This window comes from Camarhynchus parvulus, chromosome 4, assembly GCF_901933205.1.
Source record: "Camarhynchus parvulus chromosome 4, STF_HiC, whole genome shotgun sequence".
Classification (NCBI taxonomy): domain Eukaryota; kingdom Metazoa; phylum Chordata; class Aves; order Passeriformes; family Thraupidae; genus Camarhynchus; species Camarhynchus parvulus.
Genome location: NC_044574.1, coordinates 7,938,889 through 8,009,641, shown reverse-complemented (window position 1 = coordinate 8,009,641; position 70,753 = coordinate 7,938,889). Strand labels below are relative to the sequence as shown.

General features: G+C 42.2%; 3 protein-coding genes across 4 annotated transcripts; 2 read left to right on the top strand and 1 right to left on the bottom strand.

The window, feature by feature from the left end:
• Window positions 1-16,970: 16,970 nt before the first annotated feature.
• Window positions 16,971-36,705, bottom strand: TACC3 (transforming acidic coiled-coil containing protein 3). Its single transcript, XM_030948032.1, has 16 exons — window positions 36,615-36,705; window positions 32,881-33,061; window positions 32,596-32,741; window positions 29,171-30,253; window positions 27,934-28,033; window positions 27,288-27,480; window positions 26,250-26,296; window positions 25,262-25,395; window positions 24,521-24,638; window positions 23,671-23,823; window positions 21,384-21,460; window positions 21,250-21,293; window positions 20,136-20,296; window positions 18,695-18,801; window positions 18,369-18,489; window positions 16,971-17,136 (listed from the first exon to the last, which is right to left on the bottom strand). Exons 2-16 carry the CDS (start codon window positions 33,058-33,060, stop codon window positions 17,071-17,073), a joined length of 2,730 nt encoding a protein of 909 aa, XP_030803892.1. The 5' UTR covers window position 33,061; window positions 36,615-36,705; the 3' UTR covers window positions 16,971-17,070.
• Window positions 36,706-38,154: 1,449 nt separating this feature from the next.
• On the top strand, window positions 38,155-45,700 carry TMEM129 (transmembrane protein 129). Of its 2 annotated transcripts, none has more exons than XM_030947478.1 (4): window positions 38,155-38,633; window positions 39,834-40,200; window positions 42,394-42,553; window positions 45,067-45,700. In XM_030947478.1, exons 1-4 carry the CDS (start codon window positions 38,429-38,431, stop codon window positions 45,313-45,315), a joined length of 981 nt encoding a protein of 326 aa, XP_030803338.1. In that variant the 5' UTR covers window positions 38,155-38,428; the 3' UTR covers window positions 45,316-45,700. The 2 variants fall into 2 exon arrangements, with proteins under 2 accessions (XP_030803338.1, XP_030803337.1); XM_030947477.1 differs by having other exon boundaries at window positions 39,726-40,200.
• A 4,040-nt stretch (window positions 45,701-49,740) lies between these two features.
• Window positions 49,741-68,619, top strand: LOC115903720. Its single transcript, XM_030948372.1, has 19 exons — window positions 49,741-49,838; window positions 51,302-51,418; window positions 52,653-52,757; window positions 53,102-53,233; window positions 53,992-54,141; window positions 54,938-55,075; window positions 55,684-55,803; window positions 56,211-56,318; window positions 59,584-59,700; window positions 60,911-61,015; window positions 61,392-61,511; window positions 62,272-62,421; window positions 63,217-63,354; window positions 63,963-64,082; window positions 64,490-64,597; window positions 64,995-65,108; window positions 65,426-65,539; window positions 66,270-66,459; window positions 67,317-68,619. The coding sequence occupies exons 2-17, from the start codon at window positions 51,411-51,413 to the stop codon at window positions 65,529-65,531; spliced, it is 1,839 nt and encodes a 612-aa protein (XP_030804232.1). The 5' UTR covers window positions 49,741-49,838; window positions 51,302-51,410; the 3' UTR covers window positions 65,532-65,539; window positions 66,270-66,459; window positions 67,317-68,619.
• The last annotated feature ends 2,134 nt before the right edge of the window (window positions 68,620-70,753 follow it).

The window sequence follows — 70,753 nt, the reverse complement described above, 5'->3', positions numbered from 1 at the left end:
CAGAATAAGTTCCCAGCCCCCACGGTGTCCTGCAGCAGTGAGCTCCAAACGCCACACCAGCCCTTGTCACTCAGTCCACTACTTTGCATGAATGACCCCCAGCCTTTGGTTATCTAATGTAGCCTAGTGTCCAGTCAGGCCATTCTCCTGCCCGAGGTTTTTCCTCCCCTTTATTTTATTATGGTTATGGTCCAGAGTGAGGGTGTCCCCCACTGGAGACCACTCAAGCCACCCGAGTCTCATCTGCATTATGCCCATGCATGATATCTGAATCTGCATTAGCTGGGTAGTTCTTGAGCTGGAGATATTTCCAGTGATAGAGAACCTGTAATAGCCCCTTGGAAATAATTTTAAATATTCACTATTTCCTATTTTTCTATTGTCTTTCCTTTAAACCTTCTGTAGGTCCCAAAAGCACCTCACTCAGGTCATCTTCAGCCTTCAGCTGCCTGAGGTCTCAGTCCCAGGAGCAGATGCTGCCCTCACTGGCACAAGAGCAGCATCCAGAGCTACTCTCTATGACCTCTCCAGGATGCCACTGCTAGGAGGCTCCTCCAAATCTCTCCTCTCCCACCCACATATGGCAGTTCTTCATGGCTTTCTGTGTTTGTCACAGACACTTCATTCCTTCATCCACCCCAAAATGTTTGCCTGGAAATTAAGACGTTTGGCCAATTTCCCCATTATAGCCCGTTCTCATTTCTTTCTGTGTCTTTGTTCAGGAGAAAGTGAATCTGTCTCAGGTGACAGCTCAAACCTGAAGGGGATTTAATTGTGGCAAAGCCCAGAGCTATTATAGCATCTTAATCTGGAATATAGCTCTACTCCTAACAGAAGGGCTCAGAGACAAGGGCCAGGAGTGCATACACTTCTTTCTGAACCGAATTTAACTTATGGTGTGTAGTCATATAAAGAGCTGTTAAGTGGAGTGCTAATCTTCTTCAAGGATGAGCTGTAATGACACTGGGGTCTGAAGAGGCTGCTGCACATGAACCACCTCAGTCAGATCTCTGCAGACCTTCTGCCCTGCAAGAGAGCCAGGGAAACTACAGCACTGCTGATGTCAGTGTATGAAAATATGTGGATTTCTGATTATTCTGAATATCCTGATATCTCTGGCTATCTATGCATGCATATGAAAATTTGCTCTGCAGTTTCATGTTTCACAGGTATAGGCAGACGCTGGCTTTGTTTCTCTGGCAGAAACCTTGTGGCTAAAACACCCAGGTGGGAGCACAGAGGCCCCAGGGACAGTGGCCCTCAGTGACACTGCTGCAGGCACGTGGCACACAGCCCCACAGGGACACAAGAAGGAAAAGGACAGAGGATAAGTGGTGCTGGGATGGCTTTGGATTTACCACCACCAGTCCAACCTCCCTCAAGAACTCCTTGTGGGGCCATTCCAGACAATTGTGGAAGTCAGCCCTGCCTTACAGCATGGGAATGCAAAAACCAGCTTTGAATCCCCCTCAGCCCTTCTGGGGTTTTGATACATCCCATCCTAAAGAAGGATGCTGAGAAGGTTGAATCCCCCTCTGTAAATGCCTTTCCCTCCCCAGTGACCAGGCAAAGGGCAAGACAACAAACTCATGTCAAGGACATGTGCCCACTTCTAAAGAGCTGCATCCATCAACAGCAAACCCCCCTCATCCTCTGTGAGTGTGAAAGGACCCTCTGGGAGACATGTCCAAGGAGGGGGAATATGCCAGATTCTGGGTGAGGACATGAGCCCAGAGAGGCTTTTCAGCCCAAGAAGGGTCTCCAGCTGTAAGCACCAGGCCCAGCAATCCCCACAGGGCTGTGGGATGATGCACTCACACATCACTGCTGGAGGTCAGCAGGTTTCTCCATGCTTCAGCTTCACCAAGAGCATCTGGTTCTGAATACCTCACCAAATAAAAGCTTCAGTTGATTAAAAGCAATTAAGCAGAAGGATCTCATCTCTAACCATGGCTTCACGAGCTCGCCCTGCCACAGGCATGGCTGGAGTGAGTGGCCAGGGGTTGAACTGGGCAAACGTGCTGTAAAATAAATACAGAAAGTATCAAGGTAAATAGTATGTTTTATAGTTGTTATATTTATTCTGCTGAGGTGTTTTGATACCAGATTCAGGGGGAAGAGGGTAGAAGTTCAATTCACTGAATGGGAACAGGCTCCAGTATAAATATCCTTTCAAGCTTTGTCAGCCACTGCTCTAAAAGGGATGGCAGGGTGGGTAAACACATCAGCTCTTCACTCTTGCATGTTTATGCTCAGTTCCACAGCCACACACTGATTCCAGCTCTCTCTGGATCAACATGCCCTCGGTGTGGGGCTCTGCTCCTCAAGCTGCAAGCCCTGCAGTCCAGTGCATAGTGAGGTTCTGAGCTCCTGACAGAGCACAAGCTCTCCCTCTGTCATAAGACATCACGATAGGGCAGAAATACTAAAAAAACCCAGCACAGTAAGGAAGAACATTAAGATTGCAAAAGGCCTCTAAGACCATCAAGTTAAATCAGTAACTTGACACTACCAAATCCACCACTGAACCACCTCCCAGAGTGCCACATCCACAAATTTTTTGGACACTTACAGGGATGATGACTCCAACACTTCCCTAAGCAGCCTATTTCAATGCTTGACCACCCTTCCAGTGAAGAATTTTTTCTTAATACCCAATCTAAACCTCCCCTAGCACAACTGGAGTCCATTTCAAACACCAACACACAAAAATATTGTCACATAAGCCTTTGCTTTTGAAGCTTTCCTCATGACTATTGGCATTTCTGCAAGAGAAAACACCAGGAATACAAACAGGCTCCCATTTAATTTACTGCAAAAGCAGAGCTGTTAACCAATGGTACTATGCAGCATACAAAAAAAAACTCAAAAGAGCTGAAGATCCTAAAAAAATTTAGCCAGACCCAAGCCTACACAGCAAAGCACCATGGGATTTTAGGTCCATATAAAACTTTACCAAAGAGGCAGAGAAGCAAGTGCCTAAATTATAGCACAGGCCAAGAGAAATATGACAAAAATATGTGAAAGTCAATGGAAACACACTGGGGGTTGGAGGGCTCATTGGCTGCTCCCTAAGAAATGGTTTATTGTGTTTTCAAACGTGCCTAAGAAGGAGCCAAAGAAAGCCTGTGGCTTTTCATAAAGAAAACCAATGAGAGTAAATGTCTCTCCTTGGTGCTCTCACACAAGAAGAATTTTGCATTCAATGCCTTGGGATAGATTTTTCACATCAGGTGTGTCCTTCACCCTTGGGCTGGCAGATGTCCAGCCAGGCTGCCACAGGAACCAGCCAGACCCTCCTCCAAGTTGTGTCCAAACAATTCCTAGGTGAAGGTTTTGAAGGAGCTGCTGCTGGGCACAGGAGCAATGGGTCTCTACTGGGCCATAAACTCACCCCAGCTCCTCTGCTCTCCTGGCCAGGCTCAGGGGAGGCACCAGGGGCTATCCTGGAGCTGTGCATCCACTGATGGCCTTGCTGCAGCTCTCACTGCACTTGTGTGGCCACTGGGCATTCCCTGACTTCTCCCAGGTGCATCAGCCTGTGTGTCTGTGAGATACAATGATGTGGGTCAGACCAGAGGTGCTCTGGGGCAGTGTGCTGGCAACAAAGCAAACCAGTGCCAGAGCTTTGGGAGTGATTTCTGGAGAAAAAAACCAAACCAAACAACTTTCAGACCAATGTGGAAGCAAGCACAGTGTATGTAATGGGCTGATGATGGGATAAAGGGCAACAAACAAAATTAACAAAATGCAATGAATTTTACTGCCTCACTGTGATAAAAAGCATGTGAATTGAGGCATTGGAGAATGATGTCCCCAGGAATGCAAAAGCTAAAGAGTCATTTGATGAACACTGAAACTCCATCAATGGGAAGAATGAAAAAAGAATACAATGCTTTGGAGTTTGGTTTTTGTTGTTGGGGCTTGGGGTTTCGTGTTGTTTTTTTCACTTGAAACCAAGGAATGGAGGACAGAATAGAGATTTCTGCTCCACAGCTGAGAACTTTGGCATCTGCATACAAACCAGAAAGCACAAATGCTTCCTGAGTTAAGAGAGAGCTCTCTGTGGGACCCAAGATTTCCAGGAGGAATTACTGCAGGCCCAAAGCTAGACCTGCAAACAGGAAGGCCATAAAAAATGTGATCAACAAACACTGGAGCTGAGCAAGGACACAGCTTCAAGTGAAGGGAGGCTGGGAATGGGGAAATCATCTATTGCAGGGCAGTGCAGGGATGTAGAAAAGTGAAAATGTATTTACATTTTGGACAGCAGAGCAGGGGGAAAGAGTTGTACTTTGTGTCCCCAGCTAGTCCTACTTGCCAGAAGTCAAGCCAGGGAAAAAAAAGCAGATTTTGTGAGTCCTTGGAACCCTCCAGTATAATGGCAGCTGTTTGAGCAGCTCTCAAGGCTGGGTGGAATTAGACAGGACTAGAGGATTTCCCCCTCCATGTAAAGATGCTTTTACTCCAGAACAAGATAAGTCAGGGGAGAGGCTGTCCTGACCTGTGGCTCTGAAGATGTGCTGCCTCCCCCATGGAGCAGAGCAGAGCAGGACAGGCTGAGCTGATGTCCCTGGCACCCCAGGCACTGAAAGAAGAGCCTGCACCCTAAAGAAAAGGTAAATGTGAAGCACCTGAAGGCTGACAGCTCCCTGAACATATCCTCAGAGGTAAATCTCAAAGAGGTGTCACAGAGACAGGCTGGACCCAGCTGAGGCTGTGCTAAGCAGGAGGCCAGCCCCAAACTACTGAAGCAGCAACCAAGGACCAGAGTGGGGACAAGGCATAAGGCTAAAACAGCCACCAGCCCCCAGGGACTCAGGTGAGGGAAGAACCCTTGGATGGTTCCAGTCCTTTGGTGTAGGAGTGTTGCGGGGTAGGATGGTCAGGACGGATGGAGATGAGAGATCTCTGAAGCCAGGACTGGAACTTGGGGTTTATTGCAAAGGGCCTGGGGGCAGGGCCCTGCTGAGAGCTGCCAGCCACAGCTCTGAGCAGGCCTGAGAGAAGAGAGGGGAGAGAGGATGAGAGAGAGAGGATGAGAGGGTAAAAGGGTAAGAGGGTAAGAGAGTGAGGTTCCTGTTACAATACAATAAATCTTTGTTGAATATTCTAATTCTCACTAACCAATCTAGTACAATATACAAATCCTATAGCATTTACATACAGCCTATAAGAATCATTACATTACTATACTGTGTTACATTTTAAACCCGAAAAACTCCTCTTTGGACCCGTTCTGCCAAGCTGACAGGGTCTGCTCGGACCCTTGGACCTGTCTGCAAGCAGAGGGTGTTGTTTCATCAAAAGGAGATTACCTTCAGCTGGCCACACCATTGTTTCCCGTTGTTCAGTGACTAAGGTATCTCAAAGCTTGCTTTTGTTTCAATCTTGCTTATAGTTTCTATATTCTCAAAATCTTTTGCCAAGCAATCATATTTATAAGGCTTTCCTGTTCCATCTTCCCCAACACTTTGGCTTCATGAATAATTCATAACTCCTCACCATTCCAAATTCCAGTCATGATCCTGTCCAACACAAGCAGCCCAATGTCCCAGGAGCTGCTCCTCAGCTCCCTTCCTCCCCTTCCCAGAGGTATCTTCTCCAGGAGACGCCCCAGACCTCAGATTTCAGAGCAGACAAGCCCAAAACAGCAGGTGCCAGTCTCCCAGGGGCCCCAGCTGAGCAGCAGCACTGCTGTGCTCACCCTGCAGCAGGGTGCCCCAGCCTTTGTCCGTGGTGGCACACGCCAGCCCCAGGCCCTGGCACACCTCAGGCAGCCCCTTGCTGGATGGCTCAGAGTGTTCTAAAGCATATTCAGCTTTTAGATTTGACAGTGGCTTGCTATGCACATTACAGTATAAAGGATTTCATTTGTTCCCATTGTTGCAATGTTTATTCCCCAAACTCCTTTAATAGTGGGCTTTTGACAAAGTGTTTCCCCAGCAATGGGAACTCCATACACAGCCCAAAGCAAACACTTGCAAGATAAACATCCTTCACATCCCAGGCTGGTCCTAACCCCTTGGAGCTTGCATTACCTCCCTTGGAGCAATTCAGCACAACTTAATCAAAGTTAAAAATGATATTGTGTGATTTTATTTTTTGTACTTGCTCAGCGAGCTTTTATTGGCAGCTGCTGCCAGGATCTGGGACTCTGCCAAATTCCCTGGTTATATTGCTCCAGTATGGACAAACAAAGAAGGCCTATTTAAAAGTTTCTTGGACACAAATAAGGTAAAAACAACAAAATAAAAAACAATGTGTAATTATTTGTTTCCTTTATGAAGGGCCTCCTTCAGAGTCCTTTGAAATCGGTTCTGGTTTCCACCTACTAAAGTCACCCAAGTGAATAATTTAATATTAATAGACATTCCTGAGCCACAATGTTACAACCAGAGGCACAAAATCCAGGAGGAAAAGGCTATCTACCTTTCCCTTTCATATTACACTTCCTGAGCCAAAACACCAACTTTAGCTGCTTGCCTTTCCCAGTAACATTTGCCACTTCTAAACACAACTCAAAAAACTTTGTAACTTTGTATTTAAATTATTTAAGCTTAATTGCACTAATTCAGAATTTTATAGTAATTAAATATTAAGGCCTCTGTCAACAACACATGCCTTTAGAAGCCTGGGTTGATGTCCCCACCTTTGGCATTTCTGCAGGAGTGCTGCCAGATTCCCATGTCCTTTTGCAGGTAATGATCACTCCCGTGTGAGTGACACTGTGGGCCCTGCCACCTTGCTAAGGTCACTGCCATGGCTCCTTCAGCAGTTAAAATGTCAGAAAATCAAAGGCACTGCTGAATCCACAGCCTGAAATTCATCCCTTTGCACAGCACAGCCCCTCACCCCATATCCTCTACAAGAGGAAGAGGTGCAGAGAGGACAGGAGAGAGGGAAAAGCAGGGAGAGGGACAGAGAGAGAGAGGAGAGAAGTAGAAAAAAGAGAAAAAAATATCTCCATTTGACAAGGCTATTTGGCAGTATTTTGGAGCCAAAGTGCCTCCTGTCAACAACACACACAATGTGCTTTTGAAAAACTAGAAATGTACATGTAGTTCCTTGGCAATTGGAAATAATAGTCAATATAGGGACAAACAGATTTTGGAGCATATGTTTTTGAACTCCCTAGAAACTGCAGCTTTTCCATTTTTTTCCAGGTCACCAATTTATTATGCAGAGGCAGTTGCTCGCTAGTGTGCAGAGTCCTGAGTCACAATAAAGAATAAGGGAAAAAAACACCCCTCTCTCTCAGCAGAAAAGTCTGACAGCAATAAAGGGCTTGAAAAACAAACTTCTTGTTTCCTCACCAGTGGCTTCAAAAAGGAGATTAGGGAGTACATAAAATCCCTGTTTTGCTTTTCCCTCTCACTCAGCAAGTTTGCATCTGAGAGAGCCTCTTAAAACCCATTTAAGAAGTTCCAAGTTTGAAAATTCCAAGGCTAAGTAAAATTCGGGTCATTTGCAAGAATTCCTTGGTCTCTGGAAACACCTGAATTCTCACCTGTAAAGAAAGAAGGAGCTGAGGTGTCTGCCTTCTGTGCTGGACCATCTTCCCCACCTTGACTCCGCCCTGGCTCAGCAGGTCCTTGTGCTACCTGTGGACATCAGAAATGTCAACCTGCCCCCCAGGTGGGAGCTGCCAGAAGCTGCCTTTGCCCATGGGCAAACTGCACTTTGGGCAGCCTCAGGGACATGGACACAAGGGCTGGAAACCCTTCCTGCTGCAATTTGGCTTCCTCCACTCCTGGAGACAGAGACAGCCCAGCACCTGCAGTGTCTGTGCCAGGGACATGAGCCAGAGCACACAGGCACTTGTTCTGTGCCTCATAAAGATGCTGCTGTCTTATTCTAGCAAGGTGGGTTTGATTCTCCTTATTTCTGTGCAAGGAGATGTTGGCTCTTTGTTGCTTTTGTCAGGATGTGACTTGGGCTAGGGTGGAGGGGAAGAATTGAGGCTTCACCTCACTGAGCTCATTATTATTGAGATGATGTTGGTTTGTGTTGGTGCTAACCCAGTCCCCCAGGTTTTGCAGTGGGAATAAAGCAAGTTGACAGTGCACAGTTTGACAGTGAAGGCAAAACCCCCTGGTTCCTTCACACAGCCAGCTGCAGATGGTGTGGAAATGCTGCCTTGTACTTTGTCTTGTCTTGATTGTCACAAATTCCCAGTTCAGATTCCTCTTGTCACTCTTGTATGGACCTGGAGACACACTCACTGCTAATCCAGGGACACACAGCCCTGCCTGGGACACATCAGAGGACCTGGAACTCCAATTGGCCCATCCTGGTAATTTCTCCTGCTATCTTCATAATCTTTAAAGCTCTTACCTTTACATTCTACTGATTGTTAATCAAACCAAAACACAAGCTACAGTTGGTTTTACTTGCAAGATTGCAGTTGTAAATCCCTTTTTATCCATTTCTTTAACATCTTCTGGATTTCACAGCCACAAATAACAGCAAAATCCAATTGAAAGATGCAGTCTGAAGTAATCACTTTGTTGGCTGCCAGGAGGATAAAGTTCCTATAAATAATATTCTTTACAATGCTGAGAAACTGAACATTACTGTGAGCACAGCAAGTAATTAAGCACACTGTAATGTTGCACTTGGACAGGCAGTACAGCCAGCCTTGTCTAGAGAAATCAACCTGCTTTGCTCCCTGTCCATCCATGCAAATGAACTGAAAACCACCTGGCACACATGCAAAGTGCTCTCCTGTAAGTGGATCAGGAGTTCTGGCCAGCTGTGTGTGCAGGGTTTGGCTGGGATAGAGTCAAGTTTCTCCAGAGAATCTGCAATGGGGCCATGTTTGGTGCTGGAAGCAGTGCTGATAACCCAGGGGTGTTTTGTTGTTGCTGCCCAGGACTCACACACAGCCAAGGCCTTTCCTGCTCCTCACCCCACCCCAGCAGCGAGGGGGCCGGGGGTGCACGAGGAGCTGGGAGGGGACACAGCTGGGGCAGCTGACCCCAAATGACCCAAGGACATTCCCCACCGTTAGATGGCATCAGGCTCAGGATATAAAGCTGGGGGAAGGAGAAGGAAGGGCGTTGTTTGGAGTGGTGGCATTTGTCATCCCGAGTCACCGTTACGTGTGATGGAGCCCGGCTGCCCTGGGCATGGCTGAACACCTGCCTGGGGAAGTGGTGAATTTATTCCTTGTTCTGCTTTGTTGCATCCACAGCTTTCGCTTTACCCATTACACTGGCAGTAGCCCAGCCCATGAATTGTCTCACTTTCACTCTTCTGATTCTGCCCCCAAACCCCACTGGAGGGGTGAGGGAACAGCTGCCTACGGCTGAGTAGCCAACTGGGGTTGAACACCACAGCAGGATTTCTGGGAGCTGGTGAGCCTCAGTGGGGCAGTGCAGGGCATGGGGGGCTGAGACCAGTCTGCCTGACAAAACCTCTGCTGTTTTGTAGTGGGACCTCTGAGATAAACTTATCATCACCTGCCTGTGAACCTCTCTCCTCCACAGCACACAAAGATTTTGGGATATCACTTGTAGGGTCAAGAACTTCAGCTACTTGTACTCAGGAGACCCTGCGACTCAGTTGGACCCTGACTAAAAGTTGCACAGCTATTTTTCACAGAGGGCTTTGAAACTCTCTTCTTGTGCAAAGGGGAGTAGTCAATTCTCTGCAGCCAGGCTCATGCTCAGAGATCCCCCAACAACAACATCTGATTGCATTCGCCACAAGTGGCATCTTGCCCAGCCAGTGCTGGGATAAAAATGAATAAATGGATTTTAAAAACATGCTTAACTTCCTAGCAGACAGATGCACACTTTATCTGCTTCTGATGTCCTAGGAAGCTTTGGTAAAACAGCAAGGAGTAAAACCTACAGATATGTGCATATACATATGGACACATGTACATCTATATGTACACATAGATGAACAGAAAAAAGGCAAATATGCTGCCAATATTTCCAGCTGCAGTTCTCTTCCTGACCAAGTTATCATAGACGCTCAGATTAGATCTAATCCTGGAAATTAGGATTAGGTACTGCTAACCCCAAAGGGCTCTGGGAGAATCATTTCTTTCCAGATGGGATTCTTCCTCTCTCAGGAGCCAGCCAAAAAAATATCAATGTTTACTCTCAAGTGTACACAGTTACTTCCTAATATATTTTTTTGTGTGTGTGGTCTGAATGGACATAATCTTCTCAGTCCAGACCAAGGACAGCTCATGGTACATTCATCACCTGGTACAGATATTTATCACACACACATTTCTCTGTCACCTCATTCCACATCACCTGCTGGTGTCACCACCAGCATCCCCCTCCTGCCTCTGAGCTCTGTCATTATCCAAGTGCTTTCCCAGGGCTCTTCAAATGGGTTTTATGCTACAACAGGACAACAGCACTCGGAAGAATGAATTACACAGCCCTGCCAGACAAACAGACTCCAGCCTGCACTTTGCATAATTGCCACTGCAGGGACCTCAGGCTCCAGGAGGAGGTTAATAATAACTCTCACTGCTTGTGAAGAGCCACTCCAAGCACTGAAATATCCTGAGCTGGAGTCATGGATTTTTCAGTACTAGCTGCTCTGGGCTCTGCAACGGGATGCCCTTTGCCACACCTTAGAAACTCCTTAAAAGCACTCATTTTACAGAAAACATGGAGCTGTTTCCACTTTAATTTTGAAACATCACATTTTGCTCATTAAAAGTATGTGATGTTTTAGCACGTGCTCTAAGAGCAGACACAGCTCTTGGCTTGTCACAGGTAATGCAAAAAGCACCCAAAAATTTAGGTCAGGTTTCTCTTTGGAAGGGGGAATAGTGGGCATCACCTACATTAAAGAGTTAAATCCACAGCAAATCTACCAGCCCTGCTGTCCCAGATTACTGTCATACTATATCTGGTCTGGAGACTTCAGATTTGGGACCCAGATATGAGTTCTATTGTTTGGAAACCAACTGCTGGTCAAAACATTCTTTTGGAAAGGATTTTATTTATTTACAGAAATCTCCATAGAAACTACAGCAGAGATTTTTCAACCAGATGTGATGCTTCATTGTTAATTAGTTCATTTATTGGAACAACAGCTTTCCTATCATGAGATCTGGGCAGCTAAAATTTGAAGTGCTAACTCCAGCCTGCCCCTCAGATGGAAAATATTAGCAACACACTCAGCTTTTGGAACTGAAAACATCAAGTTTGTGGTGTACAAGCAGCAATCACTGTTAATCTCTAGACACCTCCATGGAAAAAAGAGGTGCAGAGCACCAAAGTGATTTCTCCCAAAGCATGTTACTATACAGCCCTCAGATCCCTGTGCTCCAACTTACCTCCTATCACCTAGGGCATTACACCCTGAAATGAACTAAACCCCATCTTCACTGCAACATCCAATAAACAACATTATTTATTGATATTATGGATTATATCTGGTGACTTTCTGCATCTAAACTCTGGGGTGAATACCATGAAAAAAGATCAGAGTAGCAGCAGATGATGTTGTGATTGGGAAAACAAAGCAGTCATTGCATCTGAGTCTCCTCAGTTTAGGAGCCAGGCTGGATGTATTTTTAGACCAACATTTACCTCTCTTCCAACCCAAACATAGTTCTATGTAACACCAACAATGCCTTCAAACAGAACAGTGAAGCATGGTGCCATGATCATAAATAAAATTATCAGCTGTCAGGCACAGGCTCTCACAAAACTCCTCAGTGTAAGCCAGGGGAGCTCTTGTCACTTGCCTCCCAGGCCAGTTGGCTCTACCAATGGAAATTAAGGCAGGGAATGGTGTTTAAAATGCCAAGAGACAGACAACCGATGGAACTTCCTGCATATTGAAATGTTGCATAACTACCTCTCCCAAAAATGTTCAATTCCTGGATCTACCATCCATCTACCATTGTTTTTGTTTCTTTAATGCTACCTGTCCTTTAAGTTGGAGACAAACCTCAGACATGAAATTCATGGGAAACATTTGGATTTCCTCTCCACCTTGACTGGCACCTTCCTGAGCTCCAGGAAGCACAGCCTGTTCATACTGACTAATGTGGGCTGCTTGATCCCCAAAGCTTTCAGTTAGCTTTGTTCTCTTTTTAGCTGCATTCCCCAGAGGTGCTAATGGATAACTGGTTTGAAGACCTTATTCTAAAGGAAATAGGTTCATTGAATTTGACACGCACATTTACTTGTGTTGGGAGGGGGTGATATAGGCTCTTGATTTAGAGAAAAAAATTATATGGCACTGGAGAGAAGGTATTAGAAGGAATGAAGAAGTAAAAAGTAAAGTAGTTAAGTGGGATCCAGGATGCAATGATGCTTAGCAAGCTTGGAAAACAGAGATAAAAAAAATTAAATTACTCATTAGCTAATTCAGTGCCATCCTGCAGCATTTCCTCCAGAAGAATCTGAAGTCAGCCCTGGCACTGTACAAAAGTCATCAAGTTCGGGGCTGAGGTGATACAGAAGTTAGTACTGGAAGGGTTTGATCTCCTCCACTTAGTTTTGTGCTGCAAGTCCAAGTGGATTTAAAGAGAAGAGAGGAAGATTCGCCATATTTGTGTCCCCAGTGTCTCTTTCCTCAAGCCAAACAAGCCATACAACACCAGTGAGCAGCCCTAGTGCCACAACCTGTGTCACCCCACTGAACAGCCCCAGCTGCTCCTGGGCCACTGAGACCCATCACACACACAGCCAGGCACGCTGCTCCCCAGCCCCAGCAGCTCCTGCAGTGCTCTGACAGGGAGCACACCCAAGGGACTGTCCCCTGACACACCCAGAGCAGGAGAGGCTCCATGGAGATGAATAAAATTACACCACAAACCTCTTGAGTACAGTAGAACTTCATTGTGAAACCCTCTCACAACAAGGAAAAAAAAACAAAAAACCCAGGGTTTGACACAGGTTCTGTTTGCAAACTACAAGAGAGACTTTCAAACAGCAAAGACATCACCAGCAAAAATCTGGAAGCAGGAGCTGAAAAGCAAATAGCTGGTGTAAATTGCTGTTAATTTTACACGCACTACCATCAAAAATAGGACAAAATTCACAAGGAACTTCCTTCCCTGTGACCAATACAGAGGATTTAGTTTGTCTGTATTAGATGTGCTGGAGAGGAAAAGAAAGCTGTAAGAAAGTAGATGCTGTGGCTGATCAATTTGTCAAAGTCAAACCACACAGATTCTTTCAAAACCATAAAAGGATTATTCATGTCATGATCTAATGACTTTTAAAGAAATGGAGAGCTCCTCATACAGCCAAAGATAACATGCTGAAATTAAATGTTTTTACCATTTGTTTTCTAATGGAAAACTAGTACTAATTCCCCTTTTCTCCTTTAAGATATTCAATTGGTTTTTGTTCAGGTAATAAATTCATCCTCCAAACTGAGTAAAAAAAAGAGTTTCTTATTTCTCTGATTTTCTCCTGTGTTTTCATTTTTACAACCGGGAGGAGAAAAATACTTGATTTGGAGGTGTAACTTGCAACGTAAGAAGTAGAGCTGTATGTTTAGAAGTCCAGCTGAAGTTAGGGTTTAATTCAGCCCTTGCCTGGTTTCAATTTCACACCAAGGTGACTCCTGAAATTCCCTCATGTCAAACTCTGACATTTCTTTACATACTCTGTGCTGTCAAAGCTGCAAAACAGGACTGGAAAATTGGTCACCATATAACCTACTGACTCTAGAATCAATCTGGAGAGATTCCCTGACTCCAAAGAGGTTTAAGCCACAATTTCTGAACAGAAGTCTTTAACTGTGCAAGAGACTAAAGTCTGTGCTTGGACCATGATAAATGTTCTGCTGAAAATTGGTTTTGGCGGAACAGCAGTGGAAATAGCTGGGAAGAAGGTCCAGCACCTTTGTTCCACTTTAATCAGCTCTGAGATAAAATACATCCTCCCAAATACTTCAGCTGGAAAAAGGCTGCCTGGAGCAGGAACTGTCATCCTCTGTTTGTACAGCACCTGACAGTTTTTCATATAAGTAATAAATAAAACTAAGCAGGCAGAGACACCAAGTAGTACCACTTTTCTGTCCTATAACCTGCTTGCAGAGCAGGCAGTTCATAAGTAAATGGCAATAATGCAAAAAACAGACAGCTTAATTCTTATCTTCGTAAGAAAACACTAATCTTACTGAAACCCATGAGTATTTTCCACACAACAGTTCACACAAATTGACTAACGTGTTAGGCACCTCCATTGTACACCATAAAGGTGAGTTCTAAAGGGACTGTCCAGCATTAAGGTAGTAACAAGAACAATTCTTTAAATAAGGAAGGCAACACTTAAATGATGCTTTCAGGTAGGAATTACAAAATACTGAATTCTTATAGATGGTGGGAATGTTAAGTTGGTGGTACACATTGCATCTGCAGAGAAAAATCAACCACCCTTTCTGAGCAATTTAAAATGCAGAGGCCTTCCCTGTCCCACAGCCTTTGGCAAGGAAAATAAGCCAAGGCAGTGCATTGAAGTCAAGCCTCAGGGCCTCATACATACAAAAGCTGCTCACTCATTGTGCTCAGTGCCCTGGCATTTTACAGCCATCTCCATTCAAGCGTTGCTTTCCATGCACTGTCAGTTTTCTTGTAGATACTGACACAAGCAACAAACAAGAGAGCCCCAGGCAGATTTCCCAGGCAGGGGTCACAGATTACAGCAGGAACATGGCAATTTCCAGCATTTAATATCAACAAACAGTAACTGGACACACAAGCTGTAACTCTTAATAAAGCCTTTGATATTAGACAAGACATTTCAGGCACCAAAACAACCCTTGCACCTGTATCTGGCATCCTGGTCTCTACTGGCCTTCTGTATTCCCCTCCATCAATACACTGGGGGGGTGGTGTCTGTGCAGCTGCTATATTCAAGAAACAACAAAATACATTTTAAGTCTCCCCTCTCTTCACCCAGCAAACTGGACCAGAGATATGCTGCATAAATAACAGAAAGCCAAGGGGAAGAGTAGAAAGTCATTTCACCCTGAAAGAATACAGGAAGGTAAGGAAGAGACCAGTGCTCCCTGATGCAGCATTTTCCTAAAGGTGCACACAAGCTGTGGAATGCTTTGGCACCTGTAGAACAAAAACTCCAGAGAGCATTGTCACTATTTACAGTTTACTATTTATCATACATCCCTGTGCAGCACTTTATCCATTCCAACAGAAAGCCATAAAAACAATTGTCTTACTAGCATTAAGCACAACTCAAGAAGAGGGACATCTTCCAGCTCTGGAAGTGCTGACGCACCACCCCATAAAGCCTCTATTTCACAGAGCAGCAGCTACATCTTGTGGGAATATTTAGGATTGCAGGCTTATCCCCAATAAATATCCATTTATCCCTGAAATGCTCTGTCCTTTGCTGCCCTCTTTTTATGCACAATGTATAAAGTGAACCTGCACCACACATTGATCTATTGTAAAACAGCTTCAGCCAACCAATCAATCAATCCCCTGGACCAGTCTGGCTCATCACACCACAGCCATGATCCAACACCAGGGAGCAAAGCTCAGGCCTGGCCTCTAGGACTGAATGCTGAGCCCTTGCTAATTGCAGCCTAATATTAGCAGCAACTCCGGTGCCAGCCTTGTGTGCTGCCCAGAGAATCTGTGGATAATTTACCCCTGGAAGTGTTCAAAGCCAGGCTGGATGGGACTCCAAGCAACCTGGTCTCATGGAAGGCATCCCTGCCCATGACCAGGGGTTGGAACAAGATGATCTTGATGTCCCTTTCAAACCATTTTGTTGCAAATCTAGTGAAAATCTGTTTCCCAAACTAAGACATTTCCCAAATTAGACCAAGTACAATATTTCTCATCAGTATGGGTATTTACAAAGGAACATCCCAAGGGCATGCTACAATCTGAAGTTGAGGCAGGGGATAGTGAACTTTGGTTTTGTGTGCTCTCCTATGGCTATTTCTTCTCCTCTTCCATCTGCCACTTTCGTAAGCTGTAAGTTAAAAAGTACAGCACAACTTCCACAAGAGCCAGGCATTTAATATCATTGCCACTGCTGTCACCCTCTCACATTAGTGCAGGAATCAAAGAAAACCCCACAAATAACAAAACAAGCATGGTGATTAACTAGCTTACATCTGTAGGGTGTTCCTGCTACCTACACTGAGCAGTAGCTGCCTCACAGAGGAGTTGACTCTGGTCTGCCAGGCAGACCACCCTGATTTAAGGGAAGGGCTGCAAGTGCAGCTCAGCACACTCAGCAGCAACAGCCCTTCTGAGGAAGATGCACCTACAAGTCAGGGAAGTAAGGGAATAACCTCCTAAGTAATTTTAGAACTCAGAAGCTGTAGCTTGCACTGAGACAATCCTGCTGCTGTCTGCCAGGTAATAACAGCTTACCCAAGAGGTCTGCTATTGCCTAGGACTGCTTTCATCAAGGCCTGTGACCTGCAGCCCACAGCTCTCAAGGCTCTCCACTATGGGCAGGGCCAGGGAGAGCGAACATTTTACAGTCAATAGTGTCAAGACAGACTAATGACATGGAAAACACCAGACAAGGAGAGCAGCAATCAGTCCTGCCATCAAACCCTCTGCTTAGCTGATCTGCAAAAACAAAATCACTCCAGCTCCTCTTAATAAAAACCCAAACCCACAAACCAAAGCCAAAGTTAACTTCCAAACCTTTTTACATTACTAAATGCTTTATAGCATTTGCGCAGGTTCAGTTTTATTTCAGTCTTGTAACTCTGGAATGCCTCGATTTAAGTGAGAGAGCAGCAAGGGTAAAATAGAGGCAAAATGCCCACGGCAACCCTCCCCAGCAAAGCCAGCTCAAGAGCACAGAACTCTGAAGTTCTTACACAAGACATAGACTGAAGGTACACTGATTAAAAGCTTTTCCTTTGAGCAATGTGTGAAAATGCTATGAAAGATATTGTTACTTACTGTAAGCAGCAATTAAATATAAGTTAACAGATGTTTCCTACAAAAGATTCAGCCAACAATATGGAAGTGTGAATCAAGAATTTTATTTTTTCCCCACATACATTAAAAAAGTGAATGAACACACAAGACAGCAAGTCAGAGAAAATAAACATATTTACAAGACAGTTAAGATATCAATTTTTTTCCATCTTCAAGATCAAGTCATCACAGATTTTCGTTAATTCATCATTTTCTTTAGTCTGTGGAAGAAAAAAAGAGTGAGTTTCAGGTATGTCCAAACTATGTTAGAACCTTGTAGTGAGCTGATTGCAGTAAGTCCTGTTTGCCAGTACATGCAATAGAAAGTCCATTTACATGATGGTGGCTCATGCAAATTTAATGTAAAGGAGAGTCTACTATGCCAAAGATCACATGGCATCCTTAGGAGCCTCAGGAAATGAGAAATGAAATCCAGTACACTGTTTCTGCTTCTTCCACAGACATTCCCGTAACACATGGAGACCAACTAATCCAGGGAAAAAAGACTTTTGGGGCTCAGCCTTTCTTAGGTACACCAAAATTCAGGATATGGACAATTTAGATTTTAATCTTCACAAGAACGACTCTAAAATGATGCCTTGATACTTTTACTGACATGTGAAAATTTCCAGTTTGTAGAAATTTCCATTCCTTATGAACAGTTAAACCATTTTAATAAGAACTCTTACAGTGTTACTGTATTTATGACAAGACCAAACCTAGTTCTGTGTTAAATGGCTTGTCTCATCTCTCCAGTTACAGGCCTACTGTTTCCTCTGCTATGCAAACTCAGCCATAAACCTGAAGATTCAAAAATATGGTTTTTTTCCATAATAGGAATCTGTCAGCATTATCAATTTTTGAGTCTTCAATGCTGACAGCAACAGCAATACAGTAAAACTAACAGCATGCACTTCCAGCAGTGACTTTTAATCTTCAAAAAGCTTATTCCCTTGAAGGGTTCCAACAAAGGATATGCCTTTACAAAACATTCTAAGACTTCATCTATGCAATATGAAACAATATAAAGTACAAAGACTAATGGCCTGAACAACATTGAAAACTTGAGTCACATACAGTTAAATATGTGCTAACAACTTACAAGTTATGCTCATGAACAAGCTGAGCCAGACAGTTATTCAAATTTACTCCCAGATTCTACTCTGCATCATGTATAACTGTTAATCACCACCTCCTTCAGTAACCTCCTGACACAGGAGCCCAGGCTGGTTTGGAAATAACCTTATGCTCCAAAAAAATCTAAACATACAGACAAGTCCTGACATGACATTTGTGTCTTAGGTCTCAATGCCAATTTCCCAAAGCCTGCCAGGATAGCAGCCATCAAAACCAGCACAGTTAGCAAGGCTCCTCCTAGCCCCAGTACAAGGGAGTTCTTAACTTAGCCTAAGGCAATAGCTTGAGTAGACCCACCCATGGTGGTGTGACTGACCTTTTGCTCAAGGCTCCTCTCTAAAGACTGGATCCTCATCTGCTCTTTGCGCAGAGTGGCTTGAAGTGCTGCAGTCTCTGACTTGGCTTTGCTGCGGACCTGAGCAATTTCCTCATTGGCTCTGAAACAGGCACAAGATGGTGTTTACATCGCCTTCAGACAGCACAGCAGAACTCTCAGAATCACACTAGATGCTTGTACTTCAGATGAATTACTAAACAAAGTATGTTTAAGTCAGGTTTTGGCACTAATGAACCACATTCTGCAGCTACAGTGAAAACTAGGTATGCCATTCCTGGTACTTGGCTTCCTGAATTGGTACTTACTGCTGCAGCTTTTCTTCAGCATGTGCTTTGAGTGCCTGATATCTCTGCTCCTCTTTTTTAATTCTAGCCAAGTAATCTTCTGCACATTTCTTCAGAACTTCTTCATTCTGTCCCAAAACCCAAAAGAAGTTCAGTTAGCTGTTTAAGCTAGTAGAGGGAGGAGCTTCCCCACTTGACAAATGGGTTATTTGACTACACCTGAGGAGCAGTATTTGCTCACTGGAGTAACAGGAACAACTATGAAATCCCACAGGCCTATAGGGACTAAACTGCTTCCTTTCAATTATCTTAACTTGGCAAACATTTATTCACTCTATTTCCCCCAAATACATTATTTAGTAGTAAACTCTAGTAAAGAAGGTCACTAAAACAACTGTCACTAATTGGCTTTATTTTGCTCCAATTTTTTTTAAAATCAGCTTTGTATTAAATTGTAATTGCCACAAGAATAGCTGGAAATCCAACTTGTCCAAAGAACTCACAGAAAGGTTCAGGCTTTGGACCCTGATGTAAATAAATCCAGCACTAACAGCAAGAAAGTTACCTTGGTAGTCACACTACAAACATATTTTATTAGCCATTGTAGGAAGTTGGAACTGTTTGAAGCAATTGCTAAGATTCTACTAATTGTAGGTCTTGAATTTAGTAATTGTGTTTCCAAGCAATGTTTATCTCTGTGCTAAGGAAAGGGCTTCTGAATTTAGGGTGGAGATGGAAGGGACACAAGATGAAGGAAGCCTAGCATGTTAGCAAAGAAGAAACTGAAGTTTTAACAGACACCATGCCTGTTTCTAAAACCTAGACTAGCATGAAATTTCCAAGGGGCTAGTTTCTGAGTTTTAGTAAAACAGGGACATTTAAAGATAATTGAATGAAAAAAATCTGAAGGCACTTCTTAAAGCACCAACTGAATCAATTTTCAAGCATTTCATGGAGTAAGAAACCATAGCTTATACTCCTCATTTAGCTTCCTTCCTCCAGCCTCTGAAGAAGTTGCAGAACAAAGGTTTGACTTTAGCTTTAGAAAAAACCCCACAAGTATCTTAGTAGGGAGCACCGAATAACCTATTATTCTGACTTGTAATTGCACATCCTCTTCAGCATTTATTCAATATGGTGCAGGGAAAACAAGCTGCTCTTATGCTGCAGTTGCCACATAAGAATATCTCTACAATTAGCAAAAAAGATGTGCTGCAGCAAGAAACAGCTCACTTCTGTTTGAAGAAACTTTGCCTTCTAAGATATTACCTTACTTTAAGTCAGTCACTAAATACAACAAATTAGTAGTTTTTTAATAATCTTTAAATAAACAACTTAGCACCTAGTTTTACAGGTAGTCCTTATACTACCTAATTAATGGCTGCTCTAGAAATTTCACCATTTCCTCTCCCAAAATAAATGAAATTTAGTGAAGGGTATAATTTGCATTAAATCATCTTACTTTGTGGTAACCCTCTAACACCTCTTTCTGTTTCTCAAGTCGTTTGAAGACTTCAGAGAAGGACTTCTCCATAGAGTTCAGATCTGAAATAGCCTGCTGCTTCTCTTCCATCAGCTTCTGTATTTCTTTCCTTGAGGCTTCCTTTTGCTTCTGAGCATCCTCTAGAGAAAGTGGAGTTAACCCATGATAGTTATTGCTTTCGCATAAAAGCAGTTCCATAGTACAGACAGACAGATAACCCCCACACCTTCAATTCTTCCCCTTACAAAGGTTTCATAACATGGCCTCTCACCTGTAAGGACACCATGTCTGTGCTTTTATCTTTGTATCTTTGTTACATATTACTTCACATGAAACTAAAAGCCATTAAACACCATGACCATGTGCTTGCCAAAAGCATTTTTTTCTCCTGCACTGCAGTCAAAATACTCCACTATAGTTTACTGTTACAGGAGTCTTGAGTGTTGTGATAGAAACAAGGATCCAAAAATATTTTTCATTAAACATACACAACAGCTGGAAGATCTGGAGGAGACTGGGATAACAAGTCAGACTAGCACAGCAGACTTTCAGAAGAGGTTTGGGTTAGTACACCCAAGCTGTGTTTCCCATGGCCTTAGAGGAGCTCAAAAAAGCTGGCACAGATGTGCCTAATTCAGCTCTGAGCTAAGAAAGTGCAACTGTACAAGAGCTTCATTGGATGTCTTTCCTAGTTTTGAAGCCACAAACTTGACTAAAGCAAAAGGCCAAATCTGTCCATCAAGAACTTCTAGTGATACCTTGCCACTCAAATGATACCGGAGAGTAAACAATTAAACACAGAGTGCTGACAACTGGATCTGCCAGTTTTAATAAACCAACAGCTCCAGTGAAGAATAAGAAAAAGTTGTGTTCATGCCTGATTCAAAAAGTCATCATTACCTATCAAGTCATATCATGTCTATATGGATATGCATAAAACTGTGAGTATATCTTGTCTTAAATATTACAACTTAGCCTGGAAGCACTTGAAATATTAATGTCAGAGGTGAAAGAGTACTAACCTCATTTAATAACTCTGGGCTAAGCATGTCCCACACTCCCAAGACACTCAAAGTGTAAATGGGGAACTTACCCATAATTTGTGTTATTGTCTGTTCAAATTCAGCAACTATTTTTCTAAAAACCACGAAAAAGAAAAGTTGAACATATGTTAGAAAAAGCATCTAGAATAACTAAGTAGATATCAAGGTCAGGAGAGATTCATACCCCATTTCTTTGTATTCCATATGAAGCTTATTATACTTTTGATTCCATTTCTCAATCTCCAGCTCTTTCTCTTGAACCTTTGAGGGTGAAAAGGTAAGCCTTTACTTTTTGCACAAAAAGAGATAAAAGATTTGATACTAAAAACAGTCTGAAGAGCAACTTGGGTATACTTTAACTTAATACAGAGAGAGAAATAAGTTCTAATCGCTTAACAGAACCAAAATTGTTTAATTACAAAATTGACTCAAAATTTAGATTTTGCATATATGATTCCCACATTGCCAGTATCTTTTCAAGTGGCAAGATCAGTCAACTCAGCCAACAACCAACCTCTTGGCTACTCTTACTCAGTGTCTCTGTAGACTATAACTTCTGGGATGGGCCAAGGAACATTCTCTCAAGTGACACACATTTCCCTGTTATTTACAGGGCAGACAAAAAAAGCACTTCACAAACCTGCTAACATTAACCCATGAGAGAACAAATACCAGAAGCCTGTTCAAGATCAAATTGCTATTTGCAGTAACTTTTACTCAACACTAAATTAGGGAAAGTGGAAAGGGGGAGGATTAAAAGGTGCCTCAATTCATTTGAGAAAAATGATACCGATTTCACATCAGCTAAACTAAAGCAGAGCTCACAGTAACAGAAGCAGCCAAATACTCTTTCCTAAACACTTTGTGCAAGCTCCATAACAATTTAAGAGCTGTAACCACAGAGCTGACTGCACTCTGGGAGGCCTTCAAAGGCAAGAGGCTCAAAATACATAAAATAACCTGGAATTTAAAAAAGAAAAAGTGAAAGCACATGATTACTGCTAGTTTTGTCACAAAACTACACAGTAAACTGTAGTACACTAATTTTTCAGTATTTATTTTAGAGCAATCTAGTTTTAAATATATTGCAGTATTTCAAATGACAAGAAGCAGGACAATAGCACATGCTGGTTTTGCTATTAAGAGAAGTAGTGATAGCTAAGCTAGGAAAAAAATATTACAAGAGCAAAGGTATGTGAAGATGGAAACAAGTTAGAAACTTGCACTTGTAAGCTCAAAAAGGTTTCAGTAGAGCCCAAAAAAGCAAGCTTTCTTAAGTCCTCTATTTGCTCAGAAGGAAAACAGGTTTTCACTTTCTTCCTATTCGAGTTGTTTCACATATGAAAAAAAAAATTAGCCTTCCTTTCAGGTTGATATTGTAAATTCAGGCCTTTTATTTAAATGACACAGTTGGAGTCACCGAGTCCCACCTACAACAGTGTTTCCAGGTTTAAAGTAGTTCTTTCCAACATGAAAGAGCAGCACTTTAATGATATTACAAGCTTTACCCCCTGCTATTATATAGGCTCTTAGTTTTAGATCAATGCACTAAAAGCTGTCCCCTGTCAAAGACACATTTATTTTCCTGTACTAGACAATATGCTGAGAGGAAGTCACCTCCTAAATGGCAGAAAGTAAAAGTTATTCCTCCAAAAGCCACTATCTCTATACTCTAAAGCAAAGAAGAACTCAAGCAGCAAATAATCACAGGTCATCCTTGTTTGGTGTTCCTAATGCCACTACCTGCAGTACAGCAGTCAGGAATTTTGGAAGCTCCATCTTTTGCTGAAGTGATACAATTAGCTTTAAGGACATTTATGCTTGAAGTCTCCTCTTACATTATTTAGTGTTTGTAACATAACTCAGAAGTCATAATCAATCAAGTACTCCAGTTGTTGAAGTAAGTGGCTATATAAGTCTTTTTGCATCAGTCAGAAGATTGGCTTTTAAAGGAAATTTCTACAATTACAGCACAGGCTTAATGTCTTTACCCTCTGGAGTGAGCTCCAGACCTCACCTTCACTTTATCAGCTAGACATGCTCTCTGCATTCAGGTCCCAAAAGTAAAGAACTGATCACAGCACTCAACTGACACTACAGTTTTATCTTGTCTTAGAGAAATTACATGAGTCACTCTCTTCCATTGGCATGAAAGTGTATTCCTGCTTGTTGAATAAGAAGTATCCAGACCACTGATATTAAGCCTAACTATCTCATCAGATAACATGTGCCTTTTAATAGTGGCCAGATATAAGGCAGAACCTGACTAATAATGAAGTTTGTCCTATTTTCCTAAGTGTTAGCTCTAAAACGTTCTACACCTACAGAACCCATCAAGTCCACAGCAAGCTTTTCATAATGACACTTAAGTATGATGAGAAAAACTGCAAAGTAGAGATTTATCCCAGATAATCCAAACAAAAGGACCTTCCAAGGCTATGCCAAGTTCTGCTTTGGAAGGGCCACCATACCTCTCTCTTCACCAGTTCAACAGCTGCATCCATATCTTTTTGGCTATATTTTAGCACATCTATAATAGCATCCACTGCAGTGTTTGCAGAAGTAGCAAAAGGGACTGGAGAAACATCACTACTCAGGGAGTCTGGAATTAGAGGACCAGCATCCTGTAAAGAAAAGAAAAATGCAAAGTTTCAACAGATTCCATTGTCATACCACTGATTAGGTGCATGCATGTTATTTTAAGTCAATGTATCTCACTTAAACACACCAGATACCTCCACAACTTTAGCATAAAACTTTCTTACCTTGAAGCTAACCACATAGCTCTAAGAAATACCTATAAGGTAGAACCAAAACTGCTATCCACCAATTACAGATATCGGAAACAAAGCAGATGACACCATGCTGTTCCTCACAAGTGAAAAAAAAAGACCATTTTAGGATGAGCTACTGCAGGCAGATCTGTTCAAACTATAAACCATAGATGCAAGAGCATCCAGTTTAACCTAAGTGTTTTTAATCCCACCAATGCAATTACAAAACATAGCTTGCCTTTTGTAGCTTGACTTGCATAAAAAAAAGATTGCTTGACTAGAGCATTCTTAAAAACAGCTCAAATTCCCTTAGACCATATGCAATGGCATCGGCTTCCACAAAAAATACTTTTAATACTTAAGAAAATGTTCATCACAAAGTTCAACTTCAATATAAATGAGTATCCAACATGGTTTAAAACAACCATTTAAGTAAAGATTCTTCAGATTCTGTAATCCCTAAAATACCTGCCTAAGTCTTAGATCCAGAACCTAGTCTATCCCCTCCCTAAACTATCAACATGAAACCTGATAGCATTCCAGACACCTTTACAGAAGTTGTAAATGTCCCCAGAAGATCTAGTCCTTTTGGTTTTTCTTCACTCTGAAGATCCACTAGAGGCTTTCCAGCTTCCTCAGGCACATTACTTAAATCAGCAACAGGCCTAAAAGTGAACAAGCATAACACCATTAAATTCAAGAGCTGTCTTTCTTTGCAAAGCTCTTGTACGAGCAGCAGTCAGTCCAGAGGCCAGGGCAGTGATTGTCCCCCTGTACCCAGCACTGGTGAAGCCGCACCTTGAATCCTGTGTTCAGTTCCAGGCCCCTCACTAAAAGGACACTGAGGCGCTGGAGCACGTCCAGAGGAGGGGATAGAGCTGGGGAAGGGTCTGGAGCACAAGTCTGATGAGGGACAACTGAGGGGGCTCAGCCTGGAGAAAAGGAGGCTCAGGGGGACCTTCTCACTCTCTACAACCACCTGAGGGGAGTTTGTAGTGGCATGGGGGGGTTGGTCTCCCAAGGAACAAGGCTGGATGAAACAACCTCAAATTGCACCAGGGGAGGTTTAGATGGGATATTAGGGGAAATTCTTCACTGAAAGGGTGGTCAAGCATTGGAACAGGCAAGCCACAAGACTGGCTGTTATTTAAAAGATGCGTGGATGTTGCACTTGGGGACATTGTTTAGTGGTGGACTTCCCAATGCTGGGTGAACTGTTGGACTTGACAATCTGAAACGTCTTTTCTAAGCTAAACAACTCTGATTTTATGTACTAAGTCATACCTACCCAGGCTGAGATGGAGCTGTCATGATAATCTCACTTGATTCAATAGTACCATAAACTGGTTTTCTTGGACTGTCTCTCAACAGTGGGTCAAACTTCAAATACAGTGACTGTTTTCTCAAGGCTGATTCTTTGAACTGAAGGGGGGGAAAAGAGGCATAAACTGACAGATCTGCTTCAGAGCTCAACATACACATCCCACCCACACACAAATAATCCTCTGAAGAGTGGGTGAGCCTATTCTTCAGTGGCCAGAGCACTGTTCTCAGGAGGAAAATTACATAAGAGAACTCCATGCCCACATGCTTAAGTTCTTATGTAATATGAAGAGAGCTCAATCTGCTCACAGACTGAATCAAAAGAGCAAACATTAATGAACTATTCCAAACCAGAAGACACAGGGAGAGTATTATAAGCTGAAAAACCAGTGTATACCATTTTATCTTCACTTATAAAATCATAAGGACAAACACAGCCTGACTAAAACAATTTCAATTCAGTGCATTCACTGTTCAGAGATTTTCCTGCTTGGGTCCAGAATAACAGCAAGAATAACTAAACTAAACAGATTAAAACATGACAAGCCCCACTTAGAGATAGATTTTCTGAAACTGGCCATAAAGCAAAAAAGCTTAGAAAAACTGTTTTTGAAACAATGATCTGCACTTTTAAAGCATCATCTTCTAGCAGTTTTGGCCAGAAGTGAAACATCATTCACCTCAGTTTCAGTGCTATTAAAGAAAAATAATACCTCTGCACACTGACAGCCAGATCCCTTTGATTTTTAGTTAAATTGCTTATAACTACATTTCCTTGCACCATGACTCCCTCCCCAGCCTTGTCATCACATTCCTTTGGAATAAATGATAATTTGTGTGGAAAATTCAAAGTGAAGTTAATTCATGAAAACATTTAAGGCTGGACACTTTCATCTTTGCTTTCCTCTCCACACTGCCAGGAAGGTAAACAAAATATTTAATGTCATACTTACTGATGAAGACCCAAACTGTTCCAGATAGTCTATGCCCATTCCAAAAACTGGAAAATAAGAAAATAATACAATGAAGATGCAATACTGCCAAATTGTTCTACCACAGACAGAAACAAAAACATATGTGTATAAAGCAAATAAATCCCTCCTCTCAGTGTCATGACGTCTAGCTCTTCATTGGTTAAAATGTCTTTCTATCCAGACCCGAAAAAAGCAAAGATTTCTAAGCTACACAAACTTACAACTTTCATTTGTTCCCAAGTACATGTAGAATTTAACACAGCTAAAGAACTTCTGTTGTTCTATGGCTAAAGTCACAAGCACACTCAGATATTCTGTTACACACAATGCTCCATGAAAGAGCAAGACTGTCAATCTCACCATTAAAATTAGCACACAGCTCAGATTGGAAGGATAAGTTATAACCATTTCCCAACACAGTGATTCCACTCCAGAGTGAAGGTTAAATGACAGACTGCACTGCAGTCAAACCATTTGCTCATCCTTCCACACAATGCTCCTACCAGGAATAACCTTTCCAGGTGGTTAAATCACAGCCATGTAGGAAGCTCTCAAGACAAGCATCCTTGTCAGGAAGATCACTCACACTGCAACATGAAACCAGTACTGCTAAGGCCTGCAGTAACCTACAAGACTCACAAACACACAGCTGTACAGCTCTCGAGCACTCAGTTTACAAAGCCTTTAACACCAGAAATTATTTTAAGAGAAAAATTTTTCAGCCCAGAAACTGCCACTGAAACTCTAAAAAGATAGTTTCTGTACTAGCCTAAATTCCCATCCTCACAGGCCACTGAATGCTAATAGCCAGCTTTCTGAACTTAGTTTAAAACAGAAGTAGTTAGAAATAGGCTTGGATACATTTCCCAGCACTTCTAGTCTTTGTGGGGTCTGGAGGCTTTTCAGAAGGGCAAAATGAGAGAAAAAAACTATCCATAATAGAACTTAGGCAGAAAAATATCTATACACATTACTGAAACAATACATTTTCAGTCTGTTTAAAAGACATGCCCTTACCTTCTGATGATGGTCTGAAGAGCTCTTCAGGTTCAGAACCAGCTATCACATGTGCTGTTCCTTCAATTCTAGGGGAACTAGGTTTAATTTCTTCTGCAGACATTGACTTTTTTCCACTGTCAGTAGAAACCAAATTATCTTGAGAGGGGGCAACCTTAGCTGGAGACATTTTAGATGGGCTCATTTGCTTCTCCTGATGAGAAAAACAAAATCCTTTTAATTGTTAAAATAATTATTTTAAAATTCAATGAGAATCATTTTAATGATCAAATTGGTTTGTCATAAACTAACTGGGTAGCCAGTATAATAAAACAAGAATTCACAGGCATAAAAATTAAACTACCAACAGTGAGCACAGCTCAGAAGCCACTTTTCTAGAAGCCACACCTTTATGTTTGTCCTTATATGCAATTGCTGATCACAAAAGATACTAAACACCAAGGCACCAATTTGGCTGTCTCTGATGTTACCTTCAAAACACAGGTCTGCACATGACATTCCTTCTAAAGCTGCTGAAGATGCATAAACCCACTAATTCTTAGACAAAAATATCAGAAATAGGTTTCACAATATTAAACCATTAAGCCAGAGAACTCTGTTTCATGGAACAACTTTGTAAGAACTGGTTGTCTTTCCTATACCTTACCACTTCTCTTTTTCCTGGAAGTTCAGTTTCTGCTTGAACTCCTGGCTTCTCTTCTTGAGCTTTTGGCACATCTTCTACCACACTCTGCTCAACAATTTCCCTGAAGAAAACAAACAAACAGAATAAAAAAAATCAATATTTACATCACACAGTTCAAATTCTGTATTATCAGATGAACTGAACAAAGGTAGCTTCCTTGAGAGATTCTACTGCAACAGCACAGGAAGCTTAACAGAGGGTGGAGATGTAAATTTACTGTCTTGCCTGGCGACAACTAAGGTGACAGAAAGCTCTCCCACCATGAGAAGTAGTGTTTCCTGGGAAGCAGAAAGTCACAGCAGCATCATTTATTTCTATTCATTTAACACTGCTCTCTTATTTTCATTTGTTAGGCTCATTGCTTTTTTAAAATTAAAGATAAGCTCTTTGCTTAATTAAGAACAAAATTAAAAGCAGCCTGTTCCTCTTTCCAAGGCAATGTTGTGATTATTGGTGTGAGCTTCATTAGAGAAGTCCAATACTCCACTTGTGCTGTCAGCAGTAAGTAAACTTTTCACCTTGGTAAACAGTAACTGATCATGTTACACAGGGAGCAAGAGTGCAAACATTTCTGTCAAATGAACAATTTGTGCCAGTCTAGTTCTGGCAAGCACCTGACTGTCTATACTAACATTAATAACTAGACTTTCTAGGAAAGGTAACAACATATTCCATCATGAAGTAAAAAGCCTGTGTGCTGCCAAGAAAAATGCAGCTTCAGTGACAGGTCTTTTTACAAGAGATAGCATTTAGATACAAAGAACATGCAGGGAAGAAACAGCAGAGTTCAGAAGAGAACAAAACTGCCTGATCCCTTCCCATGCTGCACCATGCACAACACTGCTGCCTACTTCCCTGTTTTATTTAAAGACAGTAGCAGTCACGTGATTCTCCACACTTTAATCTTGGAGAAGTGGGGAAAGCACCTCTTGAACAATGCTCTTTCCACCTAAGCCTGTTCTCTCCCATTCTCTCAGACTTAAGAACACCTTTTGCCTAAAGGTAGTCATCTCAGGAGTTTCCTTCCCCAATTATGATCTTTCCTGTTGCAACATTAATTGTGTTACAGATTACAACAGACTCTGCCAGCCTGGGAGGGATGCTGCTTAAGAAGTAGGCATGGACTAGTTTGAGATACTATCTAACTTTCCTCACATGAATTCAAGGTGCTCCTGCATTCACCTACAGATTCACTTACAGGTTTTTGGGTTCTTCTTTCTCAAGAGTTTCACAGGTACTTGGCCTGTTATCCTGCTCCGCTGGAAGACGTTCCCTTCTTGGTGAGGCACTCTCCTGTTCCTCTGGCAGGTGAACTTTCTGAGCGCTGGGTTTAGAACGCTTGGGTGAGGTGGAAATTTTAGAGCCTCCTCCAAACGGATTAAAGTTTGGATCATCAAGTTTGTCCCAATCAAACTGATAAGATGCTTTAGGAATGGGGATTTCATCCTCAACATTACTTTTATCTTGCACTTCAGTATTCTCTGGTTTTGTTTTGGTAATAGGAATTTTTTTGGAAGGTGGCTTAATTCCAGGTCTTTTACCTAGTTTCTTGGGAGGTGGTTTTCTAGCAGTGGTATTATCAAAGTCAAATTCCAGTTTTACTGGTCCAGCCTTGGTGACATCAGGCTTTTCTACAGGTTTCTCTTTGGAGACACCCAGCTCTTCATCAGGCTTTGACTCTTGTGCAGAGGCTTGGTCTGCTACTGAAGCATTCTGAAGCTTTGATTCCCCAGTTTTAAAAGAGTTACTCACATCAGAACTACTGGGACCTAAGCTGCCAGGTGACTGTGCAGGAGGTGTAGGTGCCTCTGCTAATACCACTGAATTATCAGCTTGGCTTGCATCTGTGGAAGCAGACTTCACACCCTGCTCAGAGTCACCAGTTGCTTGCTTAGGGGACAGCTTGGATTTGTTAGACTCCAGCTCACTCAGTGCAGATTCTTTCTCAGAGATGAGAGCTTTGTCTTCACTTAAACACTCTGTACTTGCTGTGGTTGAAGCAAAAGGAGCTGCATCGTCCTGCAGAAGAAAATCACTACTTTTTTCAACAGTTTTCTCAGGGCTGCTGGATACTTTTACAGGAGACTTTTGCAGATTTCCAGGAGAATGAGGCAACTGTACTGAACTTTGAAAAGGATTGAGGTCATTTAAGTTACCAAAATCAAGATTGTAGGAACCTCGACTCTTCACTGGCATCTCATCATCTGGATAAGGAGCCACGCTGACCTTCTCTGGCATTTGTGTATTGTTTGTTTCAGCTTCAGGCTTTTGTTGACATGTGCTGTATTAAAAAGAAAAAAGATGACAGTTACTTTGAAGGCATAATTTATCTTTAGAAAGATTTGCACAAGTAACTTTGCATGGTCAGAGTAATCAGAATTCATTTTTGTTTTTGCAATAAGGCAGCTGACAGCAAAACATAAAAGCCAGAATTAATTTGTCACCTGAACAGCCAAGGTTTATGAGCCCTGGCACACATGAAACATAAGGAGATCAACCCCTGAAGTTAGCCAGTGTTCTTAAGCTACCTGTTCTACACAGACTCCATACCTTATGCCAGTCATCCCTGGAGACTGCTGTACTCAGCACAGCATTTGGACATTGCCATTTGGACACTGCCCTTTCACCAAGCAGTGAAACACACACTGCTTAGGAGGAGCTATTGACAGTCAGCAGCTCAAAACAAAAAACAACTTGTGGTACCATCTTCATGCAGATTCATCTGAGTCATGACAGAGTCAAGTCTGGGAGCAAACAAAGTCATGATTCAGGTCCTCCCACACTAGTCATTACTTTGTCTGGACATTCCGGCAAATATTTTCCCCCCTGAAAGTATGCACCACCATTTGATTTTGGAGGGCCTACATACAAAACCAGAACCTGGACTTCAGGCACTCCAAATTCTGTGCAACAGCAGATGTGAAGAGCACAGCAATATACAAGAAAACACTTCTCCAGTAAGAGAACAGTTAAGATTTTCTAGTGAAAGACACAGGTTAAAGAGTTTGTGTACTCACTATTGCTGAATATTCTACAAGTTATTGCTGCCCACTTTATTTCCCCAAACTCCACACAACTTCTGAAAGTTTAGCCTCAGACTACAGAGAGTTAAGCCATTACTTCCTGAAAGAGGATTTCCTCCCATTGTGTTGTCCCTCCATAAAGTTATTCTTTCTATATGCCATCCTTATCTGCTGGCGAACAGAACACGATTAAAAGCCACTCACTAAAAACTCCACTTTGATAAACTCGAAAGCAGAGGCGGGAGATAAGAGCTGAAGAAGTTGTTCTCACCCGGTTTGAGCAACTCTTCCCGGCAATAGCTCAGCCCCAGGCTGCGACTACTCAGGTCCCTCCCACTCTCCTTCAGCGTTTAACCTAATAAATGCCAGTTAGGAGCGAGACACCTGCTCGGAACGTCAATTGCCTGTGACCAGTCAAAAGTGACCCCGTTCAGCAACACGGAGCCTTTTCACTGACTTGTTACAAACAAATCCTCACATTTCACAACTAGAGAGGACAAGTTCAGCACAAGCAGTGCATTGATACAATCGTGCCCTAACTAAAACAATTCGGTGCTGATCCTTTAAACTCACTTGAACTTCATAAGCACTAAATCTTTGTTTACTTGTGCAAGCAATGAATTTGGGGCATAAATACCATAACATTATTTAGTTGTGGTGGTTAGTTCAGAAATAGCTTTCTGAACTAGACTGGGCATGGAAACAAACGGTTGAAGCAAACATATACACTTAAAGAACATTTAAGTGTTGCCACATTTTTCCCTTTCTCCCCCCCCCCCCACCAACAACAAAAACAGGGATCAAATGAAAGCATTGGGTAGTTAAACAAATAAAAGGGTGTATTTGCTTGCAGAAGGCAAAACTAAGACCTGAGATTTCTTGCTGGTGGGAATTACAGATGTCAGATGCCTATACTAGTTTAAAGGGGGGCTAAAAGGCAGTACAAAATTTGCATTTAATATTGTCATGACACCCCCGAATTGAAACAATACAGATTTTACGCTCTTCTACAAACGGCTACTATGAGCCACTTTGAGACTCAGGCTGCTAGACTATAAAGGCACATAAACATGTTTACACTTGTGACTGATGGTATATTCACTTTGTGCTGCTAGACTAAAGAAAACCTTAATGCTCCCTGATTCAAGGTGTCAATTCAAGCTAACCCTTCAGAAGATTTATCTCTTTAGATTTTACTCCTCAAGATACAACAGTACTTAACATATAAGATATTTTAAAGCTTAGCTTCAGAATAGTTGTATTCTCACACAAAACCTTACATCAAGTAGAAAATACGAAACTGTTTCTTACAGTATCTCTTCTCAATCTATTTATCCATACCATAAGTTACCTTAATGAAATCAGTTACAGAGGAGTTAAAGTTCAGCAATTACTATTACAATCAAGATAAAATTTTCTTAAAAGTAATGACAGTTATCTTTGGAAAAGTTCATGCATTGGTCAATATTAATTTTGTTCCCCTTGCACAGTTTACATCTTGTTAAATAGAATATTTTAACTATACAGGATTAAATTAGGGAAAGTTAACTTGAGCATGTCCCACATGGGTAACACAGCAAGCAGTGGATCTACTACTCACTCAGTATCAGAGGGTGCAAATAAAACATCATCTGCCACATCTTCACGGCAGTCGTCAAGTGCAAAAGCAGTCTGAAGTTTGTCTGTCATAGCAGGACTCAGGATTTTTCTAGTGTGAGGATCTCTTTGAGGAGTTTGAAAGGTTACCTTTAAGAAAGGGGTGGGGGGGGGAAGAAAAAGGAAAAACATGAGCACAGTATTTTTCAAGCACCAAATAGCACATGCATTCAGTGGCAGCTATCATAGAAGGAGAAAGAATAAAAATAATACAGAACCAGAAGTTTACCTTCATCGCTTTTCCCCCACTTTTTGGTGGCAAGTTTTCTTTCTGGGACAGGCGAAGAATAGAAGGTCTCCCTGTGGGTTCCGGCGGTGCAAAGAAAAAGTCGCAGTCTTCCGCTGTTAAATCATCCTTAAGGCTTCCTCCATTTTCTCCATTTTCTGCATTTAAAATCTGCAGACTCATTCTAGAACATCAACACACACAGCACCGCAGCATGAATGAGAGGGTGTGGTCAGCCAGATGCACTTTGAGATAATGGAAGAAGTTGGCAGCCTGGCACTGGCTAGCCAAGACTAACAGCTTCAAAGGGAAAGTTGGAGGCATGGAAAGGCTTCACAGGGAAAGGTCTATCTCAGGAGACTCTGAAGTACCTAAAAGCAGCAATGCACAGCCCCTCTGCTTTTGGAAGGGGCTTGAAAAGCTAATTGTTGATATTACGCCTTCCACAGCTCACATTCTAGCCTTACTGTCCTTTAAAAGGAGCTCTGTCACCTGCAGCGTTTCCTCCTTCCCAGCCCCTTCAGGCAGTGGCGTACAGCCTGTGTCCTGTACCAGGGCATCCAGCTGAGCAACACAACTGCTCCTGCAAGGGCCACCTGAGACAGATGACAATCATCTGCTTACTCCCATGGTCTCATTACTACATTGCACACCAGCTAACAGCAGAAACGAATGTGGTTAGTTAGGCTGTGTTTGGGATCAGAGTCCTGGATCAAATCAGCCTTTTCCTGCACTGCCTGAGTGTATGCTGCTCTTGTAAAGCACAGAGTACTTAAGAATCCTTTGCAGCATAGACATTATTGGTGTGCAAATGAGAAAAGTCATCATTAGAAAGGTGTTTCTGAAATACTGTTCTTACACTGGACATGCACAAGCTTTAGCAGATTGTTAAATACTGATCTACTTGTACTAGTGTGAAGGACTTGAAACTAAAGCCTGGGCTGCTACTAAGAGTAAGGATGAAAATAAATTAGAAATCGAGAAAAAGCACACTTAAAATACACCAGGCAAGCCACCATGCTGTTTGCACTCGAACTCTGCCTGCTTTTTATTCCCACTGGAGCCACCACTGTTCTTAAAGGTTTAACACTAACACTCACTGATGCACAGCTGCTTTTGAAAAAACCAGCTAGACAGAAGGTAAGGAAGATCTAAGCATAACCACTGTCCATGAAGGATGACACCTGAGAAGTGCAGTTATTTATCTGAAAAACTGCTATCAAAGCAATTGATTTCATATGAGCTGATTATTATCTTTTGTCACCTGTGCAAGATAACCAGTATCAAGTGGAAGAGACACTGGCTTTCTGCAATATGTAACCATTCTAAGTGATCTCAAATGCTTGATTTGACCAAACATGTAATCCTTAGCCTGTTTTTCCATCATATATTCAGGATTAATCTATACATACATTTGTTTTCAGTGTCATAAAGTAGAAACAAGAACACTTAGGCTGAAAATTTTAAGTCATGTTTTCAATCTCCTTGCCTCTCTGTATTTAAATTTCTGTACGTAAGCCTCCAAACATTTCTGCACATTAATGTAGGCATTAATCCTTATGGGAAAATTTGCTTCCTACTCTCCACAGAATGCAGCTGCTTTGTCTGCAAGCCTGACAGCAGCACTTTCAATCAGCAATGGAATGCAAACAATAGCTGCAGAAGCAATGGCATGCAAAGCATGCCAGTATTAGCTATTTCTTCATTCCTTCTTTATTCCTCATATTAATGCTTCAGTTCAGGTTGTTTTTTTGTATTAAGCATTTTTATATTAACCACTTGTAGAACTTGAAGTGAACTTCATTGCTTTCATTATTCCAAACTAAAATTGAGACAACAGATGAAGCAAATCTTTACAAACTGTATTTTTTACTATAATTACTTTAGAAGCAAGCTTAGGACATGGTAAAGTTGTCAACACCTTCTAAAACAAGCTCCATAAGCAGGGGAGGTTTGTTTGGAGACTTTTTCAGCTTTGTCATTGAGCTACTTGTGCACCATTGCTAAACCAAATAAATTGACACCATATACATATACCACTTTAGATATTAAATCTAAAAATCAAATTTCTTTCTAGGATTAAAATACTAAAAGTAATTAATCATTTTATTTTAAAAGTTTGCAGTCAAATTTTGATCTAAATAACATTGCACGAGTTCATTAGCTAGCAGGTGTGGTAAAGTGAAAGGGTGGCCTTATTCATATCTTTCTTTGAAGTGATCAGCATCCAAGGCACATAAGTATTATGAAAGGCAGAAGGTTTTCCCACCATTGCAAAACAAAGCTCAAGGCCAGGCTGGATGGGGCTGGGAGAAGCCTGGTCTGTTGGAAGGTGTCCATGCTCCTGTGAGGGAGGCTGGACCTAGATGATATTCAAGGTCCCTTTCAACCCAAACTTTTCCCTGGATCTATCAAAGTTTACAAAAATAGAAATGCTTCTTATTTGAGAAGGATATTTATGTGGGCACACACAGGAACCTGCCATTCTACAGTTAAGAAGTGACATAAATTCAATGACATGACATCAGGTAATTAATCCTCATTTGTAAAGTTCTTCAGCCTAACCTGTTGTTTAACAAATACCAGGACACAATATTCAAAACACCAACGTGGTCTCAAATGCCTGAAAAGCCACTGAACATGCAGGGCAGAGATGGAATTTTTCTACATAATTATCCTTCTGAACTCCTCCAGCAGCCGATATGCAGAGCACTCGCTGATGGCAAAGCAAATTGGTACGTGCTGTGAATATTTCCATACAAACTGACACATAGCTGACTGATGCATATATATATTTACTTTAGTGCAAATATCTCACTTCAAACTCCTGAGAAGCAACTCTCTCATAATCAACTTCTCCTGATTGCAGGGGAGGAGCAGCAAGGCCAGGGAAGGAGCAGCAGGTCCATCCCTGCCCATCATGGCACCGAGACATGTTTTAAGTCAAAAAAACAAACTCCAAAAAAACCTCCAAAAACCAAAACCCGACCCTGCCTCAATCCCTCTTTATTCCTGTCTCACTCCAGGCTCCCCATCAACCCCGTATCATGCTGCAAACACACAGAGGTGCTCCCAAAATCCTCACCTCACCCCTCACTTCAGTGGGGCGGAGCACCTGAGCTCCACCCATTACCATCGAGTTCCTGCCTTCTCTTCATCCTTAAATTGACAGAAATAACCCCCAAATATCTTAATCTGAAGCTCATAGAGCTGCCCCTGACACCCCTAGACCAGGGGGTAGCCCCAGTCCCACAGTACCCCAAGCGTGCATTTCACAAAGGGGTCGCTAAGCTCCCTAAACACCACAGCACCCCAAGCTCACTGAGGGGCCCTCAGCCAGCCCCACATCAAATTGAAACCATCCCAAGATCCGAGGGGTCATCAAGCCTTCCCCCAAACTCACAGAGCAACCCCAGCACTGCAGGGTAACAGAAAGGCCCCTAAACCCTCCCCCAACCCCAAGCTCCCAAAGGGGCCCCACAGCTCACCCCCACAGCACCCCAGGCTCCCAGAGCGGTCCCCAAGCCCTGCAATCTCACAAAGAGATCCCAACACAGCCTCTCCCAGCCGCACACTGCCTCAAGCGCTTACAGAGCCCGAAAGTCCCCGAGCCTGTCCCTCCCCCTCCCTCACAGAGGGCTCACCGAGATTGCAGCACCCAATCTCACAAAGGAAAACCTAAACACTTCTGCCCAGCCTCACATCACCTTACAGCGGGGTGCCCAAGCCCCCCGTACCTGCCGGCAGATCCCGGGACGAGCCCTGAGGGTGCTCAGCTGAGACAGCACGCAGCACCAACCGCAGCCCCTCCGCCGCCGCCGCCTCACGATTTCAAACCCAACGGAAGCCCCAGCCCGCCAATGAGGGAGCGGCATTCGGGGCGCGCCTGCCAATCAGAAGAGCGTCCTGCGGGAGGGGGCGGGGCCAGGGCCGCGCGTGACCGTTGCGTTCCCCCGAGCCCGCCCCCGCGCGGGGCAGAGCGGGCGGTGCGGGCGCGGCTCCGCTCGGGACAAACCCCGCTGACTGCACCGTGTCCCCGTGTCCCCGTGTCCCCATGGACAGACCCGGCAGGGGAGGCTGCCCCATCCCCGGCAGCGTCCAGGGCCACGCTGGATGGGGCTCTGAGCAATCTAGGCTAGTGGAAGGTGTCCCTGCCCATGACGGGGGGTTGGAATGAGATGAGTTTTAATGTTCCTTCCAACACAAACGTTTCTATGATTCTAAAATCTCAGCTGTTCTGCTTCATTCTTTTGCATGAAATCACAGAAAGAAAGCTTGCTGCTTCAACAACCCTTTTTTTATTACTGGACTTCACAGTCTATTTGGCACATTAAAACAGTCCTTACTATTGAGTCACCAGACAGCAACAACGAAGTGATTGTTAAAACAATAAAGTTGTTAACAATGATGTCTTTTAGAATGAACATGCTCAGAATCCAAGCATGATTTCACTGATGTAACGGTCCTCAAGAGTCACTAAACCACCATGAATTCCCAATCTCCATCACAGCAGTAACACATCAGCCATCTGCCAGCATTAGAATGTCACACTCCATGGGCGGCATTTACTATTGACTTGGCTTTCCATCATTAGTAGTATATAACATCACATGCTGTTTTCTCTGCTGTGCTTTTCCAGTTATACAATCTCCCCTTTCTCTAAAAGAGATAAATATGGAAGTTTGCGGTTATAACAGGGTGCGTGCAGAGGGTTTCCTACATTCTGCAAGAAACAGCATATTGTGGCTGTTAGCTATTGTTTGTACTTCAATTGCAACAAGATATTCCAGTCAGGTCTCTCCCTTCACTGTGTTTGGGGGTGTACGAAGATACCTTGAAACACATCTCCCTTTAAGGAGGCACTTTAAGATGCTAAATCCTTGTCTTAATAGAAAGTATTAGAAAACATTACATAAAATACACAAGGAAAAGCAAAGAGAAGCTCTTCCCGACGCTGAAATAAAACAGGCCATTTCCCTGCTTCAGAAAGTCGCTGCCCTCATCCAGCAGAGCTCTTTAACATTCATAAAGAACTGGAATCGGTTCCTTCTGCCAGGCCTGTGGAGCATGACCTCGAGCACGAACAATGATTGAGGCCATGGGCAGGGGCTGCGCGTCCCGGCCGGGCTGGGCTGCGCTGGGCTGGGCGGGCACGGGGCGCGGGCTCGGTCCAGCCCCAGCTGGAACGGGGACGCGGCGGGGCAGGCGCGCAGGGGCGGGAGGAAATGGATGGAGGGGCGGGGACCATCCGTGCGAGGAGAGGCGGGTCCCGCCCCGGCGGCCCCGCCAGCCCGGCAGCGCCAGCGCCGCGCATCCGGGGGTGCGGCGGGAACTACCGCTGGAGCGGGAGGAACTGCCGCTGGAGCATCCGGGGCTGCCGGAGGACTACAAGTGGAGCATCCGGGGCTGCCGGGGAACCACCGCTGGAGCATCCGGGGCTGCCGGGGGAACTACCGCTGGAGCGGCGGGAAGCACTGCTCCCCGCTGGAGCATCCGGGGCTGCGGCGGGAACTACCGCTCCTGGGGACCCCGGCGCCCCACGGGGCGCAGCATGGAGAGCCCCGCGGTGACCTTCACGCTGGCCTACCTGGTGTTCGCCGTGTGCTTCGTGTTCCCGCCCGACGAGGTGCGCTCGGCGGGGCTGACGGTGCAGAGCCTGCTGTCCGCCTGGCTGGGCAGCGAGGACGCGGCCTTCGTGCAGTACCACCTGCGGCGCAGCACCGGCACTCTGCTGGCGCACTCCCTGCTGCCCCTCGGTGAGTAGCGCCCCGGCTTCCCTAGAGTGAGACCCGAGCTTTGTAACCAGCGGGCTGCACCCACAAAGGAATTGCAGGTTGAGTACAGAATGAGGGGCTGGAGAGCAGTGCCAGGGAAAGGGACCTGGGGCTCTGGGCAGTGGAGAGTGGAACCTGAGCCAGCAGTGCCCTGGCAGCCAGGAGGGACATCCCTGTCCTGGAGACACCAGGCCCAGCATGGCCAGCCGGGCAAGGGAGGGATTGTCCCGCTCTGCTCGGGGCTGGGGCGGCCTCACCTCGGGTACTGGGGGCAGCTTTGGGTGCCACAAGAGAACAAAATCATTAAACTGTCAGAGAGTGCCCAAAGGAGGGCACGGGGATGGTGAAGGGCCTGGAGGGGAAGCCGTGTGAGGAGAGGCTGAGGGCACTTGGTCTGCTCAGCCTGGAGGGGACAGAGAGGAGACCTCAGTGCAGTTACAAATTTCTCATGAGGGGAACAGGAGGGACAGACACTGATCTCTTTTCGGTGGTGACAGTGATGGGACCCAAGGAACAGCCTGAGGCTGTGTCAGGGGAGGTTTAGGTTGGACATTAAAAAAAGGTTCTTCCCCCAGAGGGTGGCTGGGCACTGACCAGGCTCCCCAGGGCAGTGGTCACAGCACCAGCCTGACGGAGCTCAGAGTGTTTGGACAATGCTCTCACACGGTGTGACTCCTGGGGTGTCCTGTGCAGGGCCCAGTGTTGGAATTGATGATCCTTGTGAGTTCCTTCCAGTGCATCATCTTCTGTGATTCTGTGATTGACCAAGGAATGTTAATTGGCTTCCTTTAGCCATATAATTCCTCTGAAACTTAGTAGCATCTCGCAGGTAATTTTATTCAACAACCAAATTCAGATCACTTTCCTTTAGGTATATAATTCTGGTAAAAATCACTGATGCCTAAGAATTTACCTCAGCTTGCTTGAGACAAGAGGCTTGAATTTGAAGTCATCCAGAAACACAATACCTCTCTTGGAGGTGAGCTCACTGGTTAGATAACCATATGGTTATGGGGTATCTGCTTTTGCAGGTACTTAATTGTTTTCTGCAAGTAAGTTGTTTTTCCCTTGCAGGTTATTACCTTGGTATGTGCTTTGCTGCACCTGAAAAACATCTTTGTTTTTTCTACCTGGCCTCAAAAGAGTGGAAAACTTTTTTCTTCTTCGCTGTTCTCCTCCCAGCAATCACCAGTGCCCTGGCATATTACTGGTCACGGAAAGGTTGGAATAATCATCCGCTAGCCCGGACACTCGCTGTTCATGCCCTCCCACAGTCGGGCTGGAGGGCAGTAGCTTCTTCCATCAACACAGAATTCAGGAGAATCGACAAATTCGCTACGGGAGCGCCAGGAGCGAGGGTGATCGTCACGGACACGTGGGTGATTAAAGTGACCACCTACTGTTTACATGTTGCCCAGCAGCAGGACATTCACTTGACAGTGACAGACTCCAGACAGCATGAACTCACCCCAGACTCCAACGTGCCCGTGCAGTTCCTCACCATCCGTGTTGCCAGCATTAATCCCTACGTCAAGGCATTTGATATCCGGTAAAACAACTGCTAAACCTGTTATGTTACGTGTGTGCTGTTTGATGGTGCTGAGGGAGCACTTCTGTGACCAATCTGGAGACTCGTCCCTTCCTTTCTGGTCCCTGCCTGGTGTTCAGGGCTGCTGTATGTGCAGTTCTGCCATGCAGTGCAGGGAAGGTTGTTTAGTGCAACACTGAACACACAACGGATAAACAAAGGGATTGGCCTCTGTGATCCATTCTTAGGGAGAGGATTGTGCTGGATGCAGAAAGAAGTAACTGGATAAAATTAGGTGAGAGATGGAGAACAGGAATGAAAGGTAGAATTTTTAGTCTTATAAATTTTGGGTGAGGAGAAATAGCTATTTGTCTAAAACTGTCTTGTTCATCCACGACTTTGGATTTTTCCTTGTGATTTAAGGCTCACAATTTCATCACTGCTCAGAAGAGCTCTCACTGAGCTACTGCAAGCCAACTGCCCCTAAAACAAGGAAGACATTTTGGTCTCTTTCTGACTTATGTGTTCTCATAGCAGTAAATCATAACAATTGTGAACTGTTAGGGCTTGTTTTGCAAGGGGCCATGCTGTTTATCTCATTGGTTTCTGTGTAACCAGGCTTAAGTACAAGTTTGACAGAAACCTCTGAGTAGAAGGGTAATTAAGTCTTTGTTGTTGTGTTGTTAAAAGCCATCTTAGTGCTCCTAAAATTATATTTGAAAAGGTGTCTTTTTGCTGTAAATTTGTATGTCAGGAGCATTTATTAGGTAATTAAAAGCATGCAGATCACCAGACTTGTAGGTGTGCAGTGGGGCAAGCACGGGGGAGGCAAAGAGGTGATTATGGCAGAGATCCAGGTGAACAGAACTCAGAACAAGAGGTTGGTTAAGGTAAGCATGACAATGTTAAGAAAACAGACTTTTATAGACCTGTGACAGTGATGACCAAATTAGTATTAAACAACTAATGATTTTCTTCTGCAAGCAGTTCAGTGCCAGAGTACACCACAGCTGAAAAAAACATGACTTGTTTGACAATTCCTTTTATGGAAAAAAAGTCCTAAGCCAAAATTGTATTTTGTGACTAAACAGAATAGCATCAAGAACAGTGTTTAAAAGCTGTTCTAATAAGATGTCAGTGATAGTAAATCTCTGCTAGAATGTAGCAGAATCATACAGGGTCATTGTATATATCCAGAATCAGAATCAAATACAGTGAGGTGTTTCTGGAGGAAAAATGCTTTTGTGCAGATGGGCCACATTTCTCTGCATGTTGTGTGAATTGTTCCTCTGGTTATAAATGTCTCTGATTTGTATGGACAGTATCTGTTAAATGACATTATCCTATAGTAGTAAAAACTAAGCCAGCCTTGCATTGTGCTGGGCTCTGGGAATTCAGAGAGTGGTAGAAAAATGAGGGCAGTCTTCCAGGGACTTCTCTATGAAAGCTGTTTAATGAGTGGAAACATTGAGCTGGAGAGTTTTTGACACTACAGTTCAGAAGCCTTAAAAAGGGATGACAACAGGAATATATCACTGCAGGACCTGTGTGAGGTCTCAGGTGCCGCTTGAGTGCTGTGGACATCACTTAAATTTAATTTACAGAAGCAGCTGGTGTGAAACACAGCTTGCTGCAGCCTTAAATCAGCAGTGGTTTGTGACCTTTGTGAAATTTCTGTGATTTAGATTGTATCATAAAACCACAGAACCTGATAGATTGACATTCCTTTGCTGCTTGTGTAGAACTGTATCACCTTGTGATGCCTGCTGCATGATACAACTAATTTCTCCTAATTAAATTCCTCATGAGTTTATAATTGATAATTAGATATTGTCTAAGTAAAGAGGCATTAAAAAGGTGACAGAAGTGGTGCAAACAGCACTTTGCAGTTAATACATGATTTACATACCTTCATTGCTTTTGTTCATGCTGAATAATTCAAAAGCCTTTATTTTTGTATGATGTTTTAGCTGATCTCTTACATACCCTGCTGGCAATCTTACACAGATATGAATGAGGACAGCGTGTTCTGTTGACCAACTTGTGCCAGAACCAATAACTAAACAGCAGAAGAAAACAAGAAAACACAATTCTGTGTATTTATTCTGACTAATAAGTACCAGCTTTTCTGTGGATTCACTTCAGATGTTAACCTCTGCAAGGTATTTGGGTGGATAATCATGGTAACATTTTGCTCCATCTTCTCTTCTTCAGGTTGAACTCCACGGAGTATGGGGAGCTCCGGGAGAAGCTCCGTGCTCCTATCAGCAATGCAGCTAATGTTGTGATCCATCAAAGCCTTAGTGATTTATTTTTAGAAACCTTTACATCTCTGGTGGAAATAAACCAGACCTACCACGTTCCAAGCACTCAGGTGAAACTTTCTATCCATGTGAGACTGTAACAATTATACTTTCAATATAGATGAGCCTGTGATTACTGTGTAAATGATAAATGTTTACCTAGGGCTATCTCCAGTGAATTATTAAGAGAATTAATGGTTGTGACGTTAACAAAAAGGTTTTTTTAAAAATATGGATTAAATGACAAATTATGATTAAATTATAATTATCATGTGATTACTGCTTAATAATCCTCATTTAATAATTAAGCAGTATTCAGTCAGTAATTAAATGGTAATTGAATAGCAGTTAAACACCCTGCTACTCTCTACATTTCTAATAATTCAGCTAGCTTGCATACAATATGTTGGAGATATAATATAAACTGTTACTTACCTTTCTGTAGATAACAGATATCAAGTAAGGGATCTCTTGATCTCTTGAGGTCTTCTACCTACCTGAGGCTGCCCTACAGGAGAGCTCCATGGGCTTGGGGGCTGCAGTCACTCTCTTAGAGTGTGACTGGTGGTTAAACTGCCCCTTGGTGTGTGTGTACAGCTGTAGGACTTACAATTTCATCTTGTGATACTGATAAGCCCCTGATAAGAGATGGCCTAGATTCCTTAACTTCTTGAGAAGATACAGCCAAGCACAATTTCTTAGGGTCTGCACAGCCCAGGCTGACTCCAGTCAGGCCTCCTGGTCAATGATGCCAGGAACCCAAGTGCTCTTTGCTCAGTCAGGGTGATGCTTCCTTCACAAATGCTCACCTGCTGTGTCAGTAAACTCATCATAAACCTTAACTCTAGCTGCTGCTTCTGTTCCTGATACGGGGAGCAAACTGTATTGTGAGCATTACGGTTTTGAGACATGAGAAATGACATCGAGAAATAAAGTCCCCCTGTAATAATTGCTACTAAAATGTTACATGAACACATTTGGAAATTATGACCTTGCACTTGCAGAAGTGCAGGGTCATCATTTATGGGGAGCCAGAGCCACAGCTGCTGTTGCTGTTCTTTAGGCAGTTTGCTCCAATACAGCTTGCTTTTCTAGACAGCCAGGTTCTGCTGGATCTTCTGCTGAAATAAACTAATGATTCTTAATTGGGGTTTGCTTTGGTTATAATTATTATGGCTATTATTATATGGTGTTAATTATAACAGCACAGAGTCCTACTTCCAGTAATAGTCACAGAGACCTGGTCATTGTTATATTTGTGCAGCAGTTGGAAGTGTGACTGCAGCACTGTCCAGTGTACCAGAGGGAACCAATTAAACCAGTACTGGTGACCCTGCAGGGAGTCTGTGCCCACTGGTTCAGCTAATGGAGTGAGGGGCTGGTATCTTTGGTAGTGTTGTGCAGCTTATATGGTTTGTGAACTAGCTAAAATAAAACTGGATCAGATGTGTCTGCACATTTTGTTGTGTGTGTGATTGCACTGCCAGCAAAAAGAGGTGGTCACAGTAAAGAGAAGATATTAAAGCTGCTTTCTTGCAGAGCATTTAATTTGTGACACATTTAAGTGGCAGCTGAGCCACTGAACTTGGGTTTGACATTGGGTGATAAATTACATCACAGATGATGATAAGGATGTTAAACATACAACACTGAATTTTTCCCTATTCTGAAGCTCCATTAATATGTTGAAAAAATTAGTTAATCTTTCTATGCTAGAATTTTTCTTGCTTAAAAGCTGAGACCTAATTTCACAAGTTAAAGCTGAATAACTTGTGTCCATGTGGATCTGCTCCACAGCCCAGCTCACAGTGCAGCTGAGCAGGCACTTGAGCTGACAAGGGGAGAGTCACTGGAGATGGGAACTAGAGACCACATAGAGAGCTGATTTTTCTTCCACCAGGAGCATTTTGAACAGATTCATGTCTCTGTGCCTATTCAGTGTGCTGTCTTTTGAACTTTGCTGAGTTCTTGGACAGCTGGAAGATGTGGGAAATGCTAATTATTGTTTATTAATTGTAATACAAGATACTGTCCCCATATGCAACTGCAAGTTCATGTGGCATAATTAACTGTGAGCAAAATTGGTTATTCCAATTTTATCCAAAAAAATTAAGTGCATTTTTGGACCTTCAGATTGAGCGTTCTTATGTTCAGTACAGCCCTGGTTTCTTCATTTATGTCTCTTACTAAGAAAGATGGAAGATAGGAACAGCCATTTGCTGTTTAAGTGTTTGCTTGATTTGTTTTCCTTATTTTATACTGGTCCATTTTTTGAAAAATAGTTTGAGTGACAAAGCTGACTGCATGCTTACCTTGCTGTGGCTGCTGGAAGCTCTTCAGAGAGTGAAAGAATGTTTATTTTTTAGTAATTTTTGTTTAATTATTAGTCTCATGCAGCAGTTTTGGGTTTTCTGTTCAGAGAAAAGCTTTGCTGTCATTTGTTAGAGAGTGTTCTAGTAAAATCATCTGATACCCTGTGGTGGGACACTTCTGCCACAGATGATTTTCTAAAAGCCTTTGAAAAAGCAGTAACAGGAACCATTCTGTGCAGTACACAACTTTGATGGTTTTTCTCCTCCCTCAGGAGCTGGAGCCATGCATAGGCTGTATGCAGACTATTGCCAACATCAAGCTCATCAAGAACTGCCAGGAGCCCAACGAGGGGGAATGCCAGCAGTGCTACTGCCGGCCCATGTGGTGCCTCACCTGCATGGGCAAGTGGTTTGCCAGCAGGCAGGACCAGCAGCACCCAGAGACCTGGCTGTCGAGCCAAGTGCCTTGCCCCACTTGCCGAGCCAAATTTTGCATTCTAGATGTTTGCCTAATACGATGAGTAGTAACTTGGGTATGTTTTAACTTTTTTAATTTGACTGTGTTTCATAGTGGGTTTGGTTTAAGGCCTGCTAGATCTGTTTCTGAGACTTCATGTTCTACCAGGATACAAACTCTAGAGGTTTCTTTTCCAGTGTTGAAAACAGATGTAAATCTTTTCAGTTCCTTTCCACTTTTACCTTATCTGTGGATTTTACTCACACGATGTCAGCTTCTGGATTTTAATTTTGTTTAAACCCCCGTTTTCCTTTCTTACATTTTGGATGGAATAAGGTTATCCTTCTATATTTGCAGTACTGTTGTTTTTTCAGGTTTTAACATAGGTTAAATTCTTTATATTTTTAAATTTAACTTGGGTTTTGATTCTTTAATAAAGGGCTAACTGAGAAAATTGCTTTGGTTAGACTTCATTGATACTTTTGTTATTCTTTAATCCAGTTGTAAAGTTATTAATAATCTTTTCAGTTGTTTTTCAAACAAGTGCACCAGTTGTGTTCCTTCCGCTGGAAGGAGCTACCTCCACTACACATCTACCACAAAGGGTTGCAGTAGGCTGAGAAATGTAATCCCTGAAAATTTACAAATCCTGTATGGACATTTTATTCCATTAATTTGCCTCTAGCATACCTTTTGATGGATGACTTTATTTCAAACAGAAAGGATTTGTCAACCCATTTACCTACACTGCTAATGCATGGTTAAAATTTGTTGGTTTCCAGGAACTACATTGCTTAGGGTTTCAATGTTCTTTAGGTGATGGGACTTTTTTTACATACATTGAAAGGCGTGCAGCAAACATCTGAGCTTTAATTTTTAAATTAAAATCACAGGTGGGTCAAATAGAGAAAGGAATACTTTAAAGCTTTGATCTACAAGAATAAAAGCTCTTAATACCTCCCACCTGAATAATCACAAGGATCTTACCAGTAAATCATGGGCAGAAGTGGCATGCCAGTGCTTACATGACAACCTCTTGATTACCATGACAGGCAACTGGTTAGAGCAGGAGCAGGTGGCAGGATGTAGAAATGGTACAAGTATTGGAAGCACAACTGTGAAACATTTCATGAGTCTCAGCTGAGCTACAGGTGATGAATGCACCTACCTTGCACTTGCAACCAGCCAGGAAATGGTTACAAATGTGGCTGCAAGCGAGAATCCCTAGAGGGGTAAGGAATTGAAGACAGATCCGACAGCTTTGCTTGAAAATTAACATTTAATTCTTGGTGTTGGATTTCAACTTTGGAATTTTTGAATTATATTCATTTGTAAAAATCCAAACTGGTTGAGTTTAAGAACATTTATTGCTTCAGCATATCTCAGTTGCTTATATACAACATCTACAATGCAATTAAGTAAATTACCTGTTAATAATAGTGGCTTCTGTTTTCCATTACCTGCTGGTTTGGATTGTATGGATGTACAGAGTGAAAATTTGACACTGAGACAGGTTGTGTGGATTTATCTCTCTTTCCCAAAGAGATCTTCACTCTTCATCTGAATAGAATTAAATGGAGTTCTGGAGTTTCAGACAGATTTGTTGGTAAGTCTGAAAACTAATAAAAAAATCTAGGAGTCAATCAGCAATTGAATTTAAAATATTTTCTTAGTACTTCTGTGGAAAGTTATTTCCAGATTTAAAATGGTCTCTGCAGGATTATTTTAACCTTTGGAAGGTTCTTGCAGGGCAGGGTGATGTTGTCATGCACCTATCACTGCAGAGCAGCCTTCACAAATAAGCACTTTATAACATTTGCTTCTGAAAAGTTTACATAATGTGGCACTGATACAAGAGATGTGGCCCTTGAAATAGTTGCAGAAGAGAAGGTAGGATTTTGGAGCTGTGGTTTTGCCACCCCCATTCAGATCCTACAGCACTCTGCTCATTCAGAATAAAAATATTCATTGTAAAGAATGTGAGGCTAAAATCATAAAGGCCTTGAGAATCTCAGATGCATGTAGTTGCAGGTGGTTTTATAGACTAAAGCCAGGTCAGTTGCCAATAGTATCTCATGTAATAAAAGCTTTAAATTCCTAAATGCTACTGCAGTGGAATCTACTCTGAGTTGACTGGAAGTTTTCACTTCAGTGGAATTTTGTTTTTGTTCATCCTACCTCTTTTGTCAATATAAAAGTACAACAGAGTAAGAGTCATCAATGTTTTATACCCTTGCATTTTTTAATGCACATAAGTGCCTCTTAGAAGACTTAGTAATAATTACCAAAACAAAATTATTATTTATGTTAATGATAGTACCTGACTTATATTCCTTAAAACAAGTTATTTTCCCCAAGTTTAAATTCTCAAAGTAATCTGACATGCTTCTGACATTTGTGAGCTTCTTAAAAGCTGTGTTAGAGAAACAACTTGTTAAAAATCCATATGAACATGAAAATAATAGAGTACAAAAATATGCATTTGTCACTGTGATACCTTCAGGTTATCATCCAGAGAGCCACAAAGCCATTTCCTTAAGGTCCCTTCCAACTGAAACCTTTCTCTGATAATATAAAACTTGCTAGACTGCAGCTAAGCATCATTCCATTCAGGACAAACCTCAGTAAGACTGAAGTTCTCAGTGCCCTTTTTAAATTTTAAATTTTTTAATTTTAAATGTTTGTGAACTTTGAGCTGTTTAAGGAGTTGAGATATAAATACTCGAGCTCTTACATGGATTACAAGACATTTTCTTCCAAAGACATCCTGCAGGATTTCTCATTTGTGGTTTTTGGGGCTGGTGGGTTTTTTTGCTTGATAGCTTGCCTGTTTAAAATGAAGACTATTGTTTGGATAGCCCTTAGGGAAAAGGCTTAATGAATACATGCAGTTAATCTTAAAACCCTCTGAAGAGCTCAATAAAAATACAATCAGTTCTTTGTAAGACTTCTGGTTTTAATTTTAAAGTTATGTTTACCAGGTAAAACTTTAAATGAGTGGAAATCAGTCTGGCTTATCTGTATGCAGTGTCTTACCTGAGAACATGGGAATAAATCCAAATAGGGCTTAAAGTCTCCTGAAAGTGTTCATGGTAAGTCCTCCTTGGATGGATTTTCCTACTGCAGCCTGAATGCAGAGGGTTGCATAAATGGAAGAAGGTGCATATGAAATCTCTATAAGAACCTCAGGGGGAAAAAAGCCTGCAAATACTTTTCACAACTACCAGATGGGAAGGGGTGACACTGGATGTCATGAAATCAGCAGGGGCAATGACTAAAAATTTGTCTTTTTAAGGAAGGACTGGCATTGTAGCAATGGTGTGTCATATATAAAACACTTATTTAATTGTGACTTTGCTCAGATTCATTACTGAGCACCAGCAATAAAGAATCTATCACATTCCTGTAGTAATGGACCTATTAGAGTGCATTCAGAGGAGAACTGTGAAGATGTTTGGAGGGTTGGAGCACCTCTGCTATGGATACAGGCTGACAGAGCAGGAGGTGTTCAACCTGGAGAAGAGAAGGCTCCAGGGAGACCTTGGAGCACCTTCCACTACTTAAAGGGTCTCCAAGAGGGCTGGAGAGGGACTTTTGACAAGGCCGTGGCATGATAGGACAAGAGGGAATGGCTTTAAACTGAAAGGGAGTAGGTTCAGATTAGATATAGGGGAAGAAATTCTTTACTGTGAGGGTGGTGAGGCACTGGCAGAGGTGACCAGAGAAGCTGTGGATGCCCCATTCTGGAAGGGATCCTGTTCATGGCCAGGCTGGACGGGGCTCTGAGCATCCTGCTCTAGGGAAAGGTGTCCCTGCCCATCACGGGGAGGTGTAAGGAGCTGGTCTTGTGTCCCTTCCAACCTAAACCATTCTGTGATTTTGTGAAACTAGTTAGCCTGCAGCTAAGTACCATTCCAGTCAGGATAACCTCAGTAAGACTAAAGTTCAGAGTGCTTTTATTAAGAAATGTTTGTCGACTTTGAGCTATTTAAGGAATTGAGATACAAATATTTGAGCAAGTTATCTTTAGGGTCCTTCCTTTTCAATCCAAACTGTTCTATGATTCCATTAATGGTATGAAATGTGGGATGCATTCCTATAGGCGTACACTGTGGTGGCCACCAAGCCCTCACGACATCTAGGAAAAAAATATACTTGTCCCAAAACGAACCCTTGGCTATTGCGTGAGGTAACGCCGTGATGTGGGTTTTCCAGGCATTTGCGGGCGGAGTGGGCCGGGGATGCAGCCGGAGAGAGAGTGTGAGGGCAATAGTGCCCTTGGTGTGAGGGAAGCTGCGCCCAGGCCCTCACAGGGGCGCCTTCGCTTTTCCCTCCTCCGGACCGAGCAGCGCTCCCTCACCCCATCGCCGTCCCGGGCTCTCCGGCCGCGCCTGCGTCCCCCGCGGGAGGACGGGCCGCGCCTGCGCTGCCGCCGCGGCCGGGCGAGGCCGGGGCCGCCTTGGGCTGGGCTGGGCCGGGCCGGGCCGGGCCGGGGCCGGGTCGGGTCGGGCCGAGCCGCCGCCCGCCCCAGCCATGTCCGGCGGGCCGCGGCGCCCGGGTGCAGAGGGAGCCGGGCGGGCTGCGCAGGTGGGAGCGGCCGCGGGGGAACGGGAGCGGGGCGGGCAGCGCCCCGCTGGGCGGGCGGGGGTGCGGCGCTGCCTGTCCCGGGGCGGCTCCGGAGGCAGTGCCGGCTGTGCTGCCCGGGCTCCCCCGGCACACGGCCCCTTCTCCGGCCTCGGCCCACGTGCGGGGGCTCCTTCGTGTCGGTGGCGAGTGAGGGCAGGGTGCTCGGCTGGGTGCGCTGGGGCTTGGTGTCAGGCTGGAGTGGGCGGGCAGTGCAAGGCAAATACAGGAATGTTTGTAAAAGATATAATTTTCAATCATTTCCCCCTACAAACAGTGTCGTACTTACGGCATGTGTTGTAGTGTACCTAAGCTGGTTTAAAAATTGTTTTCTTTCAAGTCCTTAAACAGAGTGATTGTTTAAGGTGGTTAGGGAAGGGTTGTAATCGTTTATTTTCTTGGCGAAAACTGAGCGGGTTTGGAAGCGGACCCTTTGCCTGGTCTGTGATTCTGGGGAAGCTGTTTGTGCTGTTTGTGCCGTGTGGTGCTGGTAACTTCGAGCCCTCTGGGAGCAGGAAATTCCCAAAGCCAGGCAGGGTGGAGGAGGAAGGGAAAGAAAACATGGGCGGTTAACAAAGGAGTAAAACATCAAAAATCCTTTCTTCTCCCTTGTTGAGCCAGGGGCAGAGACCTGGCCCGTACAGAACAATGTGTTTGCTGTTAGTCACACATGCAAAAACATGTAACAGAGACTTCAAGGCCAGAGCGTTCTCTCAGTTAGGTGTGGGGTGGATCTGCAGCTGCTGAGCTTAGCCCAGGAGCCAGCTCTGGTATTGGGAGATGCTACGGTTGTGATTTGTTCAGTAAGCTGTCATTTAAGATGTCAAAGCCTCCAGAACCAAGGAGGAGAATATAGAGAATTCAAGCCTTAAGCAATCCCTGGCTGACCTGCCAGTGTGCTGTGAGCACTGCAGGCAGCTCCCTGTCCCAGGCTCCCTTGTGAGGACTCCAGAATTTCCTGTGCAAAAGTGTTTCCACATAGACATTTGACCTTCTTCTCCCTGGCCATTGTGTTGAAATGTAGTTTCCGGATTTGCCTTTTCTGTGAGTTTACTACTGGATGGAACAGTAAATAAATATCAAATAATACACTGCTGACAGAAAATAGACATGTCCACGAGTCCATAAACGCTGGTGTTAGTCCTCAATTAGGTTTTTCTTCCCCACCAATTTGTTTGCAAAAAGAGTCTATTTTTTGTTATCAAAATATTAAGTGTTTATTTGAAAATTTTGATGTCTTAATTGCACTGATCGAAGATACTTCCTCAGCAATTGTGCTAACACCTTTGTTAAGTATGTGTTGCCTGAGTAAGTTGATATGAATCATATATCTATATGCTAAATCAAATTGTCAATCTTTGATTTTTGTAGGCCATGTTCAGTGGCTACCACTGACTTGATTTCAGATGAGAATTCTTGTTTTCTAGGTCCGTGCAACATCCACACTGCTGGCATCAACAGCAGGAACGTAGAAGCTGCAATGATTCCGATTCTCTGGTGTTGGAGGAATATCAATGTGGCCATTCAGACCACTGGATGGAGAGGTAAGGAACAAGTGTAAATTTTTTGAAATCTCTACTTTGCTGGGCTCTTCTTTAGGACTCCAAGAAAAGCATGCACATGTTTAGGTTGAGTGTTCTCTTCTAATGGAGTAGCAGAGAGTTAGGAGATGATACCTGCATCATGCCTAAAGCAGAACATCCAGTGTGTCTCATGGAAATACATGCCACAGTATTAGCAAGTGTTCAAAGTGAAAGGGAGAAGGGCTGTGTACTGAAGCAATAGTTTAAGCCCTTAATTGCTGAAGTCTTCAATATTAGTGTAAAACTCCCAATGAAGCCATTTCCTGTTATATTTTGCTTATGCACCTTTCTGTGTAAATGTGAGCAGACCATCTTTGTCTCTTCACAGTCCACTTGGTATATTCAACTGTACTGCAGTTTTTAGTGAGCAACTTTTTTTTTTCCTGTAGTCCATTGCTGAGGACAATTTGAGATGAGGTAGAATTCTATACTTAGGTAATTCTATGAATATTTTGCTTGGCTTTTGGATATTCTAGACTAAAGACCCAAGGTGGAGGAAGTGGTTGAGACTGGTATCTTAGAGTCTGATAGCAAGGGTGCAAAGTGGTGAGTGCTGAGCTATGTGCAGCAAACTGAACAGAATGTAAGAGGAAATGTTTTACTAAGGGCACATGAAAATGTTTTTTATGTAATTCGTACATATCTGGTACGAATTGAGTATTCCACTGCATGAAGGTGATTTTAATTTTGATGACATGTTTGATATTGATTTGTTAAGGAATGAATGTTTTGAAGACCTTAGGAAAACCTTATACTCGGGAGTGTATTCTATGTCTTTGATGTGTTCTTAAAAAATACTGAGAGTACGGCATGAGTGTGAGACTTAAGGGGCTGTGCCAGCAGTGTTTTGTGTTTCTCTTTTCCTGAGTGCATCTGATCCTTTTCAGTGTGGAATCTTTGTCCTGTGTTAAAATGACATTGTCAGCTTGCATGTTAGTTTCATCTGTTGATGTGAAACCATTTAGGGAGAGTATCAGCTAAATCTGCTTCTGTATTGCTGACATGACTTGTTAAATGTTGAGGCCTTAAAATTGACAGAGGAGACCAGGCTGAAGGTGACTTAGAACTGAAATAGAGAAGGAACATGCCCATGGTTTTACAGTTGTGGAGCTGGTTTTGTCCATGATTGATGTTTCTGTTGATTAAATGTGTTACAAGCAGCAAACATTCATGTTGAATTCCCATTATTTTCTAGCTCTGCAGCATCAGAACATTGCAGGCCACTTTCCAGTTGCCCCAGCTGGGAAGGTAGAACTGAAGAAGGCAAAACAATGAGGACATCAAATAAAAAAATGACAAAGTAGGTATTGAGCTATTGCTGCTTATTGTTACATTGGTTTTAGCAAAAGCCATCTGATGATCTGTGGCTCGTTCCACATGCATTGATGAAGACTTGAAACCACAGACAGGCTGTTTCATATCAAGCCTGAAGGATGCCTTAGGGAGGGACTAGCATTGAAAAGCTTTATCTCAAAAGTTACTTGTGTGATTATTTGAGATTCAGATTTGATTCAGATTTCACTTCTGTGAACTAGATGTGCTCACTGTCTGTCATTACGAATACAGGGCAGTTCTATAATATGTGTTTATGTAAATTCCTATAATGCTATTAAGTTTGCTTTCAACTTAATTTTTATTTTCAAGTTCTGTTTCAAGCAACTCTGCCAATCCAGCTGAAAGGGAAACTGATGAGGTGGTCCTGAGGAGAAGACAAAAACAGATCAATTTTGGCAAGAATACCCTGGCATATGACAGATACATTAAAGAAGTTCCAAAGTAAGTTACCCTGTGTTGCAGATTTCCAGGTAAACACTTAATGGTTCCTGATGGGTGTTTGTGTGTGTAGAATAGCACAGAACCTTAATTCTCTTGAAATTCTTCCTGTGGATTTTTCTGCTGAGTGTGCCATTATATGATGTGTGATATCTCTGGGTAATTTGAGTCAGCTGTCCCAGCACTGTTCCCTCTCAACTTAGTGTTCACTCTCACCTTAGTGTCTGTGGGGTGGGGAAAGGAGAAGGCCTTGAAGCTGTGCAAGCACTGTTCAAAACCCTAAAACCAGTGTGTTTATCAGCACTGTTTTAGCAATTAATGCAAACCACAGCACTAGAGGGACTGCTGGGGAGGAAGGTAACTCCATCCTCAACAGACTGAATACAATACTAAATAAAAGAAGCTGCACTTGACTCAGGAAATGTAAAGTAGAAGGAGCTGGAGGTTAGGATAATATTGAAGCAGTATGAGTTATGCTTCTGTTTCATCTTTGTTCATGGGCAGTGGGGCTCTGCTTTTGGCAGCTGTCAGAGTGCTGGACTGGATGAGCCTCCAGTCTGACTCAGCACATTATGGTTTGTTGTTTTGTTGTTGCTTTTGTGATTTATTTTGGTAACATCTTATTTCAGTAACGTGTTTAAATATATGACCATTTTATTTATAGGACCAGTGATGGTTGTGTGACCTGATGGAGTAAGGATTCTTTTTAAGGAAAGCACTCCTTATGCTCTGAAATAACAAATGTCACTGTGTGTTTCCAGGAGCCAGCGACTTCCAGGGGTTCACCCTACAACTCCCAACAAGTTCAAGAAGTACAGCCGCAGGTCCTGGGACCGGCAGATCAAGCTGTGGAAGATAGCACTGCATGCCTGGGATCCTCCTGCTGAAGAAACCTGGGATCTGCAGCCCGTGTATGTTCTGTGGGGGAATCAAGTCAGGGCTTAAGGAATGTAAGGTGGGCTCTGTGGTTCCTTTAGAGCATTCCCGACTGGGAGAAAAAAGAGCAGACTCCACAATGGGAGTCTTCTTGAATGCTTTGTTTTCCTGTAGAATTCTGTTAGTCTTCAAGATATTGCAGTTATTTAGTCTAAGTTAATCTGCAGTCAGGTGTTATGGGGAGAAAGGCATTTGGTCTGCCTGCAGTAGCACATTCCCTTCCCCTTTGTATTTACACTGCTGGGCACAAGGTACTGTTACTTTTCTGGAAAGCGACAGACACGAGCAGAAATTTGGCAATTACTGTTCCTTGACTTTGATAACTTTCCATCTTGCCTTTTCTTGATGTCTCCTTCACTGACAATATGTGAGAGGATTTGAGATGTTTAAGAAGATGTGAGAGAGAGATTTCTGTGCTCTCTGCAGGATGGTGGCAACTGTGTTCAAGAAGGAAATATTTTTATCTTTTCAGAGGTTTGAACTTCTGTAACAAGGCAGGCTCTGCTACTTAATGCCACCTCATGCTTTCAAGTTTAGGATTAGTAAATTGGGAGAAGAGTGAATGGAATTCTCTTAGTTGTGTTACTGCACTGTGTAAATAGTTTTACCTGTGTAGGAATTGACCTGTGGTAGAAGTTGCAGTTTTTATACCATTTGGGTGTCATATGGGATTAACTGTTAATTCTTACTGCTGCTGAACTGTTTTCTGTTTGGATCAGTAAACCAGATGAATAGTTTTTTAAAGTTTTTTCTTTTCCCTGCTGTGTTTAGCAGTACAGAACCTTCAGGTAGTTCCCAGGAATGGTTCTGCAAAGATGAGGATGTTCCTGGCTCCTTTGTGTTTGATGAAAAGCAGACAAGAAGTGACTGTGAAGATGAATGCAGGCAGACTGCCCACACACCTGAGAGGTATGAGAGCAAACTTCTGTGCTTAACTTAGGGAAATAATTCAGTAGAGGTCAGTGCTGTCAGGTTTTTGTCGGAAATGTTTAGTGTGAAAGGGCTGTTAATACTCAGCTTTGAGGATTGACACTTTTGCTTTTGAATGTAATCCATCAGAGGTACAGAGCACTAAATATGGACAAATTACCAGCATTGCTGAATTACATGATTTAACAGAAGGAAATGCAGTGTTTTTTCAGCCTCTCAGTTTATACAGCAGAGTACTGAGGTTTCTTTAACCATTGCTGCAATGTTCTGAAAGTAGAGGAGCTTTTTCAGGAGCAGGAATCCCCATCCTTCCTTGTGTTGTGCCTGCCTGCAGCACAGCAGGGAGGCTGACTGTGATGTGCACTTCCCTATTTAGTGAAATATCTTGTCCTGGGGGGATGTGTGTGAAGCTCAAAATGGTTTTGTTTCCAAACTGTGAGAGATTTGCTCAGTGTTCCTCTGTGCGACTGTGGAATCATACCCCAAAAGAAAACTTCCTCTGTAGCATATGCTGTTATTTAGAAGAACAGTGATAAACATTTAAACATAGATCAAAAGTGTTACATGTGTAAAATCTGTTTTTGTAGTTCCTGTTCTCCCAATTCCTCTCCAGTATGGAAACGCCGAAGAAGAAACAATTCTGACTCCTCTGTGGTTTCAGAGAGCAAAAACCATTATCTGCAGATGTACCACACTGCACTGGATAGGTATGAAATGATTCTCCATGGTACTATTGATACTATGAACTGACTTTTGGAACATGGCTGGTATTTTCCCCTCCCTTTGTTAATAGCTTTAATTGTATCTAAAGGTGTGCAATGTAATGAGGAAGGGAATTCATGTCAGAATAATTGTGCTGTATGATAGCACAATTTACAAATCTTTACAGTGCTCCATTGCAAAGTGTCAGAAGACACAGCACAGGTTGTGTTTTGTGTGTAGATTTAGGCACCACTAAAGCTTTTGGCAGTTTAGTAGACATTTCACACTAACCTTAGTGAAAATGTTCATGCAGGTATGGTTTCTTCTCTCTTTTTAGCCCCCCTTTCTGAAAAATTAAGAGGAACTGTGTTACCACAATGCATGGATTCAGACATTTTCATTTTCTTTCCAGCCTTATGGACTCAGGACATCAGGATGCTTTTTCAAAGTGCTCAGAGTGGGAAGCCTTTGGTGAAAAGGATGAAGTAATGACAGTGCAACAAAGTATAGAATTAGCAAGGTAAACACCCCAGTATTATGTTGTTATTTCTGTTTATTGCTTATGTTATAAAGGTGTCCTTTCCTTTTTTCCTTTTCTTTTTCATCTGGTCACAACTTTTTTTTTTCCCTTTCTTACATTTCCTCCAGCACGTGGTATGTTTGGTTGTTATTTCTGTTTTTTGAGTTGACTTGGCTTTTTCCAGTCTGACTCTCCATCTGTTGCTTTCTGCTGCCTCTGCCATCCCAGGTAATGCTGGAAAATATTGAGCCCCTTTCACACAGTGTCTTGTGGAAGAATTGGAAGTTTGCCTCTCACTTCTCAGCTTAAGAGGTGGGAGCTTCCTCTGTGTCTCACTTGAGATTAAGTTTTTTTGTCATGACAACAAACAAACAAACAAACAAAAAACAAACAAAAAAAAGGCAAGAAATGCTAAGTAGTGCACGTGACTAAAATATTTACTTAAAGAATTTTCCTTTTTTTATTGTGTGTAAATCACTAATAGTGATTTAGTTTTGCATTTCCAGCTGTGTGTATACTTTTCCACATCACTAATTTGTGGGTGGACAATGTTAGTGATCTGAAGTATATTATATAAATGTGATGTCATTAAACTAAAGACAGTCTGTGGGTGGACTGTGTCAGTACAAATAACCCATATGATTGCATCATGTATAGCCCAAATTTCCCAGCATGCTGCAGCTAAAGAGGTCTTTCTCAAAACATGGCTCATGGCTATATTACTTATTTCCACAGTTTGTCGTTCCAGTGCATATTGGGGAAATATTTTACCTGTTGTTTTTTTAGATTAACATAATTTGTCAACCCAAAAAAGACTTTTTTTTCCAAGCAGGAGACATTTTAATCCATTAAATGAGTACAGTTTTTCTGCTGTGAGGTTTGGCACAGCTTGAAACCAAAATACCAAGTTGTCATGTGATCTCTAAAGTATGAGGGTTTTTTTGTGTCTGTGTAAACTGTGTTAAATTGCCCAGAGAAATGGCTGCCCCATTCTAGGAAGTGCTAAAGGGATTGAACAGAACTTTGAGCAACCTGGTCTAGTGGAAGGTGTCCCTTCCCATGGCAGAGGGTTGTAACTGGATGATCCTTAAGGTCACCCCCAACTCAAACCTTTCTCGGATATTGTAAAACTTGCTAGACTGCAGCTAAGCACCATTCCAATTCAGGAGAAACTTCAGTAAGACTGAGGTTCTCAGTGCCATTTTTAAAGAAATGTTTGCGGACTTTGAGCTGTTTAGGGAATTGAGATATAAATACTCGAGCTCTTACATGGATTACAAGACATTTTCTTCCAAAGACATCCTGCAGGATTTCTCATTTGTGGTTTTTGGGGTTGGTGGGTTTTTTGCTTGATAGCTTGCCTGTTTAAAATGAAGACTATTGTTTGGATAGCCCTTAGGGAAAAGGCTTAATGAATACATGCAGTTAATCTTAAAACCCTCTGAAGAGCTCAATAAAAATACAATCAGTTCTTTGTAAGACTTCTGGTTTTAATTTTAAAGTTATGTTTACCAGGTAAAACTTTAAATGAGTGGAAATCAGTCTGGCTTATCTGTATGCAGTGTCTTACCTGAGAACATGGGAATAAATCCAAATAGGGCTTAAATTCTCCTGAAAGTGTTCATGGTAAGTCCTCCTTGGATGGATTTTCCTATTACAGCCTGAATGCAGAGGGTTGCATAAATGGAAGATGTGTATGAAATCTCTATAAGAACCTCAGGGGGAAAAAAGCCTGCAAATACTTTTCACAACTACCAGATGGGAAGGGGTGACACTGGATGTCATGAAATCAGCAGGGGCAATGACTAAAAATTTGTCTTTCAAAACAAGTGCTGTCATGTAGCAATGGTGTGTCCTATATAAAATATTTATTTAATCGTGAGAGTAACATGGCTCACTATTTAATTATTTTTTTTAATTTATTAAGGGCTAAAAGTGATAAAATCTAGCTCTGGGGTGCTTGGCTATTTGCCAAAAGCACGGGGTTAACTTAAACCATGTTCTTTATATTCTGTTTCATTACAGGTGATGCATGCATTTTCATAAGAGTTTATACATATTCAAACATTGTTTTGAGTTTAGATGTTCTTTTGCTTGGTTTTAACCTTTGACTTGTCTTTATGCCATCTTGTAGCTTAAATTAATGTATTTTATTTCTTCTTGTGGTTCCATTCTGTTGTATTTTCACTCCCTGATAATGAGATTTAATAAATTCTTCTTTTTTTTGGTGCTCTGGTTTCTGTTTCAGTTATGTTGTCTTTTAGATAAGATAGTCCCCGAATGTGGGAAATCACCTAATCATTTTACACCATTTTCTGAGTTAGTTACATGAAAAATCACTTCAAAATTTCACAGTCTCCGTTATGCTATGGTCTAAAATATTATATATTACACTATTTATTGTAAAAGCTATACAGTGCATATAGAAACTGGTAGATTATACTCTATCAAAAGCAGTAATAACAAGTCATACTATAGCAGGATTTCTCTGATCAATAATAGCATGCAAAACAAAAGTTAATGCAGAGTTGTGAAAGCCAATAACTACATTTATTATTTATAACACACACACACAGAAACATGGTGGATTTAGAGTGCAGATACTGCAGTGCCCAATCGTTCTCTCAGGCAGGTGTGGGGGAGAAGAATGTAGAGGAGGAGAATGTAGAGAACTCAAGCCTTAAGCAATCCCTGGCTGACCTGCCAGTGTGCTGTGAGCACTACAGGCAGCTCCCTGTCCCAGGCTCCCTTGTGAGGCCTCTGCAGCCATGTCTGGTCAAGAATTTCCTGTGCAAAAGTGTTTCCACATAGACATTTGACCTTCTTCTCCCTAGCCATTGTGTTGAAATGTAGTTTCCGGATTTGCCTTTTCTGTGAGTTTACTACTGGATGGAACAGTAAATAAATATCAAATTTATACACTGCTGACAGAAAATAGACATGTCCATGAGTCCATAAATGCTGGTGGCAGTCCTTAATTAGGTTTTTCTTCCCCACCAATTTGTTTGCAAAAAGAGTCTATTTTTTGTTGTGTCTATTTTAAAAATATTAAGTGTCTATTTTAAAAATTCTGATGCCTTAATTGCACTAGTCAAAGATACTTCCTCAGCAATTGCACTAACACCTTTGTTAAGTATGTGTTGCCTGAGTAAGTTGATATGAATCATATATCCATGCCAAATCAAATTGTCCATCTTTGATTTTTATAGGCCATGTTCAGTGGCTACCAGTGACTTGATTTCAGATGAAAATTCTTGTTTTCTAGTTCTGTGCAACATCCACACTGCTGGCATCAACAGCAGGAACGTAGAAGCTGCAATGATTCCGATTCTCTGGTGTTGGAGGAATATCAATGTAGCCATTCAGACCACTGGATGGAGAGGTAAGGAACAAGTGTAAATTTTTTGAAATCTCTACTTTGCTGGGCTCTTCTTTAGGACTCCAAGAAAAGCATGCACATGTTTAGGTTGAGTGTTCTCTTCTAATGGAGTAGCAGAGAGTTAGGAGATGATACCTGCATCATGGCTAAAGCAGAACATCCAGTGTGTCTCATGCCACAGTATTAGCAAGTGTTCAAAGTGAAAGGGAGAAGGGCTGTGTACTGAAGCAATAGTTTAAGCCCTTAATTGCTGAAGTCTTCAATGTTAGTGTAAAACTCCCAATGAAGCCATTTCCTGTTATATTTTGCTTATGCATCTTTCTGTGTAAATGTGAGCAGACCATCTTTGTCTCTTCACAGTCCACTTGGTATATTCAGCTGTGCTGCAGTTTTTAGTGAGCAACTTTTTTTTTTCCTGTAGTCCATTGCTGAGGACAATTTGAGATGAGGTAGAATTCTATACTTAGGTAATTCTATGAATATTTTGCTTGGCTTTTGGATATTCTAGACTAAAGACCCAAGGTGGAGGAAGTGGTTGAGACTGGTATCTTAGAGTGTGATAGCAAGGGTGCAAAGTGGTGAGTGCTGAGCTATGTGCAGCAAACTGAACAGAATGTAAGGGGAAATGTATTACTAAGGGCACATGAAAATGTTTTTTATGTAATTCGTACATTTCTGTGCATTCCACTGCATGAAGGTGATTTTAATTTTAGATGACATGTTTGATATTGATTTGTTAAGGAATGAATGTTTTGAAGACCTTAGGAAAACCTTATACTCGGGAGTGTATTCTATGTCTTTGATGTGGTCATAAAAAGTACTAAGAGTTCGGCATGAGTGTGAGACTTAAGGGGCTGTGCCAGCAGTGTTTTGTGTTTCTCTTTTCCTGAGTGCATCTGATCCTTTTCAGTGTGGAATCTTTGTCCTGTGTTAAAATGACATTGTCAGCTTGCATGTTAGTTTCATCTGTTGATGTGAAACCATTTAGGGAAAGTAAGAGTATCAGCTAAATCTGCTTCTGTATTGCTGACATGACTTGTTAAATGTTGAGGCCTTAAAATTGACAGAAGGGGCCAGGCTGAAGGTGAAATAGAGAAGGAACATGCCCATGGTTTTACAGTTGTGGAGCTGGTTTTGTCCATGATTGATGTTTCTGTTGATTAAATGTGTTACAAGCAGCAAACATTCATGTTGAATTCCCATTATTTTCTAGTTCTGCAGCATCAGAACATTGCAGGCCGCTTTCCAGTTGCCCCAGCTGGGAAGGTAGAACTGAAGAAGGCAAAACAATGAGGACATCAAATAAAAACTTGACAAAGTAGGTATTGAGCTATTGCTGCTTATTGTTACATTGGTTTTAGCAAAAGCCATCTGATGATCTGTGACTCGTTCATCCGCAGTAATGAAGATTGGAAAGAGCATACAGGCTGTTTCATATCAAGCCTCAAGGGTGCCTTAGGGTGGGAATAGCACTGAGAGGTTTTAGCTCAAAAGCTGCTTCTGTGATTATTTGAGATTCAGATTTGATAAGCACAGATTTCACTTCTGTGAACTAGTGAGGTAAGAGTTGTGCTCACTGTCTGTCATTAAGAATACAGGGCAGTTCTATAATATGTGTTTATTAAAATTCCTATAATGCTATTAAGTTTCTTTTCAACTTAATTTTTCTATTTATTTTCAAATTCTGTTACAAGCAACTCTGCCAATCCAGCTGAAATGGAAACTGATGAGGTGGTCCTGAGGAGAAGACAAAAACAGATCAATTTTGGCAAGAATACCCTGGCATATGACAGATACATTAAAGAAGTTCCAAAGTAAGTTGCCCTGTGTTGCAAATTTCCAGAGGAACTCTTAATTGTTCCTGATGGGTGTTTGTGTGTGTAGAATAGCACAGAACCTTAGTTCTCTTGAAATTCTTCCTGTGGATTTTTCTGCTGAGTGTGCCATTATATGATGTGTGATATCTCTGGGTAATTTGAGTCAGCTGTCCCAGCACTGTTCCCTCTCACCTTAGTGTCCTGTGTGCTGTGGGGTGGGGAAAGGAGAAGGCCTTGAAGCTGTGCAAGCACTGTTCAAAACCCTAAAACCAGTGTGTTTATCAGCACTGTTTTAGTAATTAATGCAAAACACAGCACTAGAGGGACTGCTGGGGAGGAAGGTAACTCCATCCTCAACAGACTGAATACAATACTAAATAAAAGAAGCTGCACTTGACTCAGGAAATGTAAAGTAGAAGGAGCTGGAGGTTAGGATAATATAGAAGCAGTATGAGTTATGCTTCTGTTTCATCTTTGTTCATGGGCAGTGGGGCTCTGCTTTTGGCAGCTGTCAGAGTGCTGGACTGGATGAGCCTCCAGTCTGACTCAGCACATTATGGTTTGTTGTTTTGTTGTTGCTTTTGTGATTTATTTTTGGTAACGTCGTATAATATACACATTTCAGTAACGTGTTTAAATATATGACCATTTTATTTGTAAGACCAGTGATGGTTGTGTGACCTGATGGAGTAAGGATTCTTTTTAAGGAAAGCACTCCTTATGCTCTGAAATAACAAATGTCACTGTGTGTTTCCAGGAGCCAGCGACTTCCAGGGGTTCACCCTACAACTCCCAACAAGTTCAAGAAGTACAGCCGCAGGTCCTGGGACCGGCAGATCAAGCTGTGGAAGATAGCACTGCATGCCTGGGATCCTCCTGCTGAAGAAACCTGGGATCTGCAGCCCGTGTATGTTCTGTGGGGGAATCAAGTCAGGGCTTAAGGAATGTAAGGTGGGCTCTGTGGTTCCTTTAGAGCATTCCTGACTGGGAGAAAAAAGAGCAGACTCCACAATGGGAGTCTTCTTGAATGCTTTGTTTTCCTGTAGAATTCTGTTAGTCTTCAAGATATTGCAGTTATTTAGTCTAAGTTAATCTGCAGTCAGGTGTTATGGGGAGAAAGGCATTTGGTCTGCCTGCAGTAGCACATTCCCTTCCCCTTTGTATTTACACTGCTGGGCACAAGGTACTGTTACTTTTCTGGAAAGTGACGAGACACGAGCAGAAATTTGGCAATTACTGTTCCTTGACTTTGATAACTTTCCATCTTGCCTTTTCTTGATGTCTCCTTCACTGACAATATGTGAGAGGATTTGAGATGTTTAAGAAGATGTGAGAGAGAATTTCTGTGCTCTCTGCAGGATGGTGGCAACTGTGTTCAAGAAGGAAATATTTTTATCTTTTCAGAGGTTTGAACTTCTATAACAAGGCTGGCTCTGCTGCTTAATTCCATTCATTACAGGATTTGGACTAGTAAATTGGGTGGAGAAGAGTGAATGGAATTCTCTTAGTTGTGTTACTGCACTGTGTAAATAGTTTTACCTGTGTTGGAATTGACCTGTGGTAGAAGTTGCAGTTTTTATACCATTTGGGTGTCATATGGGATTAACTGTTAATTCTTACTGCTGCTGAACTGTTTTCTGTTTGGAACAGTAAGCCAGATGAATAGTTTTTCAAAGTTTTTTCTTTTCCCTGCTGTGTTTAGCAGTACAGCACCTTCAGGTAGTTCCCAGGAATGGTTCTGCAAAGATGAGGATGTTCCTGGCTCCTTTGTGTTTGATGAAAAGCAGACAAGAAATGAGTGTGAAGATGAATGCAGGCAGACTGCCCACACACCTGAGAGGTATGAGAGCAAACTTCTGTGCTTAACTTAGGGAAATAATTCAGTAGAGGTCAGTGCTGTCAGGTTTTTGTCGGAAATGTTTAGTGTGAAAGGGCTGTTAATACTCAGCTTTGAGGTTTGACACTTTTGCTTTTGATTGTAATCCATCAGAAGTTCAGAGCACTAAATATGGACAAATTACCAGCATTGCTGAATTACATGATTTAACAGAAGGAAATGCAGTGTTTTTTCAACCCTCAGTTTATACAGCAGAGCACTGAGGTTTCTTTAACCATTGCTGCAATATTCTGAAAGTAGAGGAGCTTTTTCAGGAGCAAGAGTCCCCATCCTTCCTTGTGTTGTGCCTGCCTGCAGCACAGCAGGGAGGCTGACTGTGATGTGCACTTCCTTGTTTAGTGAAATATCTTGTCCTGGGGGGATGTGTGTGAAGCTCAAAATGGTTTTGTTTCCAAACTGTGAGAGATTTGCTCAGTGTTCCTCTGTGCGACTGTGGAATCATACCCCAAAAGAAAACTTCCTCTGTAGCATATGCTGTTATTTAGAAGAACAGTGATAAACATTTAAACTTCAGATAAGAAATGTTATGTGTACAAAATCTGTTTTTGTAGTTCCTGTTCTCCCAATTCCTCTCCAGTATGGAAACGCCGAAGAAGAAACAATTCTGACTCCTCTGTGGTTTCAGAGAGCAAAAACCATTATCTGCAGTTATACCACACTGCACTGGATAGGTATGAAATGATTCTCCATGGTACTATTGATACTATGAACTGACTTTTGGAACATGGCTGGTATTTTCCCCTCCCTTTGTTAATAGCTTTAATTGTATCTAAAGGTGTGCAATGTAATGAGGAAGGGAATTCATGTCAGAATAATTGTGCTGTATGATAGCACAATTTACAAATCTTTACAGTGCTCCATTGCAAAGTGTCAGAAGACACAGCACAGGTTGTGTTTTGTGTGTAGATTTAGGCACCACTAAAGCTTTTGGCAGTTTAGTAGACATTTCACACTAACCTTAGTGAAAATGTTCATGCAGGTATGGTTTCTTCTCTCTTTTTAGCCCCCCTTTCTGAAAAATTAAGAGGAACTGTGTTACCACAATGCATGGATTCAGACATTTTCATTTTCTTTCCAGCCTTATGGACTCAGGACATCAGGATGCTTTTTCAAAGTGCTCAGAGTGGGAAGCCTTTGGTGAAAAGGATGAAGTAATGACAGTGCAACAAAGTATAGAATTAGCAAGGTAAACACCCCAGTATTATGTTGTTATTTCTGTTTATTGCTTATGTTATAAAGGTGTCCTTTCCTTTTTTCCTTTTCTTTTTCATCTTTTCCCTCACTGGTCACTACTTTTTTTTTCCTTCTTACATTTTCTCCAGCACGTGGTATGTTTGGTTGTTATTTCTATTCTTTTAGTTGACTTGGCTTTTTCCAGTCTGACTCTTCATCTGTTGCTTTCTGCTGCCTCTGCCATCCCAGGTAATGCTGGAAAATGTTGAGCCCCTTTCACACAGTGTCTTGTGGAAGGAATTGGAAGTTTGCCTATCACTTCTCAGCTTAAGAGGTGGAAGCTTCCTCTATCTGTCTCCCTAGAGATTGTTTTCTAGTGACAACAATGAGAGTTGCTTATTTTTATGCAGTGACTCAATTCCAGCCAGTTGTTCTTTGGTATGGAACAAACCAAAACAGAAGAAACCCAGCTTTTTTCTGCCTGACAGCAAGACTTGCAGAGATGCAGACTTCAGGCTGGAGAGGTATCAAATGCAGCTCATCAGCTGGGGTTTGAGGGGTATTTTTTCATATTATTTTAGTAGGTTAGTTGCTTTCTTGCTGTAATTCAATCCAAGCATTTGTTATAAACATTTGATTTTTAATTTTTTTAAGCTATTTCTTACTATTTGTCTTAGGGATATGTTGGTCAATATTTATATGTTGTGTGGTAAAATTCTGTCTTTATGTTTTCATGTTATAGTCTGTGTTAATGTAAAAGTATTGTAGCTGTATTTAATATTCAGAAGTTACCATAATAAAGCCACTTGGCCTTTGGTTTTTGGGTTTTTTTTATTTGTAGGCTTAAACTTTGTAGCAGTTTATTGGATGGACATCAGTCAGAATACCCTGACAGAGGATGGGAAATTGCAAATGCTGAAGATACAATACTGAAGAAAAAAATCTAAATACCAAGGTGAATTTGTGCTGACTGCTTACTTGATCTGTTCTGTTTCAGTCCCCATCCACAGTATCATTCTACAGAATCCAACGTTCAGTTCAGTTCATTTTTTCTTTTATTTGATTAGTTTTATCCCATTCTCTTGCAATTAATACAGCACCTTAATTAAAAGACCTAATTCTTCAGACTTGAAAGTGCTGCCTGTCAGCCAGAAAATGTGTTTTTATCCCTCAAATGAAAACTGTCAATATTTTTAAGTATTTCAATAGCACCTTTTTTGTCTCTTAATGTTTTTGTGATGAAGTAACAACTTGGCATTTGCAGCAGTGGATTTTAGTGAAAATTTCCTCTTGGACTGTGGATTCCTGTGGTGCATTAATAGGATGGTGGTAATCTGGGTTAAATAGATTTTATTAGCAGTTAGTCTTTTGTGTAATTAGATTGTCTTTGATCTACATTTGATGCAGGCTCTGAAACATGGACTAGGATATAAATGTCTGTTAACCAGTGATCTTTGAAATTTTGTCCTTATAAAACTCATTAAGAATATTGACAAAAATAGTTTTACACTTAGATTTTGGATTATAGCAATATGACAAAAAGGCAGCTAGAGCTTTTAAAAAATTATGCTGATGACTTTTTTCTTTTGACTTTATTGGTTTTTAATTTAAATTCTTTGAACATTAATAAGATTTAACATGCTTTCACTTTTTTAAGTGCTAATTCAATATTTGAAAATATCTAGTCTCTCTTTGTATATAGAAGTATTGAAGAAGGAATTTCTCCTGTGACAGAAAAAGCCTTGAATAGGGATGTAGTCTGAGATCAGCAGATCAAGTCTTGGAAAACTGGTGCTGTCATGTAGGATCTGCACTGAAAGAGGAAGAGATTTGCAGTCAGCATAAGTGCAATCAACATAAGGTGAAATTATTCAGGTAAAAGAAGCATCTCTGGGTCACAGTTAAGAGCCTGTCTGGTTTCCACATAGTTGATATTTAGCATTTTTGTAGTGGTCTTTTTTGTAAATAAGGCTTTATTAAGGAGTGTATATATTCAGTGGGTTTGTTCTAATTGAAAAAAAGGCTCTGTTAGATGTAGAATGTATAAAGTGAATGCCTTCTCTGTGGAGCAACACATTGGTTTTCTGGGATGGAAAGATCAGTATTTAGAGCAGCATTGCCTTTTACCTTGGCTTTTAGGTGTGATGAGCTCTAACTCTCAAGTGTCAGGAACTTTATCTGTGCAAGTTTAATCTTGCTTGAAAACCAGATAGTGGTTTACATGGTAGAATTCCACACTACCTTCCCTTTTCCTAAAAGAAACATTCACATTTATTTCTGTTCAAGACAGAAATTATCTGGTTGATTTCTAGGGAAAAGCCTTAGTCCATAGGACACTTAAGATATGTCAGAAATTTGTTAATTAGAATTGAGATAAAAGTTTGTTTTATGAATCAATAATGACATTTAGATGAAAACGATGTGAGGGATTGGGGAAAAATAGACTCAGCTGCTTCCTTTTCTCTCTGACAAATACTTCAGGAATGTAGAGAATCTAGTATTGTATTTTTTCAGTAATTTATGTTCTCAAAATGTCCATATCAGCTGTAACACTTGCTTTAGCATGGACAGTATGGGTTTCTCCTTTATACTGTGCTATAAGCTCACCATGTGCAGTGCTCTCTTCCATTTACTGCTACTGTAACACTACAGCTTAAAAGAGGAGAAAGTTTTGTTGTTAATGCCTGGATATAGCATGTTTATAAAGTGCTGTTACCTGCTTTTTTGTTTAGGTTTCTCCAGATCTTTATAAGGCTAGATTGTTTTCTGCAAGCTGTGCCTCAAGTGTAAAACTCCAGATTTCGTGAAGCCTGTTCTGCAATGACAATGGATGTTCCTTAAAGCTTTTGTGAGGACATTCCTGCTGTGCCTGCATTGGCAGGTGACACATAATATAATGTGCATTAAATTTCAAAGGCTGCTTCAGGTGATGGATCCTGCCATTCCCTCTGGAGGTCTTGTTCTTCAGGATGTGCTGATGCTTCACCAGTGAATTGGTCCAGTATTGAGTCAGACTGAAATCCAGCCCCTCCAACCAAGGAATGCCCTCTGCTCCACTGGACCAGAATTGGACATCCAGCCTGAAGAACTGCTTCAAAAGAATGTAGATAATTTCAGCCTTCCTCCAGCCATTAAAGACAAGCTGTTCATAACTTTTGGATTGGGTGATCACCCATTTGGCCTATTTATTGTTCTCTGAGATGTATTAAGGTGGCATTTGCCGAAATCAGGTGAGAGAAGAGAAAGGAAACGTAGATGGTTTATCAAAATCAGATCCATTTCTTGAAGGGGTTCTGTTGACTGTTAGAACAGCAGCACAGCTTAAATACCTGGATTTTGCTTTTATGTGTGTTGCAGCCTGACCCAAAGAGCCAGTCTACAGTTAAAGAGTAGGAGAGGATGCATTCAGTGCCTGTTGTTCCTACAACTGTTGGGGATAAATAGCAGTATTTGCAGGTGTGGAGCTGCTCTTGTTCAGGCTAAGGGTTGTGATGGTGTTGGGATAGGCTCTCCTTTTTTTATTCTGCTAGCACTGTATGCAGAAGTTTGAAGTGAGAGCTGTGGCTACAGTGGTTTGGACTAAATCCACGTGCCAGTTACAAGAGTTTTACAGTCCTTGTGTAGCATGTACTGGGATACCAATGGCTGCTAGAGCTGGGAGTTGTTTCTCTGCAGGAGTTTGGTTTTGCTTTCCCTTGCTATGGGGCTGGCAGTACCCAGGGCCAAGAGCCCATTGTGCTGCTGATTTGGAAGTAAGCTGCTTCCTCAGAAACTACTCTCACTCCCAAAATGTAATTTCCAGGCATGCTCAGGCATTTTTCCCAACACAAGGATGTATCAGTCACACACCACAGAGCATGTGTGTGTACAAGGGACACATCTGTACAGCACTTTTCTAAGAGGTAATATTTAGAACCTTGTTGTTCCAATGTGCATGTTTCCTTGTGATTTATGATGATTGTAAATAAGGGAATGTGTTACATTTTTGGCAATTTGCCTTTATACAGAAGAATTAAAGACTTGAATTAAAAATCATTGTTAGTCTGCTTTTGCAGTTGTGTTGTCAGTTTGATTTTAAAAGAAATATGTGGGTTCAGTAGTCCTTTCTTATTTGTTTTAGGGTGTTTACTTGGTTTGGGTAGTGATTTTGGATTTTTAGTCCTTGCTAAAAGGGGAAAAGAGGAGTCTTCAGAGATTAGAATTAGACTCTTGAAGGCAGTTTACAATCCTGGTTTTGTCAGCCCCTCAGTTTTAAGGCATTGTGACTCAGTGGGAGGGAGCAGCTGAAGTCCCAGCAACCATTCTGCTGTGGAAGGGAGTCCTGCTGGAGAACATGGAACTGCTAGGTGAGAGTAATGGGCTGTTGAGAAATATTTAAACTCATCTTAAGTATTTTATGAGTATTAAGTGCCCCTAAGCTTTTGCCTGTGATGGACAGGGCCTGCAATGGATTTTAGAGACATATCCATAGGATTTTGCAATTCAGCAGTTCTTAAAAGATCTTTATATTTCTTGGTTGAAGATATTAGACTAGACATAGCATAACCAGTCTGCCTGTGGCAATTAAATTTTGGGCAGATTTATTCCCTAACCCAGATTCTGTGTGCTTGAACAAGCTGTGGTAGCACAAGGGAAGGAATGAAACAGCAGATGAAGTTTGGGGTCTGCTAAAGTAATTTCATGCAGTGCTGCCAGTGGCTGTAGAATCATCCTCTGTTCTAATTAGTAACCTCATTAGTCTAAATAGAGCAGTCAAAACTGGAATGCAGCCTGGCCGTGCACTTGTTTACCTACCCAAGGCTGTCTGACACAGAGCTTGCAACTGAAGTAAGTGAAGCAGAAGTCTGGCACTCCACCCCCAGTTTTTCCTTTAATTTTACCCAACTTAATTAAATCTCCTGTGCATAAATCTGTGCTCCGTTTATAATCAAACCAAAATATACCCTGAACTTCAGCAGACAGGTTTCAATTTCTCCCTAGCAGTGACAAGTATCTTCTGTTGGCATGCTTCCACTGGGAGAATCTCCTTATAGATGATGCAGTATCTGTGTTTGTGAAAACCATCCTTCCCTGCCAGTTCTGAAATGCCACGGGTTGTGTGTACTTTATTTTGTTTCTAAAACTCTTTTGAGGTCACAGCTGAGGATATCTCCTCCCCTGAGTTCCCACCGTGGTCTGAAACTGCTTTTCTGAAGGATTTTGCTGACAAAGACAGAAAGATGCAGTGCAGCTGTAATCCCTGAGCTGTGTCCCAGCAGATAGTTCTGCTAGATAAACTGAATTTAATTTGTAGATTGTGTTGTGCTAAAAGTATAGTGTGGCTTCCAGGCTGTAGCTGTCCTCTGTCTGCCTTCTTGGGTGTGTTCAGGTAAACATGCTGGTCTAGCTTTTGTCAGAGCCAGGCTGAAGGGAGGGGAGTTTGTTTGTGCATGTTTTGAACCTCTGCTGTACCTCAAGCATGACCTTGGTGCAAGAACACAGTTCTGTTTTCCATAGTAGTGTGTGGGAAAGGAGAGGTGCTGGCAGAGCAGACTTTTCTGCAGGAATGTGGATGGTCAGTGAAGATGCCACACAGATCTGTGAGTTTGTACAAAATTTACTATAGTAAAGCCAGGCAACAGGAATGGAATTTTCAGAGTAAATCCCTTCATGCATAGCAAGGCTGAAGTGTATCTTTATTTTTAAAAAAATCATCACCTGTTATTGTGTGCTCAGAAAGTTTCTCCAAAACCATTGCTGCACTTCAATAGTTGCTTTAGTGTTTTAAGCTGATTAGAAAACCCACCAAACAAATTTTTGTTTGCTACTTCTGGCATCTGTTTTGGTACCTCTGATGTGGTACTTGGGGACATGGTTTAGCAATGGATTTAGCAGTGCCTCATTAATAATGGTTGTACTTGATGATCTTAGAGGGCTCTTCCAACCTTAATGAACCTGTTATTGTAAGGCTTCTTCAACCTTAGTAATCCTGTCATTATAAGCCCAGAAGAAAACCAGCTCTCTGAAGGGTCCCACCAGTCTTCAGGCTGCAAATGTATTATTGTTTAAAGCTGCTTGTGTTCTGCTGGAGTTCTCCAGGTTGTTTCTAAATTACTGTTCTAAAATGTAAGTGTATGCCCAATAGCAGGACCAACAGGATCTCAGTGTGCAAGTAAAAACCCCAGAAAGC

Excerpts from the sequence above, each read along its gene's own strand:
- TMEM129 (XM_030947477.1), top strand. The coding sequence starts at position 38,429 with ATGGAGAGCCCCGCGGTGACCTTCACGCTGGCCTACCTGGTGTTCGCC. Across the intron at positions 38,634-39,725 it reads GCACTCCCTGCTGCCCCTCG|GTTATTACCTTGGTATGTGC; the intron begins GTGAGTAGCGCC and ends TTTCCCTTGCAG. Across the intron at positions 42,554-45,066 it reads ACCACGTTCCAAGCACTCAG|GAGCTGGAGCCATGCATAGG; the intron begins GTGAAACTTTCT and ends CTCCTCCCTCAG.
- TACC3 (XM_030948032.1), bottom strand. The coding sequence starts at position 33,060 with ATGAGTCTGCAGATTTTAAATGCAGAAAATGGAGAAAATGGAGGAAGC. Across the intron at positions 25,396-26,249 it reads AACAGTTTGGGTCTTCATCA|TTCAAAGAATCAGCCTTGAG; the intron begins GTAAGTATGACA and ends CCCCCCCTTCAG. Across the intron at positions 18,490-18,694 it reads GCTGAAGAAAAGCTGCAGCA|AGCCAATGAGGAAATTGCTC; the intron begins GTAAGTACCAAT and ends TGCCTGTTTCAG.
- LOC115903720 (XM_030948372.1), top strand. Across the intron at positions 54,142-54,937 it reads ACCTGGGATCTGCAGCCCGT|CAGTACAGAACCTTCAGGTA; the intron begins GTATGTTCTGTG and ends TGCTGTGTTTAG. Across the intron at positions 55,076-55,683 it reads ACTGCCCACACACCTGAGAG|TTCCTGTTCTCCCAATTCCT; the intron begins GTATGAGAGCAA and ends CTGTTTTTGTAG.